The 72,089-nt window shown below is 37.1% G+C and overlaps 2 protein-coding genes and 1 long non-coding RNA gene across 7 annotated transcripts; all 3 read left to right on the top strand.

The window, feature by feature from the left end:
- Positions 1-25,370: 25,370 nt before the first annotated feature.
- Positions 25,371-35,479, top strand: LOC114270579 (ribosome production factor 2 homolog). Of its 5 annotated transcripts, none has more exons than XM_082891761.1 (9): positions 25,518-25,770; positions 26,720-26,797; positions 28,624-28,753; positions 31,308-31,380; positions 31,508-31,711; positions 33,779-34,024; positions 34,133-34,375; positions 34,482-34,547; positions 35,022-35,479. In XM_082891761.1, the coding sequence occupies exons 4-9, from the start codon at positions 31,312-31,314 to the stop codon at positions 35,121-35,123; spliced, it is 930 nt and encodes a 309-aa protein (XP_082747887.1). In that variant the 5' UTR covers positions 25,518-25,770; positions 26,720-26,797; positions 28,624-28,753; positions 31,308-31,311; the 3' UTR covers positions 35,124-35,479. The 5 variants fall into 5 exon arrangements, with proteins under 5 accessions (XP_082747883.1, XP_082747887.1, XP_082747886.1 ...); XM_082891760.1 differs by having other exon boundaries at positions 26,716-26,797; XM_082891759.1 differs by lacking the exon at positions 28,624-28,753.
- A 30,713-nt stretch (positions 35,480-66,192) lies between these two features.
- On the top strand, positions 66,193-69,083 carry LOC114306604 (heat stress transcription factor A-3). The gene is made up of 2 exons (XM_028251875.2): positions 66,193-67,028; positions 67,860-69,083. Exons 1-2 carry the CDS (start codon positions 66,228-66,230, stop codon positions 68,976-68,978), a joined length of 1,920 nt encoding a protein of 639 aa, XP_028107676.2. The 5' UTR covers positions 66,193-66,227; the 3' UTR covers positions 68,979-69,083.
- Positions 69,084-69,355: 272 nt separating this feature from the next.
- LOC145801195 (uncharacterized) lies at positions 69,356-70,584 on the top strand. The gene is made up of 2 exons (XR_014342280.1): positions 69,356-70,119; positions 70,271-70,584. It is a non-coding gene; the product is annotated as an uncharacterized LOC145801195 (long non-coding RNA).
- Positions 70,585-72,089: the final 1,505 nt, after the last annotated feature.

Here is a 72,089-nt window from a genome sequence, read left to right as displayed (position 1 = left end):
TTTCTTCTATTGTGGGGCATATCTCTTGCCCTCCAAAGCTGAAAACATGTGTAACCAGGTTCCAACACCTAACCGCGGCATGAAAGAATGGAAAACACAACAGAGAGCGACATAGTGGGAAAAGTGCATTTATCCCAAAACTTCAGAAATTCACTTTTTCTGAGCCATCTAAAGTTGCAATCCAATTTGAGAGTTTTTCAGCGAAGAATGGCTCCATTTGTGGCAAAAACAGAACTGGAATGAAGAAACTATGAAGTCCCAACTTTTGTAGAAGATAAGGCACTGAGTGGAAGACAAATGGTAGTAATCTAGAGGCTCTTTGCACTGGTGGCCGACCGGCTAGTTCTGGTAGCCGACCGGCCACCTTTTATAGTCGACCGGCCCCTTTGGTGGCTGACAGCCACCACTGGTGGCCGACAGCCTCTGTTTCTAGCCGATGGCCTCCTATTTTGTCCTCTAATCTGTCCTCTGATCAATTTCTATGTGTTGAGAGCTTGTGTTTTGTTCTGCTCTTGGCACATTCTGTTGTTCTGTTGTAGTAGTCTTGTTGAGTTGCTTTTTGTGTTGTTTCGATTTGTTTATCGAGTTGTATTGATGTTGTTTTGTTTGTCAAGTTGTTGCATTGTTTATCGAGTTGTTATCGTTAGTTATTTTACTTTGTTTGTTAAGTGTTGGTCGGTTCATTACCTGATTTAGAAATTGCTAATACAATGTACGAAGTTCAGTTTCCACCAATCCCGTTTTTGTGCAATGTGGTGCAATGCAATGCTCAGAATGCAAAACACTTTTTCAAAGCTGATTTTCATTCCAATCATGGTTTCTTTTTCAAAAGAGTACAAGTTTTTTAAGAAAATAAAACTGTCTAAAACTGTACAATGTGCTAACACTACTAGCAAAAAGAGACTAAGCAAAAACATATGAATCGGTGCCATCGACCTCAGGATCGAGTGGCCCTCTTCGTCCTCTTCCTGGGCATGGACTCAGAGCTATCTCCATCGGTGCCACTGTTAGAGGCCCCCGTATCTGAGCTAGCTGCTGAAACTGCCTCAGCATCATCTCCACCCTCAGAATTTGAGCCAGCGTCATCCTCTCCATCCTCAGATGACTCTGACTGTGGACTCACTGCATTCTCGTCCTCGCTTGTCTCATCATTATCATCGTCCAGGGTGGGCTCTAAAGGGCCACTCTCGTCACGGGTGCCCCTAGCTTTGTCTCGGCTGCATGCTGGAGACTCCCGTCTCTCTCTCCCTACAGCCGGAGGAGGCATTGATGGTCCTGCTGCAATTCCTGCTGGAGCGTCCAGTGGGGCTAGGATTTGAAAAGGGTAGTTTGTCAAAATACATCAGTCGCGGTGTATATCAGATGCAAAGATGTTATACAGTATACAGTGTTTCAATGCAGTGTTTCAATGCAGTGTATCAAATCAGTGCAGTGTGGAACAGATTACAGTTGAAATGCTAATATATTAGCATAAAGATTTATGACATGAAATGCAAACTGAAGAAAATTATTGGAATCCTATAGGGGCTGAGCAGGTTCATGCTCCTCTGCACCATCTCCATCAGGGAAGCCACTAGCTCGAGAGCCTGCCCGGTGTACTCTATAGGTCCCTGCAAGCGTGTTGAGAGGATCAGTGTTCTATAAGCATAACTTAAGTGAATTGAACATGCAAAATGTAAAGTGTGGTACATACTGGAGTTGGGCCTCGAACCCCGACAAGCTCTTACCCGGCTGGTGCGGGCTCAATAGGGATTTGGTAAGCCTCCCCAGTATGTCGCCAACAGGTGAGTGTGGTAGGCAGCTCTGGCCACCCCATCCTCTGTCTCGTCTGAGCATCTCTCCTGTCACGGGTCCTGGTCACCCTGGCCCCTCTGCCTCTCCCTCTCTCGTAGCTGGAGCCCGAGCCCTCTCACCTCCACGGGCGCCAATCAGAGGTGGCATAAGGTATGTCTGGATGAAGGCTGTGTAATCACTCTTGACTTAGAAAAAGTCGGCATTCCAGCCCCTGGTGAAATCAATCATCTCTTGAAAAGTGAATTTTTTTGTGGCTCTCATATATATTGAAGGTGGCTTGGGAACTACCATCTCGGGCAAGCCGACGGTCTAGCATAAGAACCGCTCCCCTAAGAACCATGCCCGACAAACCGGGCGCTCGAGCAGGAGCCGAAAGTGGGAAGCCTCTCGAGCACCAGCGAACTGATCTCTAACTCCCTGAGGCATCATCGTCCAAGGCTGCCAAGTGATCTGTAAATAGAGAATGTGCAGATTTGTCATCAGATATTGCGATATGAATCAGAATCAAAGGAAAATGGAAATGACAGCGAATCTTGAGTTACCTCAGCCGCGGTCACAGTGTCGAAGTATTGATGGAAGAATGGGAAGGACTCTCGGGACCTTCACTGGCATCTCCCATCGTATCGGTGAGAGTATGGTATGATAGGCAGCATCTCCACCTCCGGCTCTGAGGCAAGTGTCGGAAAGTAGGCATACACCTATAGTTGCAGAAAGTAAAAGGGCGACAGTGAGTATACAATAGATAAATACAAGTAATGCAGAAAGCAGAGTATGTGTGTCATGTCCAGAAAAATGCAATGTGCAGGGAATGTAGGATACAGGGTGCGTAAAACAGAAAGTAAACTGTGTGTGTGCAGTATACAGTGTGTGTAGTGTACAGAAAGTGCCAAGCAAAAAGCACAATAGAAAATACAAAACAGAAAAGTAAAGCATACCTCCCAGGCCCTCCAATAGCCTCCAATCAGATGTCCGCTCCTGTGGAAGGTCGAGCTCATGTATCCGTATAAGGTGGCCAGGCCTGTGCCGCCCTAATCGTAGAATTGGACACGGGACAAGTCCACCAAGGCGCTTATGAGATATAGCCCGACGGTGTTCGCCAGGTCGGCAAACAAGGTAGTGCCAATGAGGAACATCAGAAAACCTCAGGCATACTGCTCAGTCTCCTCTTGGGTCGCTGGTGCTGTCCCTCTATAATGATCTACAAACCAGGTGCATCGGCCCATCCCTGATCGAGAGATAGGTGGGCGTGCCCCCAGTAGATAAATCCAGGCAGCCTCCCACTTGCCCATATCCGTATCGTAAGAAATCGGATGACCCCCTACCTCTATGCCAGTGAGCATAGAGAAGTCAAAAGGAGTCATCATTATCTCCGCTGTGGTAGAGAAGTGAAAGGAATCGGTGGTATCCCACCACCTCTCTACCAAGGCACCCAGTAAAGGCCGACTCACTATGAGGCATGAGAGTCCCATGCAGAATGAGCCGAAGCGGCCTCGTCGATGATATAGCGAACATCGTCGGGGAGCTCCATGTACCACTCCCTCGCAGAGGTGGTCCCATATCCTCTGATGGCATGTGAATCCCCCTATGATCAGAACAAGCAAATGAAAGGCAGTGTCAGCAATACAGTGCAATAGTGTGATTTAGGCAAACAATACAGGGTACATTGGGAAAATGTGAGAATGCAGTGTATACCTCAGAGGCGCCATAAAATAAATGAAACTTCGGCTCACGCAGTAAGAGGTCCTCTGGTGCGCCTCGTGCAAAGCCTCTGAACTAACGAATGCTATTGGGTGGTAGCACATGTATCTCAGGATGATACGTTGCCGAGTCAAAAGGTTGAATGCTGAGTGGCAATGGCTCAAGCTCTGGATCCACCTCCATCTCCAAAGAAGCTCCGTCATGTGGGATGTCTTCCGCCATCTCGAAAAAAGATGAGAAAATGGTCGAAAATGGAAAAATTGGTGGAGAATGCCAAAAGTCAACAAAAGTCAACTCTCAGAGAGGGAAAATGGCAGAAAAAATCAAAGCCCGGGAAAGGCACTAAATCCAAGGGAAACTTGAGGGAAACAAACCTCAAGTGGTGAAAATGAAGGAAGAGCCACTGAAATCGACTTTTAATCAGTTCAACACAGAGTAAACTACGAGGGTTTAGCGAAGAAAATGTTGTTTATGGGGCGTTGGAAAATGCGTATAATGCTCGGATCTAAGAAGAAAGAAGGTCTAGAGAGGGGGAGAAAGGATTTTTGGACTTGAGGTTGTGAGGAAATGAGGTTTGGGGGTGTATATTTAAAGACTCAAGGTGAAATGTCCATTCTGCCCTGAATCTACCATCGGTGGCTAACCAGCCACCATTGGTGGCCGACAAGACTAATTAGTGGCCGGCAATGCTTAGGAGTGGCCGATGGGTGGCCGAAGCCCCTCCTTGGTGGCCTTTCAGTTCCTAGTGCTCCTATTTTGGTGTTTTTCTACTGTTTTGGTCCCTATTTCCTGAGAGGTGCAAGGAAAAATTACTGTCGAGCTCGAATCCTCTTTGCAGAGGCTTGAAACTATGTTCTCGGTGATCATTGTTTGTCTCTTATTGGACGAAATGTATCCTTTTTCTATCTTTCTTGTATATCGCAACCCTTCTATAAGGTAGACTGTAGACACCCCATTTTTTACCGTTCTCAAGACTTGGATGTCATCGTTTGAACACTCAATGATCATCTATGCTCGTGTTAGTTTTGAGTTCTTGAAGGTCTTGGCTGTGCGCCTTACCTTAGAGCCTCTCAACTTATCTGTTTTGTGCTTGGTTGTGGACCAAGAGCTTGTGGCTTTGTTTCTGAGGGAAGGGGGTGGCCTGCTGGCCAGCCCTACAACCCATCAGCCAGGCCCCGTGCCCATTAGCCGTGCCCTCTTTCCATCGGCCATAAGTGGTGGCCGGTCGGCCTCACTGAAGCCGATCGGCCCCTTTAATGGTCGGTCGGCCATATTTTTTGGTCGAGGCCCTTTTCTTTTCTTTTGCAAATATTTTGGTGCCAGCTGTGCCAGCTGTTGGACACAGAAGGCATCCTCCATGCACGTGTATGGAGGGATTGTAACAAGCTTCTAGCTTGTCAAACAAGCTTGAGGCTTGTGATTCTATATAAGGGGAGGCTCCTCTCCCCTTCCAGAGGTTCAGAATTTGATTAGGGCTAAACATATCCCTCTCTCTCTATATTTCTCCCTCTCTCTCTATATTTGTACTAGTTTATGCCTTAAAGTGAGTTTTCTTCATACTTTTGCACTAAAGCACCTAGCGAAACACCTTCACTCTTGAGCTGATGTTCTTGGAGGTTGCATTTGAGTGATTTGGCTTGTTTTTGCCTCAGAAGTGGCTGGTTTTGAAGTTGTTCTTCAAGGGTGAGTAGTTACCCTCTTTAAGCCTTGTTTTGCTTAAGTATTTGGCCATCCTTGCATGCTCTTTTAGGCCTTACTTTCAACTGCAAAAACTCTTGTTTTTAAGTGTTTGAAATGTTTGTTTGAGGCTTTGTTTGAGTCAGGGGTGGTTTACCCCCTTTGGTGGTTTATTTTCCTTTGCTTTGTTCTATCTCTTAAGGCCTCTCAAACCACGTTGTTTTGGCCTTTTAACCACTGAATTCCAAAGGAATTTCAGTGGTGGAAAGTGGGTTTTGAGACCCAAAATGGATGGGGGCGGTCCCCCCCTTTTGTGTTTTGTTTGCATGTGTTGTTGGCTTAACACTTTGGCATGCTTTTCTACCTTCATAAGGCTCTATCTTAGCATGTTTTAGGCCTTATTCTAACATGATATAACTCTGTTTTGGGTTAGTTTGGTTGCTTCTTACATGCTTCATGTACTTGTAGTGCAATCCTCTTAGTTAGCCTAACATGCTCTATGCTTTGGACCACCATTTTAGCATGTTTTTGGCTCCACTCCAGCAAGCTTTTACTTATATTTTGGCATGCCTTAGCTCTTATTTTGGTCAACAAGGTCACCTCTTATATGGTTTATGCACTTGTAGTGCAAGCTTGTTCACTAGTCTAGCTTGTTTGGTGTTTTAGCCTATTGATCTAGCATGTGTATGCTTTACTCCAGTACATTTTTGGCTTCGATTTAACATGCTTTAGGTCTGATTTGAGTGGTCTTGGTCATGCATGCTTGGCTTTGCATAGCTATAGTGCATTTGGCTTTGCTAGCCTTAAGCTTTGAGACCTCTAGCATGTCATATTTGAGCTTTTTGCATGGTATGGCATCATTTGGCATGTTATTTTAGACCATATACCTCTGCCATATTCTCGCATTTATCATCTATTTGTTGTGTTTGAGGGTTGAGCCTTATGCTTCACTTATGAGCCAATATGTATGCATGCTTGCCTAAGCTTTTGGGGCTACCATCTCAGCATGTTTTTGGTGTTATTTTACCATGTTACAACTCCGATTTTTGTTGGTGAAGTCACCTCATGCTTGGTTTTGGGCATGTGTAGTGTAATTCCACTCGTTGGCCTTGCATGCGTCATGCTTTATGCCTCCCATTCTAACATGTGTTAGCTCTACTCCATGCATGTTTTGGCATTGTTTTGACCTGCCTTGGGACTGTTTCGAGTGATCTTGGCCCTTTGGGGCTTGCCTTGTGTGGCTATGGTGTAAGTGTCTTAGCTAGTCTTGAGTTTTGGGCACTGTAGCATGCTATATTTGTGATGGTCGCATGTTTTGTCATCATTTGGCATATGATTTTAGAGCATATAACCTTGTCATACCCACATGTTTATCACTCTTTAATTGCGTTTAAGAGTTGTGCCTTTATGCCTTGCTTGCGAGCCATGAGTTGAGTATGCATTCCTTGCTTTTCGTGTGTAAGTTTTGTTGAGTTGTGGCTACTGTTTTGAAGTATCTTAGGTCTGTCCATGTGTGGTTTGACCATTCAAGATTGATAGTGCATGCGTCATGTGTAATATACTTCACTAGCTTTGATGCCTTAGCTCCTTAACATGCCTTGCATACGTTGCTTACATGATAGAGACTTGTGCATGCCACTTTAGCATTGGTAGATAAGCATCTTGTTTGCATGTGTGTTGCATTGCATTGTGTTTGGATTGAATGTTAATCCAAACACGAGAAACAAGGGGCATTTCATACTTGAAGTGATGAAACGCGCCTCTGTAGATGTGCCCTTGGGCCTCATGCTACAGTTCGGACTCAAATGTCACAGTTCTTAATCTGATCTCACAATGTGCGATGTGAGATTGATAAATCACCAAAGAGTCCAAATCTAGCAAATCATTTTGGAAAACTGATTTTTGTAAAGAAATGCCAAACATGGACTGCTTTGCCAGATACAGAGTCGCCACCTAAATATTTATTTTGGGGGAATTTAGGAAATCCTGACCCATTGCCTAAGGCCACGTGTCCGTCATCACCAAAGTTGCCTCGGCTCGGGAACTTGGGTACGATTGGGGAAGGTCATCTATGAGCACCCCCGCTCGCCTGATCAAAGATCGGCTTGTACTAAGCATGATATCTTGTTTTTGAAAACACATGTGTTCTTATTCCTATTAATTAGCTAGAATTACTATGTGATGCGCACAGCAAAACAAGTATAGACTAGATCGCCTAATTTGGAACAAATCATCGCATATCCGTTTGTTTGGAAAATGGTTTGAAGTTTGCTACTCGTAAGTAGGCTAAAATGCGGATTTCAATGAATTGTTCCAATTCAAGTAATCCAACCTTCACCCACAGGCATTCAGGCAGTTAAACACATAAGCAGTTAGCATCATGGCAAGTATGCTATCATGGCAGTCAATGACACACATGTAGTATGCTAAAGCATAAAAGCTTACCTAGTACTCCGAGCCAAAACAAGAGCTAGTTAGTAATCAATGCATGATCCTAATTCATGTTAAGATGGCTAATGTAACGCATGCAAAATGCAACTGGAAATAGGCTCGGCTATCCTAAAATGGCATATAAGATGCAGCAATTGATACATATATTCAACTTAGAATTGAAATACGATGCAGTTAGTATGATGCGTCGAGCCCGGTGCATGCAAGATAGATGAATGGATACAAACATGCAGGCACAAGTATGCTAAACAAATGAATGGATGCAAACATGCAAAGTATAAGTATGCTAATTGAAAAATGACCTAAAACTAACCAACAAAAGCGGGTAAGCAAAAGGGAGAAAAACGTGGGGTTGGAAGACATGCACACACGCACGCACACTTATTACAAAATTGGCCCTCTCGACGGAGGGTCCGAATAAATAATACATGCCATCTAATTAACTAACTAACAAGCTAATTAATTATTACATAACCGAATTGAATAACTAGTTACAACTAATTATTACAAAAATTAATTAATTAATAAATTAACTAATTACAAATGAAAAGGCAACAAATAAAGCCGCTCCAGCTCTGTTCACAGAAGCCGAAGGGTATGCATGTTCGCATTCGGTTTCTCGCCTCGAAACGCTCTCCGATTGCTCTTTAGAGGCTCTGTCTGTAGGGTGTCCTCAAGGAATTCCTACTGAACCTTACTAAAAACATGCTGGCGAGTGCATCAGTGGCCTGCCGGCCAGGGAGAGATGCTGCCGACCACCTGCCGGCCAAAGATGGCACACTGCCAGCCAAAGATAAGGGACTGCCAGCCACTATGTGCTGGGACACCAAGCTGCAGCAGAGCACAAAATAGAGAAAATGGAGGGTCTCCCAAGGATATGTACGCACTATGCCACCCCATATCACCTCGAAACATCAAGGGAGAGGCATAATCGGATCCACGACCATCAATCACGCATTCCGATGCATGATGGCCAAAGATCCAACTTGTGCAAATCAATGTAAAATGAATGCACAAATAAACATATAAAGCCTAAAACTCTATCATGGATCATCAAGAGCGTCGGCGATCGAGAATTGAGACATGTCTCATCACTTGAAGTATGAAACGTTTCTCGTTTCTCGTGCTCGGATTAACACTTAATCCAAACAACAATGCAACACAAGCATGGCAAACATGCGACTCAAGCGAGCAAACATGCAATACAATATGAACAACCTAACAAGGCTAATGGCATGCAACAACATGCAAAGATGGAGCAAGCATACAACAATATGCAAGACAAGCATGCAACAACATGCAAGGATGGACTTAAACCAAGATTGGCAGACCTCAACTATGCCCAAATCAATGGCCATAAGGTGTTGAATTGATGGTACAAAATGCTAGACAAGCATGCATGCCAATGGGCCCAAAAATTAAGGCATAAAGATGCAACTCTTAAGCACACTTGAGGAGTGAAAGCATGCAAGTATGACAATACTACATCCTCTGAAATCTCATGTAAATTGATGTCAAACCAACTAAACAATGCAAGCATAGCATGTTAGAAAGCTCAAAGCTCAAAACTAACAAAGGGATTTAAGCCATGACCATGCAAGGCAAGCCCCAAAGGGCTAAGGGAACCTAAAACAGTCCCAAGGTAGGTCCAAACAAGACCAAAAACAAGTTCGAAGCTAACCAACACAAGCTAAAACACAAGGCCAAAAACATGGAGCATGCAAGGCTACAAAAGAGGCAATGCACTACACCTATTAAAACCAAACATGGCATGACTTGGACAACCTAAAACAGAGTTGCATCATGGTATAACAAGACCAAAAATGCACTGATATGATGACCCAAAGGCCTAGGCTTAATGGCATGCACAATGATCCATTCATGAGGCATAAAGAGCCAAGGCTCCAAGGCGTTAAAAGCATGTCAAATGCAAGTGTATGGCCACATTTCATGGACTGAAATAACATTTAGAATGATGGCAAAGCATACAAACATCACATGTATGGCATGGTAGGGGCCTCAAAACCCAAGGCTAGCCTAAGCATTTGTACTATAGCTATACAAAGCATGAGTAATATGGCCATGGAAGCCCAAAACAGTCTAAGAACAGCCCAAAATAAGAACAAAATCATGCTGGAGCAAAGCCAAAATATGCTAGGATGATGAGTCAAGACATCATGCACATAAAGCTAGTAAGCAAGATTTGTTCAACAAGTATATGGAGCATGCAAAATACAACCAAACAAGCAAAAGATAGAGTCATGACATGCCAAATGATGACCAAATACATGCTGAAATTGACTAAACATAAGCTAGGATGACATGCTAAAGCAAGAAGCATATAAAGCTAGTTTATGAGATTTACACTACAAGTGTATTGCACATGCATGGAATGACAAAAAAAACCCAAAAAAGATCTAAGGCATGGTAAAACATCACCAAAAACCTACTGAAATAGACTCAACACAAGCTAGGCAAACATGCTACTTTGATGAGCTACAAATAAGATTACACTACACATACAAGATGCATGCAAAAGGTGACCAAACCATCCATGGATAGAACCAAGGCAGGTCCTAAAAGTCACAAAAAAAGGGCCTGAACCAAACCTTAAAAGTACAGAGAGGCATGCTCCTTTGGAAGGCCAAAAATGCAAGCAAACAAAAACCAAAAGAGAGGGGGCCACCCCCTCTGATTTGAGGCCTCAAAACTATATGCCTACCACTGAAAATCCACTATATTTCAGTGGTTAGAAGGCCAAACCAAGGCTAGCTTGGAGGCCCTAAGGCATGGCTCAAAACAAGGCCAACAAGAGGGTTGAAGACCCTCAACAGCCAAAAGACCTTAAACAAACTTCAAAAGCGCTAAAATACAAGACTTTTTTCAGTTGAAAGCAAGGCCTAAAACAATATGCAAGGATGGCCAAAATGAGGTACAAAAAAGTGCTAAAAAAGGAAAGAAACTCACCCTTGAAGATCAACTTCTAAACTAGCAACTTCAAGGGGTCAAACCTCACTTTCAAAGCTCAAGAAGTCCTCCCAAGAACCTCAACCCAAAGATGGTGGTGTATCTCTAAGTGTTGTAGTGTAAAAGTGCAAGGAAAATGGACTTCAAGGCACAAATGAACAACAATATAGAGAGAGAGAGAGAGAGAGAGAGAGAGAGAGAGATATTTCTTCTCAAAATGCTGAACCTCTGCTAAGGGGAGAGGCTCTCTCCTTATATAGAAGAAAAGCAATGCAAAGCTTCTTCAAGAAGCTTGGCAAGAGCTTCATCCCTCTATACACGTGTATGGAGGGCAGATAAAAGGATTCCAGCTGGCTCAAAAGATCTGGAGTGAAACCTGCTGAAACAGGGGTGCTGCCGGCAGTGGCTCATTGATAGCCAGCAGGCTCAATCAATGGCCAGCAGTAACAAAGTGAAGGCCGGCAGGGCCAAAAGATGGCCGGCAGTGCACCAAGAAACACATTCTGAAAGGACCAAGTCATGGTCCAAGAATGGGGCAGAAAGGATACAGTGTTTGAAAAGCTTGAACCTGTGACGTTCCACCGCAAAAGTCGAATACCCGACGAGCAATCGAACTTGTGTCCGGATGTACCTGCAAGCACAACCGAGTCTTAAGGACGGTCAAAAATGGGGTGTCTACAGCCTCATTTCTTTGTCGCCATCCCCCTTGATTGTGCATGATAAGGTGGAGGCCTCTCGAGTCCTATGTGTTATTTGTGCATTCATCAACATTGTGCAAGCTTGACTCTTTGGCCATCATGCATCGAGATGCGTGATTGGTGGCTTGAGAGCCGAGCACTACACTCCTTTGAGCTTGAGACATGATAAGGAGTGTAGTTGCACACACATTCCCTTGCAAATACATTACCATGCCCCTATTTGTGCTCTGTTGCAGTAAGAGGAGAAATTGTAGAAAGCAGTAGCCGACCGGCCACCAAGGTTGCCGATCGGCTATCAGAAGTGGCCGATGGCCATCAACTTTGGCCGATGGCCACTATCACTGGCCGATCATCCCTCAGCATGTCCCTGAGATCAGTAAGAAGCAATCTGGAAGTTGGCACAATTTTCAGAGGTCTAAAGGTGTGCAAATAGAGGCATCTTGAGGCAAGGCGATGGATTTCCAGAAGGACGCGACCGAGCATACATGCCCCCCCTCGCCCGCAAGGCCATTTTACTGCTTTACTAGCTAGTTGTAGTTAATTACATGTTTTGTAATTAATTAGTTTAATCTGTGTTGTAATATTTAATTAGCTTAAATTAGCTAGTTATTCAATTCATTTGGTTTGTAATATTCTAATTAGCCTAGATTAGCTAGTTATTCAATTGTGTTATAATTAATTAGCTAGAATAGTTAGTTAATTAGTTGGCTTGTAATAGTTAGCTTAATTAGCATAGCTAGTTAGCTCTCTTCCATTCGGACCCTCCGTCGAGAGGGCACAATGTTGTAATAAGTGTGCGTGTGTGTGTGTGAATGTCTCCTAACCCCACGTCTTTCTCCATTTTACTTATTCACTTTCAGTGGTTAGATTAGGACATATTTCAATTAGCATCCTTATGCTTGCATGCGTGCATCATTCATTCGTATTGCATGCACCGGGCTCGGCGCATCATTCAAACTACATTGTATTTCAATTCCTATTTGAATACATGTATCAAATTGTAGCATTCATATGCCATCTTAGAATAGTCGATCCTATTTAGCTACATTTTGCATGTGTTGCATTAGGCATCTTGACATAGCTAGGATCATGCATTGATTTCTAACTAAGTTTTCTTTCTTTGGCCTGGAGTACACTGTGAGTGTTTATGCTTTAGCATCCTTGCATGCGTGTAAGTGATTGCCATAACAGCATGCTTGCCATGAGGCTATTTGCTTAATTGCTAAACTGCATGAATGCCTGTGGATGAAGGCTTCATTGTTTGAATTGGAACAATTCATCAAAATGTGAGTTTTAAGCCCACTTTGCAAAGTGGCACATCTTGTTTTTCTAAGCCCACCTTGTTTGGTGGCAAATCCGCATTTTAGCCTACTTGCGAGTAGCAACTTCAAACCATTTTCGAAAAACAAACATGAGATGTTTTGTTCCAACTTAAGCGATTTGGTCTATACTTGTATGTTGTGTGCATCACATGGTAAGTTAGCTAATAAATTGGAATAAGAACACATGTGTTTTCAAAACAACATATCATGATTAGTAGAGGCTGATCCTTTGATCGGGCAAGCGGGGGGTGCTCATTTCATGACCTTCCCCCTTCGTACCCAAGTTCCCGAGCTGAGGCAACTTTGGTGATGACGGACACGTGGCCTTAAGCACGAGTCAGGATTTCCTAAATTTCCCAAAATAAAATATTTAGGTGGCGACTCTGAAATCTGGCAAAGCAGTCCATGTTTGGCGCTTTTTGATTAAAATCGATTTTCCAAAAAGATTTGTCGGATTTGGACTCTTTGGTGATTTATTAGTCTTACATTGCACTTTGTGAGATTAGATTCAGAACCCCAATCTGCGCCCTCGCGCGCAGAGCGAGTTCGGGCAGTCTACATAGATAGAAGAGTTGCTTTTGAACTTATCGCCTTAGAATGCATTCTTGCGTGAGTTACGAATTCCTTCATTGAATATGTGAAGCGTGGGTCATGCATTTTGTACTTTAACATAGAGTGTGCTTTTAATTGTGCATTGAACATGCGTTTTGTACTTTAGTGTGGTACATGCTTTTGCATAAGATATGCATTCTCGTTATTTTGCATAGAAAATGTTCGTATCTATTGCATTATATTGCATTGTGCATGCTCTCATTGTTGCATGGAAAATGTTCACATATTGCAGTGTAGTGCATTGTACATGTTCTTATGTTTGCATAGAATATGCATGTTGCATCGTATTGCGTTGTACATGCTCTTATTTACATAGAAAATGTTCGTATCTGTTGCATAGAACATATGTTTGCTATTATTGCATGGAATATGCATTTTGGTGTTCCAAAAAATATGCTTCAATCTTCGTTGCATAGAATACGCTTCTGTTTTGTTCCTTTCATGTTGTGTATGAAACATGTCCCTAACATTGTGTCATGGTTATTCGTCTTGCATAGAACATGCACGCTTGCTATGTTATGCTTGTTGAGTTTCTTTCTTATGCAGGCACAATATTGTATGTACGGTTCATTCAAAAATGGTGCAACCAGACGATATTGTATGTATGGTTCATTTAGAAGAATCCCAGGTGAGATCATTCCTGTCCCTCGAACTCCTTGTTGGTTAGAAGCATTCGGGTACACCTGGTGCTTACACCACTCCTTGTTAGTTAGAAGCATTCGGACAAGTTCCGGTGTTTACACCACTCCTTGTTTTGGTTAGAAGCATTCGGATGAGTTCCGGTGTTTATACCACTCCTTGTTGGTTAGAAGCATTCGGGTACGCCTGGTACTTACACCACTCCTTGTTTTGGTTAGAAGCATTTGAGTACGCTTGGTGTTTACACCACTCCTTGTTTTGGTTAGAAGCATTCGAACGAGTTTCGGTGTTTATACCACTCATTGTTGGTTAGAAGCATTCAGGTACACCTGGTGCTTACACCACTCCTTATTTTGGTTAGAAGCATTCGAACGAGTTCCGGTATTTACACCACTCCATTTCCCCTCTTGCATGTGACGCGTTAGGATGCTTTGGTTACAGACATTTGGGTGCGCCCCGGTGTTCTCGTTCCCCCCTTTTTTCTTTTCGCATGTGGCGCGTTAGGACGCTTTCGGTTAGAAACATTCGGGTACGCCCGGTGTTTACACCATCCTCTTCTCCTCTCACGTGCGGCGCTTTAGGACGCTTTGGTTAAAAGCATTCGGACGGGTTCCGATGCTTATACCACTCTTTGTTTTGGTTACATACATTTGGACGTGTTCTAATATTTATCACTGCTCCCTTTGGTTAGGAATATTCGGGTGTGTCACTGGGTTCAAACCATCTCCCTCCTCGCGTGTGCCACGCGTTAGGATCCTATTTGATGCCTCGGTGCACCTGATGGTTGTGTTGTTCTTTGCCTTTCCTGCGTGATGTGCAGTTAAGATTGCATAATTTTCTTACATCCTTTCTGCATGAAATGTAGTTTGGCTTATGCTTTTCACGTAGGGCGTGTTTACTTACTTCTATTCATGTTTGAGTTTGTTGTACTGTGTTTCGGTTTGTTCAAATGTAGCATTTCTTTGCATTACACTTGCATCTAGATGTTTCATTACAGCCTCATTGCATGATCATAAGTTATATTCTTGGATCGTGCATATCATTTGCATCTTGCCCCAGAACTACGTTGGTTTGATTCCTTGCAAAGGAGATACATAGGCAGCCTACGGGCGCAACCATTTTTTGTTTTGCTTGTCTGTTTGTCCAAGTCTTTGGCCTTATCAAAAATGGGTCGTCTCTAGGCTTTGACATTCACTCCCGTCATTTCATGACTTCCGAGTTCTATCAAAGAGGGGCAACTGTAGACACCCCATTTTTTACCGTCCTCAAGACTTGGACATCGTCGTTTGAACACTTGATGATTTTGTATGCTCGTGTCCATTTTGAGTGTCCGAAGATCTTGGCTGGGCACCTCGTTTTTTAGCCTTCGAACCTTACCTGCTTTGTGCTTGGTTATGAACCAAAGAGCTTGTTGTTTCAAGTATGGAGGAGAGGGTGGCCTGTCAGCTAGCCCCATAGCCTATCGGCCATGACTTGTGCCTGTCGGCCATCAGTGGTGGCCGATCGGCTATGTTGGTGGCCAGTCGACTATAGTGGTAGCCGACTGGCCATTTCTCTCCTTTTTCAGATATTTGTTTGCCAGCTGTTGTTCACTGAAGTGCATCTCCATACACGTGTATGGTAGGATGATTTCAAGCTTCAACCTTGGTTTTCTATATATAGGGGGTGCTTTCTCCCATTTGGAGGGGTTAGAAAATTTAGATCAAATTTCTCTCTCTATAGAATTCTCTCTCTCTCTTCTTATTTTGTGCCTTAAAGTCTTGTTTCTCTACACCATTGCACATCAAACCTTAACCAAACACTCTTACCTTTGAGCTGAGGTTCTTTGGAGTCTAGTTTGAGCTCTTGAAGGAGGTTTGAGCTGGAATTTGGGGCTGTTTTGTGCTTGAGCTTCAAGAGGTAGTTCACTTGCTTAGAGTACTTGCTTTGACTACTTATTTTGCCATCCTTTTGTATTGTTTTTGAGCTGGTTTTCAACTAACAAAAAAACTCTAGTTTTTTAGGCTTAGCATGATAGTTTGAGGCTATTTTGTGCTAAGGGGTGATCCACCCTTCTTGTTGCTTAATTGTGTAGGCTTTTGCACCATCTTTTAGCATATTCAAATCAAACTTTTTGGACCTTTAAACCACTGAAATTTATAGTTATTTCAGTGCCAAAAACCTTGTTTTAAAGTCCAAAATTGGAGGGGGTAGCCTCCCCTCCTTGTGTCTTGTTTGCATGCCTAGATAACTTAACATGTGAGCACGTTTTTCTAGCATTTTGTACCTTAATTTCAGCATATTTTTGTTACTATTTTGACTGGTTTTTTAGCTCTATTTTGAGCTAGTTTGGTCCTTTGAGGCTTGTATTGTGTGGTTGTAGTGTAAAGAGGCTTCACTAGCTTAATGTTTTAGGCTTTTTAGCATGAATTGCATGAGTTGCTTGCATGCTTTAATGTCATTTTCTACTCCATTTCAGCACTAAAATCTCTGCAATCTCCCTCTATTCTTCACTCTTTCATTTATTTTGAAAGTAGCTTTGAACCCCTTGTTGGCTTGAGTGTGAAATGGGGACATTCATGCTTAATGGTTTAATTCCTTCGGGAGTTCATTACCAATGGCATGAGGTCTCTTTCATGCTCAAGACACTTATGGTTTAAGCCTACTTTCAATTAGAGGACATTCACCTTTTGGACTAATCAATTAAAGAATAAATTGGTAAGCTAAAATGAGTAAATAAAAATGAACAAGTAAAAGAAGCAAGATAAAGCATCTTTTGTATTGTATTGCATGTGTTTGAATCGAACGTTAATTCGAACACGAGAAAAATCGGACGTTTTATACTCAAAGTGATGAAACGCGCCACTTTTCTTGGTCACCATCACCCTTGATCATACATGATAGGGTTATGGTTATGTTGAGTCTTGTTTTGCACTCATTAAGTTTGTGCAAACTTGGTTCCTTAGCCATCATGCATGGAAATGCTTGGTTGATGGTTTGAGGGCCTAGAGTTAGTCTCCTTTAAGCTTGTGTGATGATAAGGAGAGAAACAGTACACACACTCCTTGAGAATACACTGCTTTGCCTCTGTTTGCTCTCTGTTGCAGCAAAAAAAAGAAGTTCATGAAGGGGTGGCTGACCGACCACCAGTAGTGGCTAACCGGCTACCTGTATCAGCCGACCGGCCACCAATGGTAGCTGACAGCCACCATTGGTAACCAACTGGCCATAATTGAAAAATTGCACAAGTGTGCTCCTAAGTTGGAGCAGAGGCATTCTGGAAGTCAGCAGCACTATTGGTGTTCAAACATGTGCAAACAGAGGCTGCAATGGCAAGGCAGTGGCATTTTTGGGCTGAGAAGTTGAACATGCATGCATCCCTTGCCCCTCGAAGCCATTTAACTACTTTATTTAGTTCATTAGTGGTAGCTAATTAATTCGTTTTGTAATATTTAACTAGCTTAGAATAATTAGTTTGTTTGTTTCAATTGTTGTAATAATTAGTTAACTAGAGTAGTTAATTAGTTTCGTGTTGTAATAGCTTAGCTTAATTAGCGTAGCTAGTTAGTTTATTCATTCGGACCCTTTTTCGCGAGGGCGTAATGTTATAATAAGTATGCGTGTGTGTGTGTATGTCTTATAAGCCCACGTCTTTCTCCCTTTTGTTTAATCACTTTCGATGGTTAGATTAGGGACATTTTCAATTAGCATACCTTATGCTTGCATGCTTGCATCCATTCATTTGTCTTGCATGCACCGAGGCTCGGCGCATCATTCAAACTGCATTGCAATTTCAAATACTTCTTTGAATACATGTTTTATCGCATGTTGTTCAAATTGAATCATATGCCATATTAGTAGCCAAACCTATTAATTGTATTCTTTGCATGTGTTGCATTAGACATCTTAATATAGTTAGGATCATGCATATTTCTAACTAGTTTTTGTTTTGGCTTGGAGTACTTGGTAAGTTTTTATGCTTTAGCATGCTTGCATAAGTGTGATTGCCATATTGCCATGTTTCGCATGCTTGCCATGAGGTTATGTACTTACTTGCTAAATTGCATGAATGCATGTGGATGATGGCTTTGTTGTTTGAATTGGAGCGATTCAACAAATGTGTGTTTTACGCCCACTTTGTTGTGGCAAATCATGTTTTAAGCCTACTATGTTTGGTGGCAAATCCGCTTTTTTTTAAGTCCACTTGAGGGTGGCAAATTCAAACCATTTTCGAAAGCAAACATGAGTTGAATTGTTCCAATTCTTGCGATTCTAGTCTATACTTGCTTGTATGCATCACCTAGTAAAGTTAGATTAGTAAACCGGAATAAGAACACATAATGTTTATAAAAGGACATATCATGATTAGTAGAAATCGATCTTTGATCGGGCAAATGGGGGTGCTCATTCCATGACCTTTCCCTCTCGTACCTAAGTTCCCGAGCCGAGGCAACTTTGGTGATTACGAACACGTGGCCTTTGGCACGAGTCAGGGTTTTCTAAATTTTTCCAAAAATAAAATATTTAGGTGGCGACTCTGTAATCTGGCAAAGCAGTCTAATTTTGGCATTATTTAATTGAAAATCGATTTTCTAAAACAATTTGCCAGATTTGGACTCTTTGGTATTTATCAGTTTCACATTGCACTTATGAGATTAAATTCAAAACCGCGGGAGTCTGAACTGTGAGGCCTTCGTTTCAAACCCTTTCCGAAAAGCGGGGGCGTAGAAAAGGCGAGTCCACAATAAGGAAAACAAGTAAAGAACGGGATAGAAAGAAGCAATGTGGAAATTATTACAACGCTTTGAATAAATAATTATAAACCAAACGAGGGAGAGTGGAGGAAAATATTACAACAAAATAAAAAATAAAAAAATCACCAAACTCTCAAATGAAAAGAAAATAAAAGCTTCATGCACCTTGGAGACCACCGAAAATTGTTATGCTCAACACTGGAAGGCTACACCATTTCGCCTAAAAGAAGTTAGCCAGCCGCCCAACTAGGCCTAGCAAAACCTGTCTTATTGCAACATCGAGAAAAGAACAAACAAGGAATATATAGATGGCTCAACTAACAACTTCTGGTTAGACTACAACAAAACTAATATGAAATTAAAGCAAGAAAACAAATATAAGATAGAAAATATAAGAAAATGAAATAATTGAAAATTTACCTTCCAAATAAAGATTGAACTTCTTGATTTCCAAACTTCCTTTTGATCACCCTCAAGGTTGTGAATTATGTTCTCAATCGTCAATTCAAAAGCTTGGAATTTGAGCTAGAATGATGTCTTTGGACAAGGAGATGATCACTCACTAATCTTCTTAAACTTGGCAAGGATTACTCTCTCCTTGATCAAAGCTCTAGGACTTGGTTTCAATGAGTTTCTTGGAAGGTTTTGTAATGAAAAATGAGATATATGAAGGCTAGACAACTTCTCTATTTTGGCAAGACAACACACTTGTTTTCAAAAATTTCTTTTCTTTCTCAAACTCTAATTCAAACTCATTGTTCTCTGTACACTTCTTCTCTCAAATTCATCTCCTCCAATTCAAGAATTTAGCTCTCCTTATATAGGCAATGCTAGTAGAGCAATGGTGGAAAACAAAGTAAAGAACTAATGGAGTATTTGGGGAAGATAATGGAGCTAATGGAGCACAATTGGAGTTAATGGAAGACAAAAATGGAGCATTACCTTTAATGGATCAAGCATTAGGCAATGAAGGCTAAGTATAAATGCATTTGGTGTAAAAATGGGTCAAAAAATGGGGTTGTGAAGTACCTTACCTAAGCAAACACAAACCTAATTTGCACTGTCCTTGTGCGGTCGACCGGCCGGACGACAAGTGGTCGATCGGCCAGAAAGAATTTTGCCGTTTTACTACAGTTCAGTCCAGCTTCGCTCCAGTTATTCGACGGGGCTTAAACACTTGGCCAAAGCAAGCTTATGGTTATAAATAAAGCTCAAATTTTATCTTTTTTACTGATAATTTTGTGGGAAACGCATTCTTATTTTCATCATCAGGTAATCAAAAGAAAGTACCCAAGTCTTAAAGCTGGTCAAAATTGGGTGTCTACAGGTTGAGTTGAGAGATTCGAAGGGGTTTTGTGGCTATGCGGTTGGGATTTTGTATAAATGAGTGAACTATGGGAAAGGTTGGAGGTCGAGGTGGAAACTCACACTTTGTTTAATTAGTAAGGAAGTTTGTAGAATATATATTAGTTTGTGTATTGATCTCTTGTCTTATTGTCACAGGTCTTGTAGCCGAAGACATATTCCATTAGCAAGGAACAATTATGGGATAGATACATTTGTACAGATAAATTTAGGTAGAAAATTTATACAGATAAAAATATTAAATAGACAAAAATTTACACAAAAAAAAAATTGAACAGATAGACAAAAAATTTGAATAGGTAAATATAAATTTGAACAGATAGTAAACAAAAAAGTCCAATAGATAAAAAAAAGTCAAAGGATAAAATTGGAAACCAAATGTTCTCTAGGACTTATCACCAAACTATTTCACAAAGTGTGAACCTATCACCAACAATAAAAAAAAAAATCACTGCACCTAATACCTTAGACAATTGTTGCAGTGAATTTTTACCAATTTTCTCTATTTTATATTAGGAAATAGATAACAATAATTAATTTGGTTAAGTTGGTTATAGTTTATTAATTTTATCATAAAGGCTAGTGTTCATATTTTATATATTTTAAAATTTACATATAAAAATTAATAAACAAATATGTCACAATCCGATTTAGTTCGGAATTGTAACCAAAACCTTGAAATCGGGAATCAGATCGATTAGAACAATTCCATCATTTTTAGAACCAAAATCATGACCAAAGTTAATAAAAATCAGACCAAATCAGTGATTTAGACCAGATTGAGTCAGTTTACCGGTTCCACTGATTATTTTGTACACCTCTAGCTCTTGATACTAATTGCCCTAGTTTGAGTCATCATTGTAATTCCTTGTTACATTTTATAAAATAGAAATCATAATTGCTCTCCTACACAATGACAAAATTATTTAAATTAATTAAAATAAATTTCTAATATCATTAAAAACTATTAATTGATTTGATAATTTATTAATAAAATGAGTTATTTGTTATAACATTATAAACTTCACGAGGCATGATGTAACAAATCATATTTTAAACAAATTTCAAGTTATATATTTGTAATTTATCCTTTATTTATTTATTAGATTCTTTTATTAAAAAACTGTTCAAAGTTTTTAATTATTTAGATTTATAATCTAAACATATTTAAAAAGTAAGAAAATTTAATTCAAAATAGAAAAAGAAATAATGGGGGTAGTGGTAATATGGACACATAAACAAGTTAAGGTAGTGTTTGGTTTACTTTTCAAAACTCAACTATATTTTTAAATCATGATTTGGATCAAAATTCATAACTAAACAATTTTTTACAATATAACTCAAAATTACTTTCAAAACTCCTCTTTATTATTATTGTTACTATTAATCAATCATTTTTTCTCCCTCATTTCTTCTTTCTCCTCTCACATTCTCTCGCATTCTATATTTTAATCAATCAAAAATAAATAAAAAAATTATAAATCATTCTAAAACTATTTTCAAAACTCACAACCAAACAAATCTTCTCTTTTCAAATCATGATTCAAAAATTCAAAACGCAACTCCACATTCAAATCATAATTCTAAAACTAAATCAAACAAACAAGTGGACACATAGGTGACATGTACACAAATAAAGGATATGGACAGAAAGACGACACTTGGACATATAAGTGAATAGATAAGTGACATAGACAAATAGGTAGATAATGGACTAGGTGTAAGGATACAAGAAAATCAAAAAAAAATTGACCAAATCGATTAAACCAAACTGAACCTACCATATTTGATTTGTTTTTTTTATAAGAATTGATGTGTGATTTTTAAATTTTATTTTTTTTCGATTTTCAATTTGGTACCGGATCAAGCACTTTGTGCACCAAACTAAATCAAAATCAACCACTTCAACATATGTTGTATTTATAATATATAATCTAATAATAAAATGATATCAATTAATTAATATTGTCATCCTTATAACCTAAGTTAGTAAACCATTATTATATATAATCTTAACTCTAAATTCACTACTTTTGAGGTCTTAGTAATTTATTTATTTTTTTGTGTTTTTATTAATTTATGAATTGGGAAGTTTTTATTAAATAGATAGATTGAATATATTTGAAATAGTGAACAAATTAACTAATTTAATATTTTTACATAAATTAGTAATTATACTAAAATGTTGCTCAAATTTGAAAGGTCTTAAACCAATTTACACACACTAAACCTAACCATTTCAATTAGTATGATTTGATAAAAGAAACGGTATATATCAATAGTCAAAATAATAAAATTGACAATATATGTTCCGTAGAAAATTTTATTTTAGGGATTGTTTGGGATGTCCTAAATAAGTGCACTTTTGACTTTTTATGAAATATGAGTTGAATTTGACGTGATGTGGTCGAAAGATGATGTGACTCAAATACAATACTATGATTTAAATAAGAAAGTGACTTTTTAACTTTTTTTTGAAGATGTCAAACCAAACCTAAATATTGAGCCGATTGCATCCTTAACTGAGGGAGGACAAATGTAGAACTAAATTGAATCCGGGCAAAGCTTCCCTACATAATAAGGTAATATGTGCTTCTGGCCCAATGATCGAGCTTAAATTAAGCGAGCTCAAGAAGTAATCACATATTCCCAATCCATCCATGTAACCCCTTAACCAATAAAAATAAATATATTTATATCATAAAAAATATAGTTTTTTAATTGATAAATCCCTGTAGAGGTATTCTAACACAATAAGTCTATCAAAAAAATTATAACCTAGTTAGTCTTGTATATTTATACTTTTATTTCATGAGATCATTTTTTCCTGATTTATATTGTTTGTTGAACTATTATATCCTTATGTCTATAATTGATATGTATTACATAAAAAAATAATATACACATTTCTTTTTTGTTGCTACCTATTTTGGTAGTTATAATTATTCACGTTTTTCTTTTTTTATCAGTTTCATTCACATTTGTAGTATTGTTTCATTGAGTTAGGGTTTCGAAACTCTGTATTTGGTAGGATTTAAAAACTTTAGTTTACACATGGCGGTGAAATAATATTATGTTCTTCCATTGTGTTGCCGTGAAACTTTGTGTTCCTCCATTGCCACTTGGTGTTCGAAGTTTTGTATTCGTCCATTGTTACCCTGCATTCGAAACTCTATGTTTCTCCATTGTTATAAGTTGAAACTCTATATATGTTCAGTTAATTTTGTTATAAACATATTCTTCAAATGTGGGTTTGGTTTGATTTGGATTGGTGGAATGGTGAAATTGCATGGATTGTTAATGATAGTGATAATGATAAAGATGATGATGAAGATAAGGATGTGGACGATTTTTTATTTTTATTTTTAGAGTGATTGAATTTTTATTTTTTTATTTTTTTTTTGAATTTCTAATTCTATTGCTGCTATTGTTTCTATTTTTTTTGTCAATTAGTGTAAATGTTCACGTTTCACATTATTTGAAAGTCTGATAAATAAGTGTTGGAATATAAATATAGACGTAATTATATATTTTGCAAGATGTGAATGTTCACATATTATTAGTTATCTGTTATTATACTTGTTGTTTGAATAATAATTTTTTGTTACCATTAAACAATTGAAATAGTAATTTTTTTTTCAATTTTATTTCATGTTGCAGTGTAAATGTGCACATTTGTATGAATTTAGTTTTTCTAGGATTAGTTGTATGTTAATTGTAAATAGTGAACATTCGCATTGAATTTTTGTATGAGTTTTTTTTTTTTTTTTTGAAGTTTTTTCATAAGTTAGTTGTATTTTGTTTTTTTTTTTATTATGCTTGTTGGTTGAACAATCATTTTTGTTATTATTGAACAATCGAAATAGTCGATTTTCACTTTTTTCAATTTTATTTTATGTTTTCAAGTTGTAGTGTGAATGTTCACATTGATATGAGGTTTTTTATATATATAAAAAAAAAAAAACTAATTATATATTAATTGTAAATTGTGAACATTCACATTGTATTTTAGTATAAGTTTTATTTTTTCGAAAGTTAATTGTATGTTTGTTATTTTTGTTACTCTGCTTGTTAGTTGAACAATCATTTTTGTTACCATTGAACAATTGAAATAGTCAATTTTTACTTTTTTTCAATTTTGTTTAATATATTCATGTTACAGTGTAAATGTTTACATTAATATGAGTTATTTTTTTTAAGGCTAGTTATATGTTAATTATAAATTGTGAACATTCACATTGTGTTTTGGTATGAATTTTATTTTTTCAAAGGTTAGTTGTATGTTTGTTATATATTATGAACATTCACATTATACTTTAGTATGTGTTTTGTTTTTCAAAAGTTAATTGTATGTTTGTTGTTTACTGTAAACATTCACATTGTATTTGGATTTTCATTCAGATTTTTTATTCAATTATTTTCAAATTATAAAAAGGTTCAAAGTTCATAATTTGATATTTTCTCCATGGAATACGGGAGAGATTTTCTTCTTAGAATAAATTTCTCGATTAAATAAGGGAAAGATTTTCTCTTTAAAATAAGGGAGATATTTTTTTCATAAAATGAGAGACTATTGTTATGTACTATTCGTTTCAAAATATAAACATGTGCAAAAAAAATTAGAAATGATGATTTGATCATATTACATTAAATAGGACTTAATAGAATACTAAAAAAGAATATGGGTTAAATTGAATAAAATACTTAAAAAGAGGATATATCAAAAATTGACCCTAAAAAATATAATATAATATCGATAATTTATTGATTTTAGTGATTTCTTATACTATAATTTAGTTAAATTTTGAGTTTTTAATTTCGTCAATTTAAACTCTAAAATTTTAATGTAAACTATTTATTTATTTTTATTAAGTAAAATCGATGGAAAAATAAGTATTTTAATAATCAAACTCAATGTAAGTATCTATATACACTGAGTTTAATGACTAAAATAAAAAAAAAAATTCCATCGATTTTACTTAATGAAAATAGACGAATGATTTACATTGAAAAGAAATCAACAGATTAAAGTTTAAATTAACAGCATTAAAAGTCATAATTTATTTTGTTAAAGGTTCAAATTTTAGAAGTCTTTTATAATAATTATCCCTTTCTTTTCATTATTATCTGATTAATTTATCTGATTAATTCAATTTCACCTATACAAAATATTGTCAAAATTACCAAAGTCATTTGAATCATATCGTATCGTGCATTTTTAGAGGTCTGGCGGGACGGGTTGGACGGATTGAGATTCTGGCGTGTTGGGTTGGCACAGATGGTAGAGATGGCAATCTGAAACCGGCCCGACGGTGACCCGACCCCCGACCCCGAATTCAGTGGTTATTCACCGAAAAATATCCCCTACGGGCCGGGATGGTATTCAAAAATTCATCCCCGATGATATCCGGGCCGGGGACGGGGATAGGTGTTTCAGATCCGGCCCCGGCCCCGACCCCCGACCCCCGACCCCGGCCCCACCCCGCTCAATCCCCGAGGCGAAATTACAGTTCTGTCCCTGGATATATATATTTGTTTAGGGTTTCACACACACAGACACAAACACACACAGCCTCTGCCTCTCACTCACACGGCGCTCCTCTTTCTCTCTCTCGCTCGCCATCGCCACTGGTCCCTCCCTCTCTCTTTCATCGGTCACCACCGAGCCTCACTCACACACGACGCTCCTCTCTCTCTCTCGCTCGCCACTGGTCTCTCGCTCTCTCTTTCATCTGTCACCGCCGCGCCTCCCTCCTCACCACCGGCGATCCTCCGATCCTCCCTCACCGACGGTCCGACGCTCCTCCGTCGCTGGTATCTCTCTCTTTTTCTAGGAATTTGGATCTAGGGTTTACATATATATATATATATATGAGTATATAGATCTGTTTAGTTTAGATCTGTATATCTGAGACTGAGTGAATGGATCTGTTTCTTCAACCTGTGTGTGTGTGTTTTTTTCTTCTAAATTTATTTATTATATATATATATATAAATATATCTGTTTATATAAATATATCTGAATATGAGTATATAGATCTGTTTTTTTTTTTCTAAATTTATTTATTCTGTGTAGATGATGATGTTCATTGTTCATTAGTTCATTGTTCATTATTGAAGATGATGATGTTGAAGATATCTGTTAATTTGATGATGTTAACAAATTTCAACAAATTTTTCTGTGTGTAGGAATTATTTTATATATTTCTGATGTTGAAGATGATGGTGTTAATTTGTTAGTCATAACCTGTTAGTCATTTGTTGAAATTTGTTGAAATTAATTTGTTAGTCATAACCTGTTAGTCATAATTTTGAAGATTAATTTGCTGAAATTTGTTAATTTTGAAGATTAATTTGTTAGTCATAACCTGTTGTGATTATTATTTTGATGATGTTATTTTGATTATATATTACATATCAAGAGAACAACAATCCTAATAGTAGAAAAATTACTAAGAAAATGATATGTAGGACCACAATTATTCTAACCTGACTCACATTTTTTATCAATTTTAAATTTACATCATTCACTTCTTTTAAGAAATAAATTTCAAAGTTGAAATTTGTTAATTTGTTAATTTCATTCAAATAATTCTCTAACTTCTGAAATTGATTCAGTTTTACCCTTATGTGACATTCTATCCTCTTTTGGCAATTAAGTTGATCAAATAGGACTAATTTAAAAGATAAATCGATAAATTTAATTCTAAAACCTTTTTCCTAGTATAAAAAAAATCCATTGATAACATGAGTACACAGATAGGTAAACAACATTTGTCTCACCTCTCGCTCCTACACCACGCCGATCGCCGCCGCCGCATCTTCTCCACTCGCCGATTTGGTATGTGCTTTGTCTTTGCTCTCTTTCTGCTGTCTCTTTCTCTTATTCTCTGTTTTGGGCTTCTTTTTAGTGTTTTTTGACGAAATGGGTCTCTAGATTTGGACCTTTTGCTTCTTGATTTGGTGTTTCTGTGTTTTCTAGGGCTGGAAAGAGAAGATATATATTTTTCCCATGTATTGGACACATGGTTTGTAATGGGTTTTCAATCTTTTTCAAATCTGAGTTTTGTAATGGATTTTGAAGAGATGTATTCAAATTTGAGTATTGAAAATTTCAGCAATTTTTTTTTTTTTCAAATCTGAGTTTTTTTTTTCCTCTCTATTTTTCTGGAAAAAAGAATGCTCTACTTATTTTTCCTCTCTGTTTTGTGTGGTGGACCAAATGATTCGTAATCATTCTAGAACATCAGGTGAAAGATGATTTCACTTTGGCGACCCAACTGTGGCACCCACTAAAACACCAAACAAATGTTATGAACCATAAAAAAAAAGTATCTGAAAAAAAAAAAAAAGCATGTTATATATGCACATGCAAGCTCTAATGATGGTGCTATTACATTTTTGAATAGAAGAACCAAAGATTGGGATTCCACTAGATTGTTATTGTATAATTTGTTCGGATTGTTGGATTTTTAGTTTATTAGTTTGTCAATGTGTTACATGAATGGACATCTATTTTAATTTTGATTATTTTGTTAATTTATAAATTAGGTTTTTTTATTTAAATTTTTGATTTAAGCTTATTAGTTTGGTTTTAATGTTCTTGAGGTTAGACTTAATTCTTATTCTTCAATATTATTTTGTTGGATTTTTAGTTTACTAGTTTGTTATATTAGTTAATTTATAAATTAGATCTTTTTACTCTTTGATTCAAGTTCTATAATTTGAATTATATTCGTTACACCCGCCAATCCGCCCGAATCGCCTAGACAAATCTGCCATTATTTGCCAACCGAACCCGCCTGTTTTTGATAAGAAAAATGGCAATTTCTAGTGATACTTTTATCAATCCACCACCTGTTGTACGGTTTCTATTTTTCTCCTAAACCGCACCAACTCGCACCACGCACACCCCTAGTTCGAGCCATAGCACAATTGATTTCCAATTTTAAACCTTATTTATGTAACTAGTGGTGAATTTATTGCCCTAGAATCTTCCAAAATCAGTATCTCAAATCATACTGTTAATTGTCAATTCAATTTCTCAATTTCATTTTAATTCTTGTTTAGTCATGATATCCCTCAATCTTTTTATCAAAATTAATTTAGGAAACTGACAATTAAATTAGTTTAATTTCACAATTGTGCTTGTGGATCGATATCTAAATTTGCCATTATTCTAAGAAATTTGGGCATAGGTTAGCTCTTTATTTTTGGGTGTGCCAAACGATCCATCAAGGACAATGTTCCCAAGTAAAAACACCCTCCCCTCGCACTGCTTTGTTAGCTATTTCATGAGATGTCCCATTGTTGTTTCACCTTGCAAAAATGAATTAACAAGGGTGGAATTAATGCCACAAACGATATCTTAAAAGCTATAGAAGTTTGTCAATTATATCTTTGATTTGAATGTGGTTAAATTTTTTTTACTTATCATCATTGTAAATTTGTATGTTGTAATAGATAATGGATGAAGAAAATACAAGTCTTGACTATTTGGATTGTTGGATGTCTAGTGTGCTAGTTTGTCAATGTTGAATGTTAGATGAATGAATATCTATTTTAATTTTGATTATTTTAACTAATTTATAAATCATTTTTTAAAAAAAAAATCTTTGATTGAGATTTTGTAATTTGAATCAAGTTTTTTTCTAATTTGCCAATTAGCCCGAACTGGCAAGTTGAAACAGCCAATATTTGCCAACCGCTTTGCTGGTTTTTGGTGAAAAATAGTGGTTTCTAATGGCAAATTTGCCAATCCACCACCCGTCACGTGAGGAAGAACAATTAAAGTAAGGTGTGAAATTCATTTATTTTGCTAGTAACATGAAGCATGTGTTGAAAGAGAAGTAATTTTCTTATGGAAGCAAGCACCCATGATCATTCTTCTTTTTTTCTATAGTTTCTGTAAGAGAATATAAAAAGCACCGTATAGGTAAAATTGTAGCCCAATTAATTGCATCAAATTCAAGGTTTTAAAAAGCGGCTGCAACCATTATGTAGCGTCGTTACGTAACGGTTGTGATGGTTGCGGCCACCTGTTACGGCTGCTTTTGCAGTGTGATTGAGATACACAAGTGTGTCGGCAGTAGTGGCTGTCGTAGTGGTCGTAACGGTGTCGTAACAGCTGTAACGGCCTGTTACGCACCGTTACGTAATAGTTCCGAACCGCTTCTTTCAAAAAAACACACAAAAAAAACTAAAAATGGGGGAAGAGGGATAGAGAGAAGAGAGAAGATAAAGAGAGAAAATGGAGGAGCAAGAGAGAGAGAGAGAGAGAGAGAGAGAGAGAGGGAAGAGGGAAGATAAAGAACATGTTATTTATTTGTTGAAACTGTAAAACCTATGTTATTCTATTCAGCTACTATCACTCAACCATTTTGTTTGTGTGTGGCTATCTGTATATTGTTTGAAATAATAATAATAATAATAATAATAATAATAATAATATTATTAAAATAAAATGTAAAAAACTCAATTTATAGTGATTTAAAAATATGAAATATATTGGATCAGACTTAAAAATTTACAAAAATTGATTAATATTTATTTTATACCCAATAAATATAATAATGGAAAAAAAATATGCGTATCGATAAGTTTTTTCAAATTGTGCGAAAAATAAAAAAATTCACGGTTTCGGTTACCGCAACCGTTACACTACGGCCTTTACACCCCGCAACCGCAACTGTGTCACCGCCACCGTTACGGCGATCGCAACCGCTTTTCAGAACCTTGATCAAATTTAAAAAAAAAAATTTATTAGTTTGAAAAATGTGAAATTTAATATTAAAGAAAATGGGAGTAGGGATAGAACATGTAGTCCAATAAGATGATTAATGGAAAAGAGCTTGACTACTATGCTTATTTTATTATTTTTATTTTTTTATTTGAGGAATGTTTGAAGTGGAAGAAGTGTGAAACACGCAATAGTTAATTTTCTTGGAGTTTTTTTGCAGAACATGTCACATATTAAGTTAACTGAATTAGGGATTAATGTTCAAAATATACCTCTTTTGATTAATAGAAGGAAATAGATAGCGAATGTAAAATCAAATTAGTTTCTTTTTAATCTTTTCTTTTCTTTTCTTTTTGGTGCTGAGTGTAATCCCTCTCCGATTTTTAATCTTTTCTTTTCTTTTTCTTTTTGGTGCAGAATGTAACCCTTCTTTCTTTTTTCTCTCTTTGATTGTTTTTTTTCTTTTTCCATTTGCCTTCTCTATCTGATTATTTTTTTCTTTCCTTTTTTGGCTGATTAGTTTTATTTGATAGAACAAATTAGTTTTATTTGAAGAAAAAATCAAATTGTTGACATTGCTGAAATTCTTAATTTTAATGATATGTGTTTATTAATTTTATTATAGGAATCAATTTTTTATTTTGAAATATGGTAATGGCTTCTACGGGTGGTAGTCCTAATGGCATACCTGATGATGATTTTGACGAGAACAAAACATTGTAGAAGTATATAACTAAATTAGCAAAACCTGGGGAAGGAGAAGGAAATTGCCAATTACAATGTGATATTTGTAATAATACTTTCAAAGGTTCATATACAAGAGTGAGGGCACACCTGTTAAAACTCCCAGGAAAGGGAATTGGTGCTTGTAAGAAAATTTCCATGTCCGTGTCTGTGTCCATGCTTCTTAGCGTTGTGGTTTTTTGGAAGAGTAAAAGTTGTGACACAATGTCAAAACACTGTCTGCATCATTTGAGCTGTTTACATATATAGATAGTATAGAAGATATACAAATATATTTTCTATGGATGTATCCCAGTTGTACCCGTATCCTATGTTTTTTAAGTTTTGCTGTATCGGCATACTTGTAATGTACCCGTACCCATATCCACACCCGTGCTTCATAGACGACTCCTTAATCTGGAGGCCAAATGGATAATACTGACAGTTTTTTGTATCTAAATAGAAGGGAAAGTGATCAAATTTGATATACAATCCTATCGTAGCCTTCTCAGAAGTATGCATCAATCTATATAATAGTGGCACATCAATATTGGGCCATGTTTTGGACATCATGCCCAACTCCATAATAAAACGTCCTAACGCAGTATGGATTTCAATGTATTGGACATTTCATTTTTCTGTTTTTAATCAAAACTAGCACATAGTCCATAATTCTTGTCTCATAGGTACACACATACACATATTTCTGTTTTTCTACAGATTTTCTATATAGAAGCAATACTTATCCCCAACTGTTTAGGTTGAGCAACATAAACAAATTGTATCAATGTAATAACTTGTCAACTCAAAAATATTTATGTCCTACTTTTTTTAGTTTGTAAATGTCTTTGTTTTACTTACTGTATCCGTTTTGTGTTTCTGACTACAGAATCATGTTAGAAATAAGAACTCCCAAAACCAGAAGAGCCAAGCGAGCAATTGAGAAACGTGCTCCCAAACTTGTGAGTTGTCCGGAGCTCCTTTCAAAGTTATTAAGAATTAGGCAACAATTTTTTCATTATCTAGAAATGAGTAATCACATTCAATGAAAGTGACCATTTTTTTTATTCTGAAAATGTGTTTTTGCAGGTTGAAAATGGGAAGAAAACCTTAATACTGCTTGGTACAAAAACAAGCAATGTACTGAATGCCATTTTGACTGAAATTTATCATCTTAAAAAGAATGATTCTGTTAAATATTCCCGGAGGAATGATAATATCAGACCATTTGAGAGCGGCGGTGAAGCTTCTTTGGAGTTCTTCTCTCTCAAAACTGATTGCAGCCTTTTTGTGGTATGCCGAAACGTAGCACATAGATGTCTTTGCAATTTTTTGCTATTTAGTCAATATGATATGTTGCTTGACGTTCTTTGTAGTGACTATGAGTATACTCTTTAGATGTCCTACTATAACCACTAAATTGAAAAATCAATTATGTTATTGAATAGGTGAAGTATTTTCACCAAGTCCGGGACAAACAAAGAAAGTATCACCTGGCCTAGAGTTACAAGTCCTTAATAGTTCAGAGTACAATGCTTATGGTGCTCCTGAATATCATTTATCTTATACTGTATCCCTTTTAGTCACTCCACACTTAGATACAAGTTGTAACCATTCAACCATTTTTATAAGAAACCACTAATACCCTAGCAATTTGCATTCTAGAACAGATATTTCGAAAGCTGATACACTTAAGTCCAAAACGGCACATTTAGCTATCCAAAGTGATCTCAAGTTTTTTCCTATGTATTTTGTTAAAAAGATTTCATTGGGAGGGGAAAAATATAATGAACTAAAATGTAGAAAGAGTGGAGTTAGCTATGAAAAAATGTAAATATACACACACACACACATATATATGCAAGTGTTAATAGGGATGTTGTAATTACATCTCATTGTTAATACCCTCATGTACAAAATTTTCTTCGTAAAATACAAGTCTTACAATGCATAAGGTGGGTGTAATGGGAAATTTATTGGGTGTAAATAGAAGCTCTCATCCCAAGTTAACTACACTAAGACCTCAATTATTGGTGGATCTCTCTTTACTTCCTCATCTATAAACTAGTACATTTTGATCCCCTCAACTATAAAAAATAATGTATAAATGGGCCCTTCTAGAGTGTGTGAAAGTGAAGATTTTTATAGTTGAGAAGATTAGAATGTACAAGGTCATAAATGAGAGGGATGATGTGATATTTGCTAATATTGGGCGGTCTTGGTGTAGTTAACCCTATATATAATGCTTCTAGAATTGTGTATTTACATGATTAATTTGAAGAATAATAAACTAGACATTGTTGCATCTATAATTATTGCCCACCAAAAGAAAATTTTTCTTTTTTGGAAGTACCTTAAATTCTGAGTGTTTTTACACAAGCCTACCCTTATCATACTACTTTTTAGAGCATGTGGCATACCATGTTCTATTCTCGTTCTTTGTACTAGAATGATCTATTCCAATCCAAGTAATATAGATTCAACCTAGTATCGCACTTATAATTTTTCATTTTTCTCATAAAGGTCATGCTGGCGAGTGTTAATGTCCCTTTGCTGTTTGCACAAGTTTGAGTGTTAGCATGATTCACTGTTATCAATATGATATATTGTGCTTTCTTCACAAAAGTCATATGATTATGTTTTATGCACTATCTTTCCCCCTTTCTTGTCCAAACTAGGTAAAATACAGCATGGAATACATTGGGCTTGTTTCGTTTGTTTTTGGGAGAGTCGTTTTTGAAAAAAAATTTAGGGAGAGTTTAGAAATTTTTTTGGTTTGGTTGGTTGTATATTTTGGGAGACTTGTTTTTTTGGGAGTTTGGAATGATTTGATATTTTGAGAGAATTTGAGTAGATGTGTGAGAGAAAAAGTGATTGAGGAGAGAGGAGAGAGAAAAAGTGATTGATTGATGTGTAAGAGAGAGAAAGTGATTTTGGAAATTTTTTGAGAAAAACTCAAACCAAACAATTTTTTAGAATTTTTTTTCCAAAACTCATCTCCCAAATGCAAACCAAACATACCCATTCATTCCTCCTAGTTTTAGAATTAGAAAATGCTTGCAGATTTGTTCTCTTGCATCATCAATTACTTTTTTGCCCTTGAAATGAAACGGTTATTCTCATATATGAGAATATGTGTGTGGAGTCCATATTACATTAATTCCTTCTAGTTTGAGAATTAGAAAATGCTTGCAGATATGTTGTTCCCTTGCATTATCAATTCATTTTTACTCTTGAAATGCAATTGTCCACCCCATACATGAGAATGTGTGTTAAGAAAACTGTTGTCGAGTACTATTTCTTTGTTGCTTATTTTAAGACTGGCATCTATTTGAATGTTTTTTGTGATGGTATTTGCAGTTTGGTTCTCACTCAAAGAAGCGACCCAACAATCTTGTTATGGGGCGAACATATGATCACCACATTTATGATCTTGTAGAGGTTGGTGTTGAGAATTTCAAAAGCATGGACTCATTCTCATACGATAAGAAATTAGCTCCTCAAATTGGTTCAAAACCTTTCTTTGCTTTTATTGGAGAAGGATTTGAGAGTGAAGAAGAGTTGAAGCATTTGAAGGAAGTTTTGCTTGATCTATTCAGGGGACAGGTGTATTTTTGTTGCTTTCTATCTTTTTCTTTTTCAAGTAAATAATCTCCTCATTATCCTTCTTTGCATTCAGTATAGTGTTGTAAAAAGCATGTTCTCTTGATACAGGTTGTGTCAAATCTGAGCCTTGTTGGGCTAGACCGTGTTTATGTGTGTACAGCTGTGTCTTCAAATAAAGTATTCTTCACTCACTGCGCACTGCGACTTAAAAGATCTGGCACTGTAGTCCCAAGGATGGAGCTTGTTGAAGTTGGTCCCTCCATGGATTTGTTAGTTCGGCGACATCGTCTTCCTGATGAAAGCCTAAGGAAAGAAACTATGAAGATAGCTCCTGAATTGACTAAGAAGAAGGTTTGACACACTCTCTCTCTCTCTCTCTCTCTCTCTCTCTCTCTCTCTCTCGCGCGCGCGCGCGTAATGGCATGTTTTAAACGACAATTCTTTTTTGTTGTTTTAGGAGAAAAATGTCAGTGGGGATGCTTTACAAGGAAAGATTGGGCGGATCTATATTCCAAACCAACAGGTGAGAAATCAACAGTAATACTTTACATTATTTTATCAGCTAGTGGAGTATCTAATTAGTTTAGTGGTGGAACCTAATTAGTATAAATAGAGAGCATGAGTGATTGCCTAATCTGTCCTCTTCATTTATTTATTTATTTTTCTTTTGTCCAAGCTGTAATCTTATCCTTGTGCGAAACCCTGAACCTGCACGGATAGTCTGGTGGTTAAGGGCCGGTTTTGGGACAAACCATACACTTTGATGTCCTAAGTTTGAACCCTGTTGGCTGCACCTGGTCTTGTGTACTAGTATTGCAGGTGGGTCATGTATCTGGGGTATACCCTGCCTCTGCACATTATAGGTGGTCATATATATAAGAAACCATTTATAAATTTGTGAATCTTGCCACGAGTAGCCATGCTGTCTTGCTGCCTTTTCATTTTATTTATTTATTTTTATTTTTTTATAGCTCTCATGATTTTGCAATGTGTATAGGTTGGAGAGAAGGTTCTGCCCAACAAAGCAAAGGGAGTGAAGAGGGAACGCCGAGAAGCTAAGTTGAAAGGCGAGGCAAAGAAGCAGAAGCAAGATTCTTAAGAATTCTAAATCCTTGATTGGCTGCTGTGATGTTTTATGCTTTCTAACTACTCCTGATTTTGCTGGTGGGTGGGTTTTGTTTTCTGTTTTCACCCCTTTATAAAATATTTGATTTTATTATGCAATTTACTTTTGAGTGTATCAATCAGCCAAAATATCCTTATAGCATTTCTTTGTTAGATATAACTTTTGGGAGCAATTTCAATAGGGCCTAAAATGTCTGTTTTGTGTAGGAGCATTGTCATTTGTTGCTCTGCCAATGTATGTCACTTAACATTGGCACTAGATGTTGCAAATGTATGTCTATTTTGCAGACCAATTATTACTATGATATATTTGCATTTGACTTTCCTATTTGGGCAGGCCTAAATTTATTGTGCTTTGCTGCGATGTCCTACTGTCCAGTTAGTTGTAAACATATAAAAAATTTGGCTCTAATTATGAGCAAATGAAGGTTGGATACAAGTTGTTAGAAGAGAGAGAGAGAGAGAGAGAGAGAGAGAGAGAGAGAGAGAGAGAGAGAGAGACAACGGCAGTAGTATACAACGGCAAATTTTTTAATATAACATTAGTCTTTTCTTATATGATCTGAGTATTTTCTTGTCTGCAAAGTATACAACGGCAGTAGTTACATAAATTGTTGATTTTGAATATTGGAGGTTCAAATCCGACTTCAAGTTCTACATCGGATAGAACAAGGGAATCTTGCTGTTCTAGTACTTCGGGATACAAGATGGACGGGAGATCAAGCAACCTTTGCATCCATGGAGGCCATATAACAGGATCTAAATTACTGTAAGATAAGCAAAGAACTATAGAAACTATAGAGAACTTACAGAAATTTTATTACACAGAGTGCGGAAGCTTTTGATTACAAGACTCACAAGACTCGAATACTAATTTCAAGTGTCAAGTGTAGTTTTTGGAACTTCTTGATGCTTGAAACATTGAACTTAGCAACCTATTTATAGGGAAAATCAAGATAACATTCAATAATGCCGAGTGCACTTGGATAGCCTCATCGACACATTATTGGTGTGTTTGATTCTCCACTGACTCCACTTGCTACCAGGATATGACAAGTCCATACCTCTGGTTCACACATCTTCCTAAAGCGATATGCCAGATTATGACAGGCCCATAATTCAAGCATATTATTGTGCAAATATCTCACAAAGGACAAACGATATTATTCCACAGTTTTTCTCAGGGAACTGAGTATTGATTAAAGTGGAAATAATAATGCTGCCGACACTATTACTGACTGACATAGATAGAGAAATAATACTGCAGACACTAACTATTATTGGACTGGTCCATGCTCAAAGAGATAAGCATAGATTCTGACAGCTATTATTATTATTATGCCCACCACGTTCTTCCCAATGTGATAAGCATGAAATGTAGTCCACTCATCTGTTGATCTTAATAGCGAAATGTCCTCATCAAGATAACAAGGTCAAACAGTTCACTATCAATTTCGTTCAGTTCACAGGTATGCTGGTGAACCTCTGGCAGGATGTCTGAATAGTGGTTGTCACTGCAGGCGGCTCTGGCAACAGCTTCGAGCTTAAGCTGCTGGATTTTTCGTAACTGCTGGATTGCGGTCCTTGCCTGTCCGATAGCATCATCTTCTTCGTGGGTAAGACTGGCCTGAATTTCTGCCATTTCATCAAGGGGGATTCCTGAGTCGTAGGTGAACCTATCTTCAATTTGCTGCATGAGAGATTGGTATCGTACAGCAATGGGATGAAATTGAGGATCAATCCAGCGACTTGATGGCTCTGTCTGAGAGAGGGTGATCCGTTCATGTTGCTGAAGGGCTGGATAAGTTCTTCGAGCTGCTGTAGGCCGATTAATACCTCCATATCTTCTGTTTCCTCCTTGGTTGGCCATTCTGTGATAGAAAACAGTGAATAAACAAGCCTGGATAATGCATCAGCAAGAGTATTATCAGAACCATTAATATGTTCTAATGACACTTCTATGCCTAAGCCAGTAATGTAATCCGTAAAGGCTATCCATCTAGACCGTGACGGTTTATGATCCACTGTTTTATTAAAGAAACTGATTATGGCCTGACAATCAGTTCTTAAGGTGAGCTGCTGTTTGTCAAGATAATAAATCTTGAAAGACTCTAGAGAATTCATGCATGCATAGATTTCTGCATCAATGGTAGATTTAATTGGATTAAACTTCCCACTAGCATATGCACAAATCTGCTCTGTTGATCGTGGGTCTTTAGCAGCTAGCTTCCATTTACAAATTCCTCCCCATCCTTCCATGCACCCGTCTGTTTCAAGAATAATTGAACATTGTGCTGGGGGAATTGACAGATCAGGCAGCTTCTGGATCTTGGCCTTGATCTTATGGATCAGCTCCCAATCTTGGGCATTCAACCTCTTCTCTCCATTTGGGCTGACCTTCGAGTATAATGGGCTGAGCATGCGGCCCAAATCTTTAATATATTGCCTGGCATAATTGAGGAGGCCCAACCATGATCGTAGGCCCTTGGTCTCCTTGAGTGTTTCTTCCGGAAATTGGGCCACTTTGGTCACAACATGTGGTTGTAGCTTTATCTTTCCTTCCCCAATTGTTGACCCAAGAAAATCTATCTGGGCTTTGGCAATCTTCATCTTCGTTGGGCTTAGGATAAGCCCATTTTTCTTGCAGATTTCCAACATGGATTTTATGTGCTTCACATGCGTCTTTTCATCTGGAGAGAAAACCAGGATATCATCAATGTAGACGGCAATGTAATCCTCAGTTCCTTTGAAGCATAAATCCATTTTCCTCTGAAAGACTGCTGGAGCATTCTTCAATCCAAATGGCATGACTAGCCATTCATATAAGCCGAGGGGTGTCCAGAAAGCAGTCCATTCAATTGAATCAGGATGCATGGCAACCTGATGAAATCCGCTTTTTAGGTCAAACTTGGAATAAATACGGCTATGGCCTACTTTTGCCATAATGGTATTTATACCAGGTAGACTGTATTGATCCTTGTGTGTATTATCATTTAGCCTTTTATAATTACACACCATTCGTTCCTTGCCACGTTTCTCCTCTTTTGTGACTGGATCAATGTACGTACCAGAATTTACTATGAAGGCTGTGGTACGATGTCGACTTTTGCTTGGTCGGATTACCTTCAACTGTAGAAGCTGATCAATATGCTTCTTGAAGCTTTCCTTCATCGCCGGAGTTATATGCTTCATTGGACGGTCATTGATTGTAAAATCAGGGTTTTTCAAGTCCAATTTGCAGGTAATCTGATTGTGCGACCAATATTTCATTGGATCATCTCCTATGATTCCACAGGTCTTGAGCTGCATCATCAATTCTTCAAACTGCTGCTCAAAATGAGGATTGATATGGGTTGAATGAAATAGCCATTCCATTGAAGGCTCATAGTAATGATCCACTGTAAAATCCTCCTCATCTTCAAGCTCCTCCAAGAGATTCACTGATTGGCGGGTCTGGATTGTTATTACATTCTTATAGAATGTAACATTGTCTCCTTCGATACGTACGCCTCCATACATTGCTCGAATGAAGTTGCACCCGATAATCATCTGAATTCGTCCTCCAAGCTTGAATGGAAAACTGTATGTGTATGGGATGCGGAACCAGTTATCCCCGATATACATTTTTCCTACCTTTAACTTCTTGTTTGCCTTTGACCTGGAATTTATACCATTAAACTCAACAGTATAGGTATTTTCTTCCAAGGCTTCTTCTGGGACGGAGTCGGAATCTACAACGCAAGTAGTTGCACCTGTGTCAAGAATTGCGCGTAGTTGAACTCGTTGGACTCCTGGAACTTCCAATTCTACAGTGAGATTGTAGAGCATGTTCTTCTTCTTTTCCTTGTATTCTTCTCCTGCAATTACTTCTCCAAGAGCAAGAATCTTTTCTGAAGGACCTTCTTCGAATTGAACATGAGCTTCAGCTTCTCTTTCCAACTCCTGTATTTCTTCTTCTTTGTACTTTCCTTTTTGCCTTAGTTCTCGTTCGTCATTTTGAAGCTGAATTACTAACTTGAGCTCCTCAAGTTCAGTTTTATATTGGATAGCTTCTTCTCGTAGCCTTTTCATCTCAGCTTCACACCACCGGATATACTCCTGTTGCTCCTGTAACAATGGCTTCTGATTGTAGGGAATTGGAGCTTTCCGAGTTATAAACGTAGTGAGGTTGAAGTAATGCTTGGCACAAAGTGCGCATGTTAAAGCATTACATTTGTTGCAGAAAGCCTTCGAGTATGAGGATAAATCTCTTCTGCACGTGGTACATTCTGGTCTCCTGTCTTCAGGTAATGGGTTTTGCTGATCCCATTCGTGTTGACAATGGTAGATCTCAGGTGAGACCTTTATCTGAGCACGATATCCTCCTTCCTTTCCAAGCCAATAAACATTATCGGCTTCTCGAAGCATATATATTGTTTCTGTCAAACCACCTCCGATTTGTTCAGTATCATCAATCCCTTCTGATACTGAGTAGATTGCATCTGAGTCTTCATCTCCTGGCTCTACAGACATCACATCATAGTCTTCAGGGATGCTCAGATTCTCAAACACAGCTACCCTTTTGACATTTTTCTTCTCCTTCGTGCAATCTCGTGCATAATGTCCTTCCTCTCCACATAAGTAGCATTTACAATGTTTTGACTTTTGTAAATACTTCCTCTTGTCAATCCTGACGTGAGAATTATGTGGCTTTCCTTTGTAGGTGGTAGCCTTTCGAACACCATACTTCTTCTCTGGTTCTTTGTAGTACCCAGGGATAGGGATTTCCCTGCAGAAGTCCAGATTACGAAGTGACTTCTGGAACGCCGCATTCTTGCATTCAGCTTCCAGATACTTGTAAGCATAAAGAATTCGGGGAACGACGCCAATTGTATTTGCTCCATGTCGTTCTGCAAATCCTTTCTTGATCCTTTCACCAAGGTCTCCTGGCATTTTTGACCAAAGCTTTGAGGATAACTCTTCTCCGATGAATAATCGTCCTGACTTTGTTGCAAGATGAAGATAATCATTGAGAAACTTGATGATATCTTTCACATCCCGGCAGGAAAGTCGTTCGAGGTCACGGTAAGCTTCCTCCTGCATCAGTGTTGATCCTTGGTAAGGGTCTTCAAGAGTAAACACAGTTCTCATCTGAGAGATGATATTCTGTGTACCTTCATTCCCATCGCCTATTGCAACAAGGTTTGCATATTCATCTGCATACCTCATTCGCCATTGTGTCCAGATTAACTTCTCCGTTTCTCCGAGGAGATTTTCCATAAATAGAAGTTTATCTCTGACATCTGTGAATCCTTGAGAAGCAACATAGGATCTTGTGATTGACTCCCATCTCATGAAGACATCATCAAATCTTCCAAGAGATTGTGGAATAATGAACAGAGCTCCGGTCTGTTGCATTGCTGATGGTAAATTCCACATTTCATTGTTTGCTCCTCGTCTGAAATTGGATCGTATTCCTGTATAAGAAGGTCTTTCAGGAATATTGATTGAAGGACCCTGTCCTGTTGCTGGTGGGTAACCTGGGGGACCCATCATTGAATCCTGCGGAGGATTATAATGAGAGGTTACGGCTGATGATGAAGATAGAAGATATTGAGGCTGCTTCTGTTGTCGTCTTTCGATTAAAGCCTTTATCTTTGCAAACTGCGGGTATTCAGTTTCTGCTTCTTTGTCTACTTCCTCCATCATGGCAATTATATTAAGGGTTGAGTCAGATTCTTCTTCATCATGTTGATATCCCAAAGGATCATGGAACTCCTGTGAATCATCTGAATCATCATTTTTGTACTGCAAGACCGCTTTCCCTGTGCTTCCAAATCCTTCAGTACTTCTCCAGCTACGAGCTTCGTGTTGATCATCATTTCTAATGTCACAGAGATTACGAGCATCTTTCTCCACCATTCTTGGTAAAGAAACCTTCTCAAAGATGATCTGTGCAATCCTGTCACCAGCTCGGACTTCAAAATCATACTGACTATGATTAAAGATAAGGACCTTAATTTCCCCTCTGTAATCAGGATCAATTACTCCTGCACCAATATCAATGCCATGTAATAAGGCAAGTCCTGATCTTGGGGCAATTCTTCCATACATACCACAAGGTATTTCCATGGCTAGACCAGTAGAGATTAGTTCTCTTCCGTAAGCTGGTATGTTGTACATAGCTATTGATGTGAGATCATAGCCAACAGCTCCATCAGTTGCACGAATTGGCCTAGTTGCATGTGGTACCATTTTGATGAACTGGACAGCATCGAATCCTTCATACTCGCTCATAGGATAGCAAGTTCGGCAGAGTGGTTTTTCCTTCTTGTCCTTCTGCGTCTGTTTTCTTGACTGTTGTTGAGGAGGATAAGATGATTCAGCATCAGTATCAGTTTCTGGTGTAGGCAACATTCTTTGCCTATGTCGATGTTGCGGTGGATGCAATTCATGAGTTTGTTGAGGTCGTGGCTTCCATTTTCTTCGTTCTGAATACGACCTTTGTGGCTGCTGCGACTGCGGCTTCTCACCACCTTCCGTTCGCCTCTGGAACTCTTCATATCTCATGCTTGCTTCTTCAAGAGTTTCTTTGAAAACATTTGGTTGTTCTTCAAAGAATAGCAATGTTTCTTCAGGTTGGTCAGTGCTTGGCATGACTGGATAGTCCGTTGAGTCATCAGAATGAGGGGTGTATGTAGGATCATAACCCAAGGGATAATCATCATCATCTGATTCCCATCCAGTTGGCACTATTTGTTGGCGTTCCTCTTCAAAACTTCTTCCAGAGTAGTGGCTGGGAGCATTGTATTTAACCAAATAATCATATTTACCACTAGGCTGGCCAAGCGTATCCCAAATATCCAGATCTTCCTTCTGGTTTGATTGTTCTTCAAAGTAAAGCAATGTCTCTTGCTGATTACGGGATTCATTCTGAATGGATTGAGCATCATCATCAGACTGCATCACTTCATTATCATTTGCATCATAATGAACTGGATCTGCTCGTTGAGCTGCTACATAATCACCGAATCGTAGACTGAAATTACCACCAGGTAAATTTCGAGAGACAGCTGTTGTAGGTTGCTGAGGATGTATCCGTCGGACTGGTGGTCGGATAATCCAGTTTCGTCCTCGCAAAACATTAGTTGGAACCTGTTCTCCTGGTATTGCTTTGACTCCTCGAGATGTTAGAAATTCAGTAACTCCTTGAATTTCATATGCAAATCCAACGTTAGGAGTGTTGGATAATCTGCCGACAAGTCCTCGAGTAATCAAAAGGTTGGCTTCACCTCCTTGCCAATTTTCGTACCCCTTTGTTTGAATCACGATTTGCACATGATTGTAGAAATCTCCAATAGTCATCATAGTATTGGGAACTATGTAGACCATCTGTATTCCTCGTGTAAGATCAACCTCCATGGATGCAAAGGTTGCTTGATCTCCCGTCCATCTTGTATCTCGGAGAACTAGAACAGCAAGATTCCCTTGTTCTATCCGATGTAGAACTTGAAGTCGGATTTGAACAACTCCAAGATGGATGTATTGCATATGGCTCCTCCGTAGTTCTTCATAACTCTCTTCCTGTATGAAGGGCCTTTCAATCTGCGTGTCTCCTACGCATAGTACTGCTTCCTCAGACCTGTGAACATAAACTCGATGATGAGCATCATCTCGTCTAGTTCGGTATAATACCTCGGCTGGTGCTATATTTGCTCGTTCCGCCATAGATAATTGCAATTGTACTTCTGGGGAAAGCTGTTGCTCCAGGGTATTTGATGGTGAAGGACGCCCCCTTAGTCGTTGGAGTGCGTTTCTGGCTCTTCTCTGTAAAACATAATTTCGTCGCTGGTCCTGACGATATTCTCGGATTTGATCTTCAAATAGTGGTGCTCCAGGTGTTGCTGTTGTTGGCCGAGGCTGATTGGTAACTCGTGGCAGGGTCACCGTTCTTGTTCTGGATGTTGAGGCCATCATGAATTTTTAAGCCTGAGTTTATCAAGCTCTTCTTGTAGCAACTTGTTTGGATCTCTATGAACTCTGAGAAGTCCTTTCCCTTCCTTTGGCTTCTCCTTTGGTCCGAGTGAGAGTTTTGCAATTTTTGCAACAAGATCGTCGGTTGAAAGTGCTGGAGACTTTTGGGCTTCCAAGGCTCGGATTCTTCCTTCAAGAGCTTCAACCTGTTTCGACAATCTTAGACACAATTCAATTATAGTATTATTCTGACGGATCAGGGTTTTTACTCCTGATGGTATGGACAACTTGTCAGAGGAAGTTGTTAAACCAATTCCTGGTGCTTCAGTTGTTTCTGATGCTTTGAGAGCTTCAAGATACACCAGTTCGTTTTGACTCATTCAACAAGGGCTCTCTTGAGCTGTTGAAGAATCCCTTCAATCGATTTCAGCTGTTGGTCTTCCTTGTTCCACGACTTACTTTCAAGGAGAACTTGAGTTAAGGAATTAATTCCTTTTTCAAGTTTTTCTATCTTCTCACCAAGCTGTTGGACTGTAGATTCTAAGGACTGAATTTGAATTTGCTGACTTCTAAATTCTTTCAAATTAACTTTGCTTGAGAGACAGACACGATCGTAAATTACAGCAATATTATGAGCTAGTTCTTTAGTTGATGGCTTTTCAGTTAAAGCAAGATCAAGGTAGTTTAGGCGTGAAGTTCCTGATTTTTCATACCATTCTCTAATGTTTTGTTCCCATATATTTGTCATAACATTCCTACTGGTCTGAGTAAGAATATATTAACTAGTCTGAGCTATCTAGATTACCAGTTTACCAAAAGGAAGCGCTATAGACTATATTTAAATCTCAAGGTCCAAGTAGTCCTTACCAGTTAGATTTCTTGTTCACCACAGGGTTTCACTGGACTTACTCCTCTCTGCCAGATATAGGGCCTGCGTCTTTTACTTAAATCCTAACTTCAAGGATGATACTGCCTTTAGAGACTTAAATACAGAAATCATGCTATACCTTTTTATAATTCTGGTAAGTTTAATAGCCTTTGCCTTGGTTAATATACGATTACCTTTGCCCTGGCAGGATATTAATAACAAAAATATAGTTTAAACATTAAATAAAGCATAAATAATCATTAACAACAGAGGCCTTTACTACCCTGATAAGTGTTTACGCTACAATAGCCATGTTAACTAGCTCTGATACCAATGACACAGGATCTAAATTACTGTAAGATAAGCAAAGAACTATAGAAACTATAGAGAACTTACAGAAATTTTATTACACAGAGTGCGGAAGCTTGGCACAAAGTGCGCATGTTAAAGCATTACATTTGTTGCAGAAAGCCTTCGAGTATGAGGATAAATCTCTTCTGCACGTGGTACATTCTGGTCTCCTGTCTTCAGGTAATGGGTTTTGCTGATCCCATTCGTGTTGACAATGGTAGATCTCAGGTGAGACCTTTATCTGAGCACGATATCCTCCTTCCTTTCCAAGCCAATAAACATTATCGGCTTCTCGAAGCATATATATTGTTTCTGTCAAACCACCTCCGATTTGTTCAGTATCATCAATCCCTTCTGATACTGAGTAGATTGCATCTGAGTCTTCATCTCCTGGCTCTACAGACATCACATCATAGTCTTCAGGGATGCTCAGATTCTCAAACACAGCTACCCTTTTGACATTTTTCTTCTCCTTCGTGCAATCTCGTGCATAATGTCCTTCCTCTCCACATAAGTAGCATTTACAATGTTTTGACTTTTGTAAATACTTCCTCTTGTCAATCCTGACGTGAGAATTATGTGGCTTTCCTTTGTAGGTGGTAGCCTTTCGAACACCATACTTCTTCTCTGGTTCTTTGTAGTACCCAGGGATAGGGATTTCCCTGCAGAAGTCCAGATTACGAAGTGACTTCTGGAACGCCGCATTCTTGCATTCAGCTTCCAGATACTTGTAAGCATAAAGAATTCGGGGAACGACGCCAATTGTATTTGCTCCATGTCGTTCTGCAAATCCTTTCTTGATCCTTTCACCAAGGTCTCCTGGCATTTTTGACCAAAGCTTTGAGGATAACTCTTCTCCGATGAATAATCGTCCTGACTTTGTTGCAAGATGAAGATAATCATTGAGAAACTTGATGATATCTTTCACATCCCGGCAGGAAAGTCGTTCGAGGTCACGGTAAGCTTCCTCCTGCATCAGTGTTGATCCTTGGTAAGGGTCTTCAAGAGTAAACACAGTTCTCATCTGAGAGATGATATTCTGTGTACCTTCATTCCCATCGCCTATTGCAACAAGGTTTGCATATTCATCTGCATACCTCATTCGCCATTGTGTCCAGATTAACTTCTCCGTTTCTCCGAGGAGATTTTCCATAAATAGAAGTTTATCTCTGACATCTGTGAATCCTTGAGAAGCAACATAGGATCTTGTGATTGACTCCCATCTCATGAAGACATCATCAAATCTTCCAAGAGATTGTGGAATAATGAACAGAGCTCCGGTCTGTTGCATTGCTGATGGTAAATTCCACATTTCATTGTTTGCTCCTCGTCTGATCTTATGGATCAGCTCCCAATCTTGGGCATTCAACCTCTTCTCTCCATTTGGGCTGACCTTCGAGTATAATGGGCTGAGCATGCGGCCCAAATCTTTAATATATTGCCTGGCATAATTGAGGAGGCCCAACCATGATCGTAGGCCCTTGGTCTCCTTGAGTGTTTCTTCCGGAAATTGGGCCACTTTGGTCACAACATGTGGTTGTAGCTTTATCTTTCCTTCCCCAATTGTTGACCCTTACAATTTTACTTTAGTTTTTATTTATTTATTTATTTTGATGAGGTTACTTTTACACGATTTTAATTTGATTTCCACACCAATCTAACCTGTTCATTTATATAATAATATAGATAATTTCACCTTTTAAGTTGAGTAAATGTTATTCTTGTTTTTAGAGTTTCTGTTTCCACAAAAAGTTTGGTTTGGATTATCAGGATTTATTTTTCAAAATGTTGAAACTTTTGGTTTTTCCTTTTTTTTTTTAAATTTTTATTGCATTTTTTTTTAGGGTGAAACACTTATAAATTTCAAAATGTGATTTGGTGAAAGGTTTAGTTTCACCTTTTTTTATAAACCCAAAAGTTTCATTAAGTGAAAATTACATAAAAAGTAGTCACTTGCATGTTTGGGTTTAATTTTTTAGGGGATAAAAGTGATTTTCTCAAAATGTAAAATTATACATTTGGATAATTTGCATTATAAAAGTTTTGAATTTTCTCATTTTAGAACAAATTACACATTACGAACAAAAAATCTGAACTCTAATGTAACACTAGAATAATGGAACACTTCACTATAACACGTTAAAAAATTCATTGGTGTATTTATCTAAACGTAACAGCGTAACACTGAAAAAAATTCTTTGGTATATTTTTTCCAAACGTAATGTTCCAATGTGGAAGAAAAAAAAAACCCGTAGTATACTTTTCTCAAACGTAACACTTTAATTAGTGTAATATCAAACGTAATATTTCAATGTAACATATTCTAATCTAACACACAAAAATACCAAAAAAATTTCTTAGTGTATTTTTTTTAAACGTAACACTTATAATTTGAAATTATACATTTATTCAAAACTTATTAAGGAACATTTGTACTCCTTTTGGAATGGTTTGAAGAATCTCACACACTACAAAAATTTCAGTTTTTCTCGACGGCAAAGTGCCCTCGCGAATACCCCTAATGCCGTCTCAAAAAACTTTTAGCGATGACAAAAAGGGGGTCACAACAGAGGGTGTTGCTAAAACGTTTTAATGACGACACCTTTTTTTTTGCGATGGCAAATGTGCTCTTTTGCGACAACGTTTTGCTATCGCCTATAATACGTAAAAAAATGAGATTTTTTGCGACGACAGTGTTATACCGTCGCTAAAATTTTTATTTGAGACCGCAACACAATGCTGTCGCGATATGTTTGTTTTGCGACAGCATGATCTCCGTCGCTAAAATTCTTTTTGCGACGACATTGCCTGTGTCGCCAAAAAAATTAAATTTTAGCTCTATTGTTTTTTACGACGGTGTGGTGCCATTGCAAAAAAATAATAATAATAAATAAATCAAATTACCTGTATTAAACAAAAAAAAAATTGAAAAGGAAATCAATAATTGCATAATAATAATAATAATAATATCATGTATAGAAATAACAATTTCTCCATAATAAAAATATTCTTACATTCATAACTACACATAAGCAAAATTACCTCACTATATAATGTTGCATAATACATATATAATGTTGTTTACAATTCAAAATAACATAAACCAAAAACAAAAATTTTCCTCATTATTCTCCGCGGATAACAAAAACAAAAGTTAGTCGCATTTTTCACAGATATGCATTCCACAAGAAGCAAATCCCTACTCGGGAAATATCTGACAACAAAAAACAAAAATAATTAATGACAATATAATTATGTGTTAATATGTTCTTTTTTTTAGAAAGGCTATGTGTTAATATGTTAATTACAAAAAAATATATAAAAATCTAACTACTATACGATTACAAAGATAATTAAGTAAATAATTTTGCCTAGACTGAAATCCGGCTCTAACCCCCAAATTGGAAACCCGATTTGAGTCTCGTCTTCTCCCATAAGTCTCTCGTGCCAAGGTGGTCGTATGTGTCAAGTTTTGTGCTAATCCAACGCCATTTGGTGATTTTGGGGTTTTAACACCTCGAATTTTAAGTTTCTTAAAGAACTAGTTGGCGTAGCCTGAAATCCGGCTCTAACTCCCAAACCGGGAACACTGATTTGAGTCCTATCTTCTCCCACAAGTCTCTCGAGCCTAGGCGGTCGTGTGTGCCAAGTTTCGTACTAATCCGACGCTGTTTGGTGATTTTAGGGCGTTAACACCTCGAATTCTAAGTTTCTTAAGAAACTAGTTTATTTAGACTGAAATCCGGCTCTAACTCCCAAACTAGAAACCTGATTTGAGTCTCCTCTTCTCCCACAAGCCTCTCGTGCCAAGGCAGTCTCGTGTACCAAGTTTCATGCTAATCCAACGCTGTTTACTGATTTTGGGGCGTCAACACCTCGAATGCTAAGTTTCTTAAGGAACTAGTTTGCCCAGACCGAAATCCGACTCGAACTCCCAAATTGAGAATCCGATTTGAGTCCCGTCTTCTCCTACAAGTCTCTTGTGCCAAGTTTCGTACTAATCCGACGCTGTTTGGTGCTTTTAGGGTATCAACACCTCGAATTCTAAGTTTCTTAAGGAATTAGTTTACCTAGATCGAAATCCGACTCTAACTCCCGATTCGAGTCTCGTCTTCTCCTACAAGCCTCTCGTGCCAAGGCGGTCGTGTGTGCCAAGTTTCATGCTAATCTTACGTCGTTTGGTGATTTTGGGGTGTTAACACCTCAAATACCAAGTTTCTTAAGGAACTAGTTTGCCTAGATCGAAATTCGGCTGTAACTCCCGAATCAGAAACCCGATTGGAGTCCCGTCTTCTTCCACAAGTCTCTCGTGCCAAGGCGATCGTGTGTGCTAAGTTTCGTGCTTATCCGACACCATTTGGTGATTTTGGGGCATCAATACTTCGAATTCTAAGTTTTTTAAGGAACTAATTTACCTAGATCAAAATCCGGCTCTAACTCCCAAACCGGAAACCCAATTCGAGTCTCATCTTCTCCCACAAGTCTCTCGTGCTAAGGCGGTCGTGTGTGCCAAGTTTCGTGCTAATCCAGCTTCGTTTGGTGATTTTGGGGCGTCAACACCTCGAATGCCAAGTTTCTTAAGGAACTAGTTTGCTTAAACCGAAATCTAGCTCTAACTTCCAAACCGGGAACCCGATTCAAGTCTCGTCTTCTCCTACAAGTTTCTTGTGCCAAGGCGGTCGTGTGTGCCAAGTTTCGTGCTAATCTGGCGCCGTTTGGTATTTTGGGGTGTCAACACCTCGAATTCTAAGTTTCTTAAGGAACTAGTTTGCCTAGACTGAAGTCTGGCTCTAACTCCCAAACTGGGAACCCGATTCGAGTCCCGTTTTCTCTCACAAGTCTTTTGTGCCAAGGTGGTCGTGTGTGACAAGTTTCGTGCTAATCCGACGCCGTTTGGTATTTTGGGGTGTCAACACCTCGAATTCTAAGTTTCTTAAGGAACTAGTTTGCCTAGATTGAAGTCTGGCTCTAACTCCCAAACTGGGAACCCGATTCGAGTCCCGTTTTCTCTCACAAGTCTTTTGTGCCAAGGTGGTCGTGTGTGCCAAGTTTCGTGCTAATCCGACGCCGTTTGGTATTTTGGGGTGTCAACACCTCGAATTCTAAGTTTCTTAAGGAACTAGTTTGCCTAGACTGAAATCTGGCTCTAACTCCCAAACCAAGAACCCGATTCGAGTCCTGTCTTTTCCCACAAGTCTCTCGTGCTAAGGCGATCGTGTGTGCCAAGTTTCGTGCTAATCCGACGTCGTTTGGTAATTTTGGGGCGTCAACACCTTGAATTCTAAATTTCTTAAGGAACTAGTTTGCCTAGACTGAAATTTGGCTTTAACTCCCAAACCAAGAACCCGATTCGAGTACTGTCTTCTCTCACAAGTTTCTCGTTGAAGGGATTTTTTTGTCCACGATGGGACGGTTTTTTTTATTTATTATTATTTATTTATTTATTGTTGAGGGGTCTAAGTGTATGGCTTTAAAATTAAGGGGGGTAAAATGATATTCAATGATAGTTGAAGGGGCAAAGTGTAAATAACCCTTGTTTTTTTCCATGATTAGTCAGAACAGTCCCTGATTTTTTTTTTTTAATAAACAGAACAGTCCCTGATGTTGATCAATATATGTATGTACATATATTGATTAGCATGAGACTTTACTTCAAAAATATTAATAAATTAAGTTTCATTTTAGGGGACTGAAATCCATGCATAAACTGAAATTTAAAAGCTTCGAATCAAGCCATCCAAACTACTAAATACTTATAAAAATAAAAAAGCAGATAAAAGTTAGCAATACCTGGTATGCAACATCAAAAAATGGAAGATGGTTTTTTTCTTGAATGACATCAGCAAATTTTTCCTATTTTTCTGGGGTTGGATCAATGCCAGTTGGGTTGTGAGCACAGCCATGAAGCAACAAAAAAGATCCTTCAGAGGCACTTTATATACAGACACACTTTCCTTAATATACAATAAAAAATGCATCTACAATCTAAATGCTCATTTCCTTAATATATAGGCACACTTTGTGCCTCAACTAACTATATAAAAATAAATTAAAAAAAAAAACCAAAACGAAAATAGAAAATAGAAAATTTCTACAACTTAACAATTGGTGACTACTCAAAATAGAAAATTTCTCATACTATGCATAAATAAAAAGTAATGCACTTACCTTTTCATCCAATGCGTGAATGAAGCTTTCTGTAGGACTCATAACTCTTCCAGAGGGAAGAGGAAACTCTATGTCACCCCACTTGAACTCATAAATAAATAGGATTAGATAGTATCACAATAGGGTTATTTTAAATGGAACTTTTCACAGATCAATTTATTGTGTATCAAAATAGAATGTAAGGAGGAGGAGGAGCTTACTTTTTAAAGTTCTTAAAGGCAGCAGTGTCATCCAACTCTCCCCTCATATCCAATGGGTATGGCTCTCTATTCACCAGGGTAAAGGGATTCATCTCAAGGAAACTGAAATCCAGATCTATAGATAGAATAGCAAAAACAAATATCATGTGAACAATGTCAATGTTCTAAGAAAATAGAAGATAATTGTCAAACAAAACATCAACAAAAATCATTCTTGTGACACCAAAGAACTGATAATGAAGCGAAAAGCAGTTGGCTCTCAAGTATTAGACTTATTCACCTAAATATTCTCCTTATAATGGAGGCAGACAGAATATACAAGAGCTTTATGCCTTCAAATATATACTGCTTGCATCCAATTACAGCATCCCACACCTATTACACAAAGAGGTACATAAGAAAACTCCACTTAAAACACCCTAAAATCTTATTACATTTATACCTTAAGGCCATGTTTGTTTGAGTGGACATGAGCTTGGGATTGGACTAATAGTCCAATAAAATTATTAATCCAATGTTTGGTTAAACAATTGAAGTAGGGAATAATTATTTTAAACTTGATTATTAGTTAAGATAGGATATATAATCCAACGAATTCGTAATCTTAGGACTATTAGTCATGGGAATGCTAATCCAGTCCGCCCAAACAAACATAGCCTAATTGTCTTGTCATCACCACATGTGACAATACAAAGTTGCTTATTAGGATGAGCAAAGGCAATATCATTAACACCACCAACATGAGCATGTGGAACAGGGGAAAAGTCATCAGGTACTTGAACATTGGTCTCGTTATTAGAAAAAATTGAACATATAACAGAGCTTACTTCCAAATGTTGTCTTAATTCTCCTGCTAGATTGTAAGTAAATATCTGAACAATGTTCTTGAGAAAGCAACACCTATGAAAGAGAATCTGTAAGATAAGCAATAAAACACAATTCCTAAGAAGGAATTTAAAGAAAAAGAAAAAAAGTTCTAGTGCTTGAAAGTAAAGCATTTAGATGTACCAAGTATAGATCCATTTGGGCCTCAAATGCATCGATTGATAGATATGGTGGCTTCTTTCACCAATGTTGTCTAGAAATTATGAAATTTTTTACATAAAAATGGTAAGATACCACAAATAACATGCCAAAGGTAGCTAATACCAATGAAATTTTTACTTTCAATGGCATTGAACAAACTGAGAGATCCCAAACCTTGACGGGTTTATGTGCTAACCTTTCTCGAGATCCAACTTCCCAAATGCTAATGTCACCAACATACGTCCCAACTACATGGCAATAACATAACCAGTACTAGATTCAGACATCACTGCCTCATGTTATCAGGTAGTGAATATGTGCAAGTACCTAAAATTGTCAAGTGCAATAAGAAAACCCAAGAAATAGATTCATATCAAATAGTGTTACAAATATCTAGCTGCACAAGAGTCAGAAGAAAAGCTCATCTCTAGTAGATATCGTGCCTATCTGTAATAACCCAAATATCCATGGTTTTTCCTACATATTTCAAGTAAACCAACATTCTCAGTAGTTTCATAAAGAAATCAAGTAGCTAGCAATAAGAAAAATCTTAAACCATGATGGACATGAGAAACTTAAACGTAATTCATATAAATTAGAGAGAAAATTATATGGAGAATAGCTTTAATGCACACTACTCCTTTTAATAATACATAATTTCAAAGTGGATTAAAATGGAAAAACTCAAAGACAAACTTGTCAACTAAAAACCATAAATTATTTAAATCACATTGGTATTTTCTATCAAGAGTGATAAGTGCCAAAGAGGAACAATTGGGTAGATGCTTTATTGGACACTGTCAATAAGTCCATACTCAAATTTATCATATGAATAAATCACTGCACTCTCCAAACTATGGTCAAGAACTTTCCTGCTGGTATTGAGATAAATATAACTCAGTCATGAGCAAAGAACCATTATTTACCTTCACCGTTCAGAAATACTAGACCAATCACCATGGGCTTGCCAAAATTACCAAATAGATCAAGAAAAAAGCTTTGCATCCACAGGGACATACGTTAAATACTAAGATGAAAGAAGGTTCACAACAGCTGGTGTTAAAAGCTTTGCAACACAGACCGGCACGAATACGGATGCAGACAATGAAAATGCAAATGAGGAGCAAACATCCCCTGCGTTAATAGAAAAGTACACATTTCAACTACAAAATTGACTTCACCTCCACCACCTAGAAAATGAAGAAACTACGAACCCTGTATATTTCACCAAGTCGCTAAACTCAAAATTCTTAATAAAAATGTAATTTTAGCATATGAGGTAATATGTGAAGTAATAGACCAAAAGAGTTCTTTCTTCACTGGCCCGCACAAAATGAATATTGTTATACTTTCTATGTAAACCTTGTGTAATAAATAACCTATCACTGGGATTAATTCATCGTACATAGTGACCGCCATCAAAGCAACCGAGCAAAATTTTGAAGTGGCAATGTGACATCAACTTGTGAGATCCTAAATTTGATCCACAGATATCACCAAGGTAATGGTCAAAATAATCCTAAAAGTCCAACACAAAAAAGTAAATTTGCAAAATAAAATCCAATATTGAACATCAAGGATCCACTCAAATTCCACAGGACAATGAAACCATAATCACACTGACAAAAATTAACAATTACCCACTTTAATTTGTTTAAGATGAGAAACAATTATTCAAGTTTTAATTTGAATACATTCTATCATAGATTAATGAAACACGTATATACATAAAGAGCTCTAATTGCAATTGCAAATCGATACATAGTTGCGCACAATATGGGAATCAAATTGTCAAAAAGCGGGATTTAATAGATGAAAAAATAGAGAATTTAATTCAAAAACTTGCTCTTAAGTTGCTATTAACAGAGAAGTCAAACTACTTTCACTGCAATGATTACACAATCAAGGCAAAGAAATGATCACATGATCCCCACAAACTACTTTCACCAAAACAAAGTTGGCAAATAAAAAGTCAAAACAGAGAAGTCATAGTCAACAATGCTTTGAAATCATGTTCAAAAAACAAAACAAAACAAAACAAAACAATGATCAAAAAATTTAATTCAAAAAAATAGGTATTCTAACAGTAATATATAACATTCTTTGTAAAAAGCAAACACTCACAGAAGAACAACAGTTTTAGGGCGGTATCTATGAGGCTTCTTCACACGTCCAATGGTTGGTGGTGGGGATAGAAGTAAGTCACGACGAACGAGTCAGAAATAGAGTCGGTTTGAGGATGTTACTATGCGCATAGGGACTAAAACTTATAGATCTGAACGAAAGCAATCAATCGATCAAATCCAGAGAGAGAGTGTTTGATCACGATTCGTGATCAATATACTAAAAATAAATCGCTCGATCGATCTATGTTCTCTTTAACATAAATTAGTATAATAGAGAAAAAGAATGTTAGCTGCAAAACAAGCTGCGAAATACTCATGTGAAAAGATGCCAAATAATAGAGAAAAAGAAGAAAAAAAAAAGCACAAAAACAAAGAAACATAGAACCATTATCGTCGCCGCTCACCACCGTCGTTTGCTACTCACATCGTCGTGGCTTACTCGCTGCCATAGTTGTTTGCTATTTGTTGCCGTCCCACACTACTTGATGTCGTCGTTTGCAACTCACCATCGTCCGCTGCTGCTCACAGTCGATCTAGAAAGAGAGAGCCAGAAGAAAAGATTAGGGATTTTTGGTTTTTGAGATTGGGGATTTTTGGTTGGACGGGGCGGGGAAACGAGCGAGAAAGAAAAAAAACCTTAGCCTCAGATTTTGGTTTTTTTTTTTTTTTTTTTGCAATGTCAAGTTTCCGTCACAAATGAAAATTTAAACAACAAAACGACGTTGTTTAACTAATTTTTTTGCGACTGGAGAGTGGGGGTTATCGTTGCCAAAAAACTTTATTTGCAACGGGAGAGGTTGCCGTCACCAAAAAACTCATTTTTTGCCAAAAAACTTCGTGTCCATTTTGCTGCACAATGAGAGCTAGGAAGAGAGACAAACAAAAAAAGAAGAGACAAACAAGAGATGATCAGTGAGAGATAGAGAGAGAGAGAGAGAGAGAGAGAGAGAAAGAGCGAAAATAAATGAACAAGAGAGATATAGAGAGAGAGACATAGAAAGAGAGAGAAGAGATATGAGCAAGAGAGACAGTGAGAGAGATGAGAGAGATAGAGAACAGAGATGAGCGAGAGACATAGAGAGAAAGAGAGAGAGAGATAGAGACCCATTCCATTTTTTGACTTTTTCCTCTTTCAACAACAATGGGCTAAGAGAAAGAGATGAGTGTGCTTTAGAGAAATGAGCGATTGAGAGAGAAGAGAGATGAGTGTGAGAGAGAGAGAGAGAGATAGAGAGAGAGAGAGAGACAGAAAGAGAGTATAAAAAAAAAAGAAACAAGAGATGAGTGAGAAATAGACAAAGAGAGAGAGAGAGAGAGAAAAGAAAGACGATCAAGAGAGATAGAGAGCGAAGAGAGATGAGAAAGCCATAGAAAAGAGTGATGAGTGAGAGAGAAAATGGAGAGATGTGCAAGAGACAAAGAGAGAGAGAGAGAGGCCCATTTCATTTTTTGATTTTTTCTTCTTTCGACAAGTGATTAAGAGATATGAGAGATGAGCGATTGAAAGAGAAGGGAGATGTGTGAGAGAGAGAGAGAGAGAGAGAGAGAGAGAGAAATCGATAAATCGATAGGGAGATCGGTAAATCGAGAAGAGGGAAGGGAGAGAGTAAGCAACGCGAACACAGTGGAGGAGAGAGAGAGAGAGAGAAAGACACAACAGACAGACAAAGAGTGATGGGTGAGAGAAAGAGAGAGAGAGAGAAAGAGAAAGAGAAAGAGAAGAGAGATGAGAGATGAGAGATGAAAGATGAGAGATGAGAGAAAGAGAGAGAGAGAGAGACAGGAATATGAAAAAATGGGTGAAAAAAAAGAAATGTTATATCAAAATAGTTTTTTTTTTTTTTTGCGACAACAACTATTACCGTCGCAAAAACTCTCTTATTTGCAACTGCAGTTCATGCAGTCGCAAAAAAAAGATTTATTTGTGACAGCAGGAGTTACCGTCGCAAAAAAGGCTCATTATTTGTGTCTGCAGTTGTTGCCGTTGCACAAACTTACTTTTTTGTGACAAGAAGTGGTGCCGTCGCTAAAACTCGATTTATTGGCCACGGAAAGTGGTACCGTCTCAAAAAATACTTTTTGCAACGGTAAGTGATGCCATCGCAAATACTTCCGTGTTATATAGTCCTTTGTCTTGTAATGACATTTTTTTTTTAGTATTACATTGGAGTGTTATGTTTAAGAAAAGTATACTAAGAAATTTTTTTTTTTTTTTAATTACATTGAAGCGTTACATTTGGTATAAGTACATCAAAGAGTTGTTTTGTGTGTTACATTAAAGTGTTACACTAAGGAATTTTTTTGGAGTATTAAGTTGAAGTATTACGTTTGGAAAAAGTACACTAAGGAGTTTTTTTGTGTGTTACATTAGAATGCTAAGGAGTTTTTGTGTGTACATTAGAGTGTTACACAAAAGAATTTTTCTAGAATATTATATTAGAGTGTTACATTTGAAAAAGTACATCAAGAAGTTTTTTTGTATGTTACATTAGAGTGTTACCCTAAGGAGTTTTTGTGTGTGTTACATTAGAATGTTACATTAAGTCTTTTTTTTTTTTTTGTGTTACATTAAAGTGTTACAATAAGAATTTTTTTTATGTGTTACTTTAGAGTGTTACACTAAGAAGTTTTTTTGGAGTGTTACATTTGGAAAAAATACGGTAAAGAGTTTTTTTTATATGTTACATTAGTGTTATGTTTGGATGTTAATTAATGTCAATGCTACAATAGAGACAAACACCACAAATGAGGTGACATCATCCACCTACAAATCATTCTACTAAATCCCCACAAAAAATAGAGACATAAAACTTACCTTACCTACACACACCTAACATTAGGAAAAAATCCAAACAACATCACACACAATGGGCAAACAAGTAAACTTTCAAACCCCCAAATCATGGAAATACAACATTCCCAAAATAAAAAGGACTAATTGGTTTGAAAGAAAACTTCTAAGACTAAATGAAATAACTTTTATCCAAATGGGATTTATGAGTAATTTTTCCATTTTTTTAATATTCTAAGCAAATTTTTTAATTTTTAGATACGCTTAATATAAATATACTTAAAAGTACAATATTTGTATAAAAAAAAATTAAAAATTCATTACATATCGAAAATACAAAAAAATAATAATAAATAGGAAATTTCAATATTATTATTATTATTTTTTTTTGTATTCTTGTGTATTTATTGATTTTTTACAAATATTTTATTTTTTAGATCCATCTAAGATGCATCTAAAAAAGCAAAAAAAAAATCTTAAAATTTTAAAAATATTGACTAAAAATATAAAAAATAAATAAATAAGAAAAAAAAATTTGAATTTCAAAAAATTGAATCTAGAAAATTAAAAACAAACACGCTCTTTTTTTTTTTTTTTTTTTGGCTTTAAACCCTTACAATTAGGGTTGTAAAAATAGCCCGCAGCCCGGGGTGGCCCTGAGGCTGAGCCCAGCTTGGGACCCTAAGCTTGGGCTGTCGTTTTGAAGCTTGGCTCGCCTAGCCCGGCCTATCGGTCCGCTCAAAGCCCGGCCTGCCTAAGGCCCAATGTCATTTTTAGTGGAAAAGAATAAAATTTTGATAGAAAAAATAAAAGGAAAAAAAAATGTTTAGGCCCGCCCAGGCCTAGCCTAAGCTCGAGCCTAGGCGTAGGCTCTCAGACCTAGCCTGTCTAAGACCCGAATATTCCCTGAGCTTGGGCTTATGCCTAATTTTTTGGCCCGTGGACCGGCCTGACCATCTCGAATTTTAGTAGGAGCCCGGGCGGCCTGACATGGGCCGACCCAAACTCAGGCCCGAGTGGGCTGAGCTAGGCCCAATTTATATCCCTACTTACACTAAACTATAAACCAGTAACCACCATCGGCTAGTCACTTCCACTGGCTCCTTCCCTAATCACCCCAACCTCTTCCACTCTCCTTACACTGTCTCTTACCTTACCTTCTTTCTACCACCCAACACCTCCCTCACATTCCCTAGAATACCCTAGCCCTTCCCCGCCCTAACTAACACTCTAGCTATTCTTCCATTGTCCATGGCCACCCCATGATAGATAAAGAAATGATGGGGGCCAAATTCCACTGTACAACCATCTATGAAATATGGGTATTTCGAAAAATATGTCGTACTCATACCGGGTACTTACCGGTGTATGGTACCTCATATGGTACTTCTGCATACGTATTGGGTATACGAAACACGTATCTAAATTTTTTTCTTCTTAATTTTTGGCGTACTCAGATGTATTTAGTATATACTCAAGTCGTACGGTACCTCAGTTGAAACAATATTTTCTTCTACCACAGAGATAAAACTCCTTTCACTGGACTTTCTTTTTTATTTTAGTTTGTAAGTTATTTAATATATTGACATTTAATTTTGATTTATACCTTTACTTTTGGCATTAAATGTTAATTGTTGGTTAGATTTTAACAAATTAAACCATTTAATTAATTTTTGCATTATCTAAATTAAAAAAATATTTTTTTTTTTTACAAGCGTACCAAGCTGTATCCGTATCCTTTTTTTTTTTTTTAATTTTACCATATCAACGTACGTATCAATACTAGTGCTCATACCTGTAACCATACTTCATAGATGACCATTGTCTATGGCTGACTAACAGTGGTTAAGGCTAGATATAGAACGGGGCTAGATTGTGAGAGATTGAAGGGAAGGGGTTGTTGCGGAGGAGTTTGCAGGAAGGGATTTTCTGTAGTGGAGGTGGTAATGGTGGTCGTTGTAGTGTGTGAAGGTATAAACTAAAAATTTGCATTTTAAAGTTTTGTTCAAGAGAATAATTTGATTAAGGAATAAAATCATAAGTTAAAAAAAAAAATTATTGATAAACTGTGCAGGTGTGTTGAAATAGAAGATCCTTTTGTTTACGTGTTTTTATTTTGGTTAAGATTAATGATAGATATTTTGATTAAAATTAATGATAGATTGTGCAAGGAGCAAAACCAAATGTTATTCTTTTTCTCATTTTTTTAATATTAAAAAGGCTTGCTATACAAACATAAAAAAAATTAAAAAAATTAATCTAAAATGGCTAGATCAAACAAATTCAGATTATTTGTCCTATTTCATTTTGCCTGGTTTTGTTTGTCTTTTAAATTTTATTGATTTATGACATCATTTTATTGACATAGACAATTCTATAAATCAATAAAAATTAAAATAAACAAAGAATGAGACATAAGAGGAGACAAGTAATCTTGGTTTAAATCTAACAGATTTATTTATGGTTTTTTTTGGTTATTTTAGGCACAAAAGATAAAATAGGCTATTTTAGTCACAGCAAACAAAACATCACATCCAACTCATAATCATAACACTCTTTTCTCACAAAAAAGTAAAAAAAGCCAAAAAACCCTTCACAAACCAAGTTTTTTAGCCCAGGCTAAAATAACTAAAAAAGTCAAAAAGCTAAAAAGCCAACCCACTTCCCAAATGAAGCCTTAATCTAGAGGTGGCCTTAAAGCATCTCTATGCTCACATGGAGATGTTATTATGTATTGGATTTGGGGTTATTTTAATCACAAAAAGAAAAAATAGACTTTCTAGCCTAATAAGACAAAATATCACATCCAACCCATAATTATTACATTCTTTCTATCACAAAAAGTCAAAAAAGTCAAAAAACCCTTCCAATATGAGATTTTTTAACCCCAGACTAAGGCCTCGTTTGAGAACATGCTATTTTGGTAGCTTTTTGGCTAAAATATGAGATAAAAAAAATTAGTATGTTTGGAATGACTTTTCGATTTTTTACGAAAAGATGTGCAAAAAATAGAGAGACAAAAAAATCTTTAACTTTTTTGTATAAGTTAGAGGTTTTTTGATTTTTTTAGTAATTTTTTGACTTTTTGTCTAAAACACTCGCATACCAAACGAGACCGAAGTGCATGTTTGGCATACTCTAAAAAAGATAAAAAGTCAAAAAGTTAATAAAAAGCAAATGTTTGGTTTGTGTTTGTAAAGTAGTTTTTGAGATAAAAAGTACGAAAATTTATTTGGTTTGTCTTTTTTCAGTAATGGTTTTGAAAAATTATTTTGGGGAGAGAATTTTAAAAAAAGTGATTGATTTGATATGTATGAGAGAGAGAGAGTGTGATTTTGGAAAGTAGGTAACCAAACAAAATTTTGAGATTTGTTTTGAAAAAATTTGTTTGGTTTGATTATTCTTGAAAATTTGTTTGTAGAGAATTTTTCTCAAAATTTTTTCTGAAAAACAAATCAAACAAGGCCTTTATCTTTTTACCTTGTTTGGGCGGGAATGTATGTTTGAAAATTCAGACGGCAAAAAGGTAGTTTTCTTCCTTCCGGCTGTGGCATCCCATCACCCTATCACACATGGCACGCGTTGAGCCATGCAAAATTTGTAGTAGTATGTAAAAAATAAATAAATAAATAAATAAATAAATTGAAATGCAAAAGTTGCCAGGCGCTGCAGCTTTGTCGGAGGTTCACTCAAGGGTAGAAACATAATTTTCCTATTTGTTATAATATTTTAATACACATTTTTTTTATAAAATGTCAAAAAATTATTCCAAATTTATATTTTTTTCCCTTTACTTTTTTAACTAAAAAGTAAAAAAGTGTACCTATATAATTTATTTCAAATATTCTCTAAAATAATAAAAAAATTAAAAAATCAACCGCCTTCCCGAAACAATTCGTTTGTGTTTGCACCTAATTTTGCAAAGAAAAATGCTTCCTACCCCCAGCTGGGGGTGACACCCAGTGAGATGTCAACTGGGGGTTGGAAGGAAAAAAATAATTTTCTTTTTTTTTTTTTTTTTAATTTTCGACCAGTGAGGCACGTCACGTCACTGGGCGCGACCCCCACTGGGTGTGGGAAGCATGGTTGTTTTGCAAATTGTCTGTCGATAGGACAAGGACAAGTCACAAGTGACACGTGGCAATAAGATGGCAGTTTGTGCTGCAGTGTTTTGGTGGAGACATGAAAAGCAGCATCAGCAAGAGGGTGCAAAAGAGAGGACCAAATGGGGGCAGTTATGGTCTGATTTGGGGACAAGGACAAGTCGCAAGTGACACGTGGCAATAAGATGGCAGTTTGTGCTGCAGTGTTTTGGTGGAGACATGAAAGGCAGCATCAGCAAGAGGGTGCAAAAGAGAGGACCAAATGGGGGCAGTTGTGGTCTGATTTGGGAGAGTAAGGATTTTTTAGAGTATTTTTTTTTATTATGTGATTCAGATTTATTGATAAAAAATTAATATGATTTATTATTAAATTTCAACCACACAATATATCACTCTAAAAAATTTAAAAAAAAAAAAAACTCTAAAGGATTCTTACCGGAGGCGCATTATAAAGGCACAAAAGAGCAAGAGCAGGAGCATAATCAATCAACAAACATCAATACATCTTCTATCATCGGGGGTAGTTTTCAAGCAGTTATGAATGGTAGTTGTGATGGCAATTTCAATTTTAGGAGTAAAACTAGTTGTAAGGTAATTTACTTATCTAAAATTGTAATCATCTTCTACTCATCAAGACATTACAATTCTTACTTTCAATTTAAAAAATAATTTTTTCTATTTTATGCACACAAAGAAAATATTAAGTGCTATTTCTCCTTTCACCACACACCAGAAAGGAAAAAGAAAAAGAAAAGGAAAATGAAAAGGTAAATTATTATCCACCTTCAAAAATTGCTCAAACTTCTGATGTTAATCCTCAACTTTTCCTTTTTCTTCAATGAATCAAGAAATACATTAAAAAATATAACATGAATGACAATTATATATAAACTCTCCACTGTGAAAATGAAAAAGAAAGATTCCAAACAAATATATGAAAAAGAAGATACATTCACAAGTAAAGGAAATTGAACTTACGACTTTTTAATAAGGTCAAAAAGTTTTTTTCAACGGACTAATCTTATTAATTTTTAGTTATTGTGTGCAAGTTCTCAAAATATCTGTGTAATTCAATTTATTAATAGATTTGAGAAATTTAAATTCTGTCAAATTATTTTTTGCATATTAAATTAAAAAATTGAATTCCATGAAATTATTAGTAAATTTTTTTCCCCATGTTTGTTTCTCTAGTTGTATTATGATAAAAATAATAATTTGAAGTACATAGATTACGTTCAAAATCTAAGCAAATTTAAAGAGATATCCCCATCCCACGTCCACTCCATCCCACACTATCCCCCGGCCATTCGGACACATTCTTATCCTTAGCCTTCCCCAACACATTGACCCCTTTCCCAGCCCCTCACCATTGTGACCTTTCCCAAATCCTTTACTATAGCAACTCCCTTCCCCAGCCCACTACCATGCGACCTCATCTCTTTTATCATAGCTCTAAGATTTTGAAGGGTGACAAAAAGTGGTTACTAGGGTTTTTGACGAGAAGAGAGAGGGTCGGGAATGTAATAACTCATATTCATGTCTTAGTCATGTTCATTTGCATTTGCATGATTTCGTCTTATTAAGCTTGTATTTGTAGACTTAGACTTGTTTTACCTAGGTAAAAGTCCCTGTCTTGTTTTGTGCTTTTGTGATTTGCGTAAGTGTTGTATGCATGCTTTGTTCCTTCCTTGCTGTCTCAAGCCTAGGTCATGTCAAGCCTAGGTCATGTTAAGCCTAGGTCATGCCAAGCCTAAGTCATCTTAAGCCTAGGTCACACCTTTGAACCTCTTACACCTAAACCACTTTAGTTGATCTCCACCTTCACCTTGGCATATTGGCCGAGATGTCATCATCTAGGCCGAGGTGTGCATCACCTAGGCAAAGAGGTGTATCATCTAGGCCGAGATGTTATCATCTAGGCATCCAACATCTTTGATCCCTGCACCTAGCGATCTTGTTTCGGGATTGGTATGACCTAGACCGAGGTGTGGCACATCTAGGCCGAGATGTGGCACAGCTAGGTCAAGTGTTATCCTTCCTAGCTGAGATCATTGAGACCTTACTTGCCGAAGCCTATGTCCTAATTCGAGATCATTACCTGCCAGAGTGCCCATGCCACCTTACTTGTTGTATACACATTGTCATACTCTTGTCTTGTCATTTTGTCACCTTTTTTAGGAAAGCCAACCAGTCGTTGCCACGTGTCCCAGCAGAGGGTTAAGTCAGCCGGCAGAGAGAGAAAACATATCATTTGTCATATCTTTGTCCTAGGAAGAGAGAGAAGCTCTAGAGAAGAAGAAGAAGTTCTTAGAGTGAGAGAGCTAGATTTCCAAGCTTGATCTTCATACCTTGAATCGTTAGATCCGTGTTTTGAGGTTAGATTCTTGATCTACTCTTGTTATTATTTATGTTGATCCGATCACATTGCATGATCTAACATGATTCATGAGCCATGCATTGATTTAAAGCTTGTTTTAGAAAGAGAAAATGATGTTCTTGTATTCTTGAAATAAAATCATGTTTTGATCCGAAAGTTTGTATGAAGATCCATATTTTTGTGTTTGTTTTCATAAGATCTTCAAGTATGGGTACCCAGGTCCATGTGTTTCGAACTCATCTAATGAAATCTCAGATTTTGAATAAAGAAATTGTAATTTTAGCATTCATGTTCTTCAATGGAGGAAACTCAAATTTCCAGACTTCACTATTTCCCTAGGTGTGATCACCGAGACCACTCTTGCCTAGATCTCACACTTAGGCCAAGCATCGTATCTCACTTTGGCTTACATTGCATGATCACTTGCACTATTAGTCTATCTTGCATGCACACCTAGGCTAACCACTGCACACCTAGGCCGACCATGGTACACCCTTGCCGGTACCTTGTAACACCTCGGCAAATAGCTGCACACCAAAACCTAGGTAACCACACCTCGGCCAAGACCTCCCGGGTTCACCCAGCTAAGTCATTTTTGCCTAGATCATTTCTGTGCATCCATTCCAAGACTTGGTTAGTACCCAGCATGTTTTCCCTAGATGAAAAACAGTGATTTAACTCCCAGCATGTTTTACTTTGTCTTGACTTGGTTTTGGAAAGAAATGCCGGGATCATTTTCATTCATGTAAAGTTTGCTTTAAGGATGCATTGCACAACCATCTTTGAGCATTCCTTCTTGTCTTCTTGAAGTGCATTCAGTAGACTTTATTATGTATTTGTAGGTCTTGGATCCTTGCCTTAATCCCTACACCCGAAGAGCTATGTGAGTGGTATTTTTAATAAAGCTATGTTCTAACGTTTGATAAAAGCTTTGCTTGCTTTGTGTTTGGAAAAGTGTTTGTTCAAGCATGAATGATTATCTCTAATTTTTGTATCAAGTATTATCTTATTTTGATGACATTCTTAGAAAGTCCTCCCATGCTAGGGGACTTTAAGCTCATGTAGCACCATGTTTGAGAGATCTCTGCCATCGACGGTTTTGTACCGATGGCCCCACCGACGGCCTTGTGCAGGTGGATTTGTCTAATTGATTCTAGGTCGATTATTCATTTGTTTTGTCCGGAATGTCATCCCCCATATATTATGTAGATGTTATTAAACATCCCAAGAAGATTTGAAAGATTTGATTGATGAACTTGATTCATCCCATGTTTTGTTACAAGTTACGATATGTATTGTTTTAATAAAGATCTCGGATATCATTCATTCAAACCTTTATTAATTATATCATTCACTGAGTATCCAAGCTCATCCTCCCCTTTATATATATGTAGGTGGCGAGCAAGAAGACGGCGACGCTTAGATGTTATTTGCAAGTTGTTTTGGATTCGTTTTGCTAACCTCTTAAAGATTATGTTTCTTAGTTTTAATTCACTTCTTTTGTATATGTCGGCTTGAGAAACCTTTTGATCAAGATGTAATATGTACTCCACTTTATTTTGTATTTAAGTTGTAAAACCATGTTAAGATGTATATCATTTTATTTGATCTATGCACAGCTCTTATGGACTGCTTAGATTTAAATTTATTGCTTCCGTACATGTAAGCCCCATATGTATACTCTGATTGTGTGTGAATCTTTATAAGGTGGCCTTTGGTAATCTCGGATTACTGACCATCACGGCACCATTCTACTAGGAGCGAAATGGGGTCGTGACAGGGAAGGCATGTGAGGAACTTAGAATAAGTAGAAGGAGATTGCAAATAGTAGTAGGAGGGAAAGATAATATTATATTAAAAAAAATAAATATTAAAAATTTTAAAGTGAGATGATTCTATGATATAAATAGAAGCACTCTTTTCAGCTTGTAAAAAAAAATAAAAAATCAATATAAAAAAATATGTTGCTAGTAACATTTTCTTTCAGATCCAAGAAAATGAGATATCCACTATTTTCACAGGTGAATATATTGATATTTTTACATCTACTTATTCTAAATACCCAATCACAATCTTTTCTTTGTTTTTTGTTTTTTTCTTTTGAATAACAGTTCACTTGAACAGTTTTAAATTACTTAATTGAGAAGTTTTAGATTTGTGGCCCAAACATATCCTTACAAAACTCCAACTTGCCTAATAATAATAATAAAGTAATAAAGCTTTGTGACCTAATCAACCACACTTACCTATGCCCAAAACCCAAATCCAATTATTATGTTTGGTTTGAATTTTAGATATGAGTTTTAGAAAAAAAAAAAAAAAAAATTGTTTGGTTTAAAATTTTTTTTTAAAAATTTTTAAAATCACTTTCTTTCTCTTACGCATCGATCAATTATTTTTTCTCTCTCCTCTCTCTTTTTCAATCATTTTTTCTCTCACACACATCTACTCAATTACAATAAAGGGTTGTTTTGGGAAGATGGTAAAAAGTGATTTTTTGGCTTTTAATCAAGCTTTTGGCTTTTTTAGACAAATGATTTGGGAAGTTGGTAAAAAGTGACTTTTGACTTTTTTGATTAATATTTGTTTATGATGTCAAATCATAATAAAATGACTAAACTACCCCCATTTATTTAAAATATTTACAACTGAACCTATGTAACACATTGTGACCCATGAGGGGTAAAATTGTAATTGCACCGTTGGCTAAAAACCAACTTGCCAAATGAAAAAAAAGCCAAAAAAGCCAACTTTTGGCTTTTGCTACTAACCAAAAAAAGTGACTTTTAGCCAAGTTCCCAAAATAGCCAAAAATATTAAATCATCTCAAACTCTCAAACTTCAAAACAACTTTCAAAATATATAACCAAACAAATTAAAAAAATTTCTAAAACATCTTTCCCAAAAACAAACCAAACAAACCCGTCTTTTTCAAACTCCCAACAGTAAAGTTAAAAAAATGGTCCAAAACCCAGAAAAATATCTAAGCTCTAATGGGTCCCAATTCTCTACTTTGACAGCCCACAGATATTCCTGTACTCCTCCTCCTACTAACTAACACTAACTTACCTGGAAACTGTCCCAACCCAATGTCGGTCTCTCTCTCTCTAAAACTATGTATCTATATGTCACTCTCTCTCTCTCCCTCTCTCTCTCTCTCTATTTTTGCACCCAATGGAAATGGCCCAACCGGACAACGGAGGAGAGGAAGAAGGGGCGAACCTCCTTCCACCGCCTTTCAAGATTTTTATCCGAACTCTCATTGTCGGCAATACCCACCTTATATACCTCTCTCTACCCACCATTTTCTCATTTATTTTCCATCCAAACTCAACATTTTCCTTCCGATTCTCTCTCTCCAAACAAAAAAACCCAGCAATTTTCTTACCCTGAAACGATGAACCCAAATGATCAATCCTTGTTTCCTTCCTCTAGCCCACCTGGGTCTGACTCAGATTCTCCGATTACTCCTCATACTTCTGGGTTTTCCACGATTCAACCCAGTTCTTGTCCTTTACCGATGAGCTTTGCTGGGCTATCATCTTCTTCTTCTTCTTCCCCTTTCGTCCCCGCTGTCCTGGAATTCGAACCATATCGACATATGTCTGAGTTTAAAGGGATTGTAATCGGGGAAAATGTTTTGAATGTACCACCAATTGGAACGAGTAGTGAATTGGAAGAGAATTTGGACACTCCTCCTCAGCCGCTTGAAGCTTTACAGGGCACTCCAATCCCACCATTTTTGTCGAAAACTTTTGATATTGTGGACGACTCAACATTGAATCCGATTATATCTTGGGGCCTTAGGGGCGAGAGCTTTGTGGTTTGGGACCCACTGGAGTTCGCGAGGCTCGTACTTCCGAGGAATTTCAAGCACAATAATTTCTCAAGTTTTGTTCGCCAACTAAATACATATGTGGGTATTGCATTAACACAGCCTACAATGGCTTGTGTGGTCTGTATGTAAATTTCCTTTTCGTTTTCTTTGTAATTTTTCTTGTAATTACTCTGTTCTTTTTTATCTTTTTGTATTTTATGTTCTCTTTGTAATTTGATTAATCACTTTGTAGTAATCCCTTTGTAATTGTATATAAAATTTTCTGGAATTTGAGTCTCTTTCTTTGGTGATCAACATGTTAATTGGAAAGTTTCATGGGTATGTAATGAATTTCTAGCTGTGAAATGCTTGTGAATTTGTTGCTGTCATAGGCTTTGTATACAGGAAAGGAGATGGAAATGAGCTTGTTCATGTAATATTCTGATATGAATATTTTGCTTTCTATGTAATTTTATAGTTGTTGGGTTTCTTTGTATTGCAAGTTCTCTTTATTCGTATTCAACTACAATCTTGTGAAGTCTTAAATAATATTGTTGATAATAAGAATAGGGTCTGAGAAGCTACATATTCATTTTTCATATCCACCAAAATAAGGACTTCCCTTATTCGAACATCTATGGATTGAGGAGGGTCCATCTTTTGCAGGTAGAATTTTGGGTTTCATTGGAACATTCATTATTGTTGACAAGTTTATATCATCTCACTTATGCATTTATGTTTTTAGAATTTGTTGTAGCAATGTACGGATTGTAATTATACTTCATTGCAGTTCATTCCTGCTTGGAATTTAACGGCTTCAAATTGTTTAGTGTTACAAATTCATTTATCATTTGAATCAATTTTCCCCTATTCAGGAATATGTTTTCTGCTCAATTCATTCTTGAATCATTTTTGGGTAATTGTGTTCAGGGATTTCGCAAGATTGATACTGATAGGTGGGAGTTTGCAAATGAAGGTTTCTTGCGAGGAAAGAGGCATCTGTTGAAGAGCATACAGAGGCGCAAGTCAACTCAAATGCAGCAGATTAGGAGCCATGCTGGGTCTTCAATTGAATTAGAGAAAGGAGGATTGGAAGGTGAGTTAGAGAGATTGAGGAAAGAAAAGACTTCTATGGTACAGGAAGTTGTTGAATTGCAGCATCAGCATCATGGGACAGTCCAGGATATGAATGCAGTGAATGAAAAGCTCCAAGCAGCAGAGCAGAGGCAAAAGCAGATGGTTACGTTCTTGGCGAAGCTATTTCGGAACCCGGAGTTCTTAGCTCGTCTTCAGCAAAAAAAGGAGCAGAGAGCCATTGATTCTCCGAGAACAATGAGGAAGTTCGTAAAACATCAACAACATGAACCAGGTCAATTGAAATCATCCATGGAAGGCCAGATCATCGAGTATAGACCCGAGTTGTGGAACCTTGCTGCATCTTCTATAACCCCAGACTTGAGTCCAGCTGCTGCAAACGAAACTCCTGATTTTCTTGTACAAGATAGGGAAGGAAATCTGGGTTTGGGTGCAGAAACATTGCCTTTTCAAATAGGTAATATTGTATCAGAAGAATTGCATGTAACACATGAAGTTCTCAAGACCACCGAGCAGGTTGGGGAGAGAACTTCAAGCCTAAGAACTGAAGATCCTCTTTTCAAAGGAAAGAACGTGGTTTACCCCCAACCAGAGCTTGTCCCCGAGTATTTTGTCTCTTTCCCGGAAGACTTGACAAAGGAGAAGAATGTTCCAGAATCATTGTCTCCAGGAATTGAAAGTCTTGTTAAGAAAGAGGATGTATGGAACATTGGTTTTCAAGCAGGTGCTGGTATGTCTAATTCTAGCAATGTGTTATGGGATATTGTTAACAATTATGATGTGCCAGAATTGGGAATTTCAAGCGGTTTATCAGATATTTGGGATTTAGATTCCCTACTGGTGGCGGGAAGCTCAGGAGCTGAGAAATGGCCAGGCGACGATTCTCCATTTGATGAGCCTGATAGCCAAGCTGGCCAAACAAACGATGATATTTCTAGGAAAATGGATCCATAGGGCTTCACTTGCTGTCTTGCGGGTCTTCTAGTCCTTGTTATTATTCTAGTTAATGGGTTTTAACATTGAACATTTTATTTTGAATATATATTCATTTGACCATCATATTCCATTCCTTTTAACTTTTGTTCTTTCATTTCTGTGGGGTAGTTGAGTTGTTACATTTATCTGTTAATTGGTATGAATGGCATTTTGTATGATTTGGTGAACTGAGTTGTTTTATGAGCCATTCCAGCTGCAAAGGGCTTTTCTTACTAACAAATAGTTGTGTAAGCTATGATCTTTGCAGGTTCGCGTTGCTTAAGATCTGATGGCTTGCTTCAATTGGGCTTTGGCTGAACACTCCATGCTTCACTATCAGGCATTTTCCGGTACGTCATTCTATTACAAAACCTTGGTTGAATTGGCTTACATCTGTATTATTATTATAATCCCCTTCTGCTTTACTATAGTGGTTGGCTTCTCAATATTTTATTCAGATTGGTAGTGAAGACAAATTCAATTTCTACCATAAGTCTGTCTGTAGTATGCTGACAATCAGTCAAAGAGAAAAACTAATTAAATATGTTTTGTTTAACTGATCCTATTGTTGTGCTAAGAGGGGTTGCATCATCATGGCCACTCTTTTGCTTGAATGAAGTTTTATATTTAAACGTAGTACATTTTGAGGCCCTGATTTTGGTGGTGTTATGTGGCATTGAATAAGAACATGGCATAATTTTTGCTATGGTTTATATTGAGAATTTGTTGAATACAAATCATAGTGCTGGTAGTGTCAATTCTGTCAGCTATATTACATGTATTTTCTACGTGTGAGTATCAAAGGGTGAGATCACTCTCATCGTATGTTCTTGTGCATTCCCTGTACCCATAAGTTCATTGTACATTTCTCTAGTGGGATAATTTGGATAGAAGGTTCGGTGCTGTCAGTGGCCTAAAAACTTATGCATCCCATTGTATTGAGCTAGGCTTAGTCGTGTGCATTCTGTTTTTACTTGTTACAGATTTTGACGACTTCCTGTTAGTCTACACATCTTTTGTTGGAAGCAATGGCAGCCTCAGCCATCGAACTGCTGGGCCAGAACCAGAGCTTTCGGTTATATGCATTGATGTCTAACCTCCAGTGACTAATTCATTCCATGTAAGTAGTGCTGTATCATATCAACTATGCGGCATACTTCTCTTGGCATGAACAATTTTGATCGTGTCAATTTTTAAATTTCTGGCAATGTTCAACTAAAAATACTGTGGTATATTTCCCTAATTCCGGTTGTAATCTATCTCTTGTTCAGATTTGGAGTTGGTAAATTTGAAGGCATTGCAGGTTTGCCACCCTTTGATGCAGATAGCAAAGGGTATTTGTTGCAAAAGGAGGTGTGATAGAACTATCATGGCTGTGGCAAGGAGTGCAACTTCATTCTGGTTGATTTAGTTTTGTAGCTGGAAACCACAACTGTGTATGTTCATTGTATGTCAAACTTAGTGGGTGCTTGGGAAGTGGCTATTTTTTGAGTTTTTTTTTTTTTGTTATTTGGCTATTTTAGCTTTTGTGTTTAGGAAGTTGGAAGGACTTTTTTTATTGTTATATTGAAAAATGTGTTTGAAATGATTGTATTATGCAAATGTGTTTGAAATGATTGTATTATGCAAAACAACCCCGCTAGGTAGCTCGACAAAATATTGGCTCGAGGTGCCAAAACGACGTCGTTTTGGCACTTGCTTTTTTTTTTTTTTTTTTTTTTTTTGTTTGTTTGGGTCTCGCCTGTCTTTTTTCCTTCAGTAATCTAACATTTGGGTCAAGATTTGCCTTAATGTCCATGAGTGATCTGAGCTCAGCATTTCCACAAACAATTTGAGGGTAAGCTAGTGTGAAGAAAAGGAGAGAAGAGAAATGGTGGGTTTTTATTATACAGACAAGTTTGGGTTTTCATCACATAAATGGGGGGTCTTCTTCGTTACAGAGAAATGGTGGGTCTTCATTCTCCTATATTGGTTTTCATCTTGCTTAGTGTTCTCTCTATCTCTCTTTTTGTGGGTCTTCATAATAGAGAAATGTTTTTTTTTTGGTTCATAGAGTTATACAAATGGTTTTTTTTTTTTGGAACAGGCAAAGTGAGTTTGATTTATGAAGTTGAAGAAGAAGAAAAAGAAGAAGAAGAAGAAGAGATTCATCAAACCCCAGCAAGAAAAAAAAAAACTAGTTTCAGGGAAGGTAAAAAATAGATAAGTTCACACAAAATCAAATCCAAATCAAAGAGAGGGATGAGAGGTGAGAGTGCTGAGAGCATTTGAATAGAGAGAGAGGAGAGGAGAGGAAAGGAACAGACGAGAGAGAAAATAATCGAGCCACTCGAGTAAAAAATTTGAGCTACGAAACTTTTTCCTATGCAAAATCACTGAAATACCCCTACAAAAAAAAAAAAAAAAAAAAAAAATTTGTAATCAATGCCATGGCGATTAGTACACTGCCACTGCCCAATTTGCTTTTTTGTGCACATATATTACACAATTATTTGTTTCTAATAAATGAAAAAAAGTGTGTTAGGTTTAAAAAATAAATGGACATATTTGTAATAATTGATATATTAATTAGTGGACTAATCATTGTCATGACATTTTATCCCCCTCATTATTGAAATTATAAATACTAAAAATCTCTAAAATTTGTACTAATCATTTGTTTGTGCACTTATTATTGTACAACTTTATGCAGTTTGCAACATCGGATTGTAAAATAGTTCACTTGTAAATTTTCAAATTATCACTTTCCCAAAAAAGAAAAATTCCTTTGAAAATTGATTTTTACTTGGGAAAATGGCCCAAACCCCAGTGGGCGTGACTCCTACCACCCCACTGTTTTCTGATTGGTTCAAATTTTATTTTATTTTATTCTTTATTTTTTTTCACTCTTGGTCTCACAGCCCCCACGTGGAGGTGGGGCTGCAGGGGGTCAACCCCCACTAGGAGTTTCCAGCACGGTTGTTTTACTTAAACAAACTTCGAATTAAATTAAATTAAATTACAGAGTTGGTCTACATTTACAATCTAATTACAAAATGTAGTACTAACCAAAAATTGTGATATTATACACATTTCAATTGTCATTATACT

This window comes from Camellia sinensis, chromosome 10 (genome assembly GCF_055761805.1).
Source record: "Camellia sinensis isolate YWXY chromosome 10, ASM5576180v1, whole genome shotgun sequence".
In the NCBI taxonomy this organism is placed as follows: Eukaryota; Viridiplantae; Streptophyta; class Magnoliopsida; order Ericales; family Theaceae; genus Camellia; species Camellia sinensis.
The sequence above is the reverse complement of the archived record's forward strand: the minus strand, read 5'-3'. Positions and strand labels throughout refer to the sequence as shown.

Coding starts and splice junctions, on each gene's coding strand:
- LOC114270579 (XM_082891757.1), top strand. CDS start 31,312: ATGTTAGAAATAAGAACTCCCAAAACCAGAAGAGCCAAGCGAGCAATT. Junction 31,381..31,507: donor AGAAACGTGCTCCCAAACTT/GTGAGTTGTCCG, acceptor GTGTTTTTGCAG/GTTGAAAATGGGAAGAAAAC. Junction 34,376..34,481: donor CTGAATTGACTAAGAAGAAG/GTTTGACACACT, acceptor TTGTTGTTTTAG/GAGAAAAATGTCAGTGGGGA.
- LOC114306604 (XM_028251875.2), top strand. CDS start 66,228: ATGTATCTATATGTCACTCTCTCTCTCTCCCTCTCTCTCTCTCTCTAT. Junction 67,029..67,859: donor TTCGCCAACTAAATACATAT/GTGGGTATTGCA, acceptor AATTGTGTTCAG/GGATTTCGCAAGATTGATAC.